Raw genomic sequence first — 68,024 nt, forward strand, 5'->3', positions numbered from 1 at the left:
CATAAAAGTGAAGTCTGTTTTGTTGCCAGTAAAAATCACACGGTTACGGAAAATTTTCTGATTAGATTTTTAGAATTAGAACCCTTTATTTGTCACATATACAACCCCGATTCCAAAAAAGTTGGGACAAAGTACAAATTGTAAATAAAAACAGAATGCAATGATGTGGAAGTTTCAAAATTCCATATTTTATTCATAATAGAACATAGATGACATATCAGATGTTTAAACTGAGAAAATGTATCATTTAAAGAGAAAAATTAGGTGATTTTAAATTTCATGACAACACCACATCTCAAAAAAGTTGGGACAAGGCCATGTTTACCACTGTGAGACATCCCCTTTTCTCTTTACAACAGTCTGTAAACGTCTGGGGACTGAGGAGACAAGTTGCTCAAGTTTAGGGATAGGAATGTTAACCCATTCTTGTCTAATGTAGGATTCTAGTTGCTCAACTGTCTTAGGTCTTTTTTGTCGTATCTTCCGTTTTATGATGCGCCAAATGTTTTCTATGGGTGAAAGATCTGGACTGTAGGCTGGCCAGTTCAGTACCCGGACCCTTCTTCTACGCAGCCATGATGCTGTAATTGATGCAGTATGTGGTTTGGCATTGTCATGTTGGAAAATGCAAGGTCTTCCCTGAAAGAGACGTCATCTGGATGGGAGCATATGTTGCTCTAGAACCTGGATATACCTTTTAGCATTGATGGTGTCTTTCCAGATGTGTAAGCTGCCCATGCCACACGCACTAATGCAACCCCATACCATCAGAGATGCAGGCTTCTGAACTGAGCGCTGATAACAACTTGGGTCGTCCTTCTTCTCTTTAGTCCAAATGACACGGCGTCCCTGATTTCCATAAAGAACTTCAAATTTTGATTCGTCTGACCACAGAACAGTTTTCCACTTTGCCACAGTCCATTTTAAATGAGCCTTGGCCCAGAGAAGACGTCTGCGCTTCTGGATCATGTTTAGATACGGCTTCTTCTTTGAACTATAGAGTTTAGCTGGCAACGGCGGATGGCACGGTGAATTGTGTTCACAGATAATGTTCTCTAGAAATATTCCTGAGCCCATTTTGTGATTTCTAATACAGAAGCATGCCTGTATGTGATGCAGTGCCGTCTAAGGGCCCGAAGATCACGGGCACCCAGTATGGTTTTCCGGCCTTGACCCTTACGCACAGAGATTCTTCCAGATTCTCTGAATCTTTTGATGATATTATGCACTGTAGATGATATGTTCAAACTCTTTGCAATTTTACACTGTCGAACTCCTTTCTGATATTGCTCCACTATTTGTCGGCGCAGAATTAGGGGGATTGGTGATCCTCTTCCCATCTTTACTTCTGAGAGCCGCTGCCACTCCAAGATGCTCTTTTTATACCCAGTCATGTTAATGACCTATTGCCAATTGACCTAATGAGTTGCAATTTGGTCCTCCAGCTGTTCCTTTTTTGTACCTTTAACTTTTCCAGCCTCTTATTGCCCCGTCTCAACTTTTTTTGAGATGTGTTGCTGTCATGAAATTTCAAAATGTCTCACTTTCGACATTTGATATGTTGTCTATGTTCTATTGTGAATACAATATCAGTTTTTGAGATTTGTAAATTATCGCATTCTGTTTTTATTTACAATTTGTACTTTGTCCCAACTTTTTTGGAATCGGGGTTGTACATTACAGCACAGTGAATTTTTTTCTTTTCCATCTGAGGCAGTGAACACGTGCGCGCATGCACACAGAGAGAGAGTGAGCGAGCAGTGGCTCCAGGGGATTTTTTTTTTTGTATTAGAAGCCTTTATTTGATGGCTCTGTGTAATGGAGGTAAACAGCATTCTAGTGATCCAGTTAGAGGCAGATATCTGGTTTCAGTGCAAATGGTTGTGGCCAGGTATGTCTATTTTTAAAATAAACGGTTTGCGGCCGAGTGCGAAGCAGCTGGGATGAGGATCAGCACCCCCGTGGCCATGGCGCTCAGCTGGAAACAGGTGGAGTGTCTACTTAGAGTCAGGGGGGAGTTGCTACCTAAAGTAGAGGAGTTTAAGTATCTCGGGGTTTTGTTCACGAGTGAGGGTAAGGGGGAGCGGGAGTTGGACAGAAGGATCGGGGCAGTGTCAGCAGTGATGCGGACGCTAAACCGGTCTGTTGTGGTAAAGAGAGAGCTGAGCCGAAAGGCAAAGCTCTCAATTTACTGGTCCATCTACGTTCCCACTCTCACCTATGGTCACGAGCTGTGGGTAGTGACCAAAAGAATGAGATTGCGGATACAAGCGGTAGAAATGAGTTTTCTCTGCAGGGTGGCTGGGCTCTCCCTTAGAGACAAGGTGAGAAGTTTGGTCATTCGGGAGAGACTCAGAGTCGAACCACTGCTCCTCCATGTCGAAAGGAGTCAGTTGAGGTGCACCTTGTTAGGATGCCCCCTGGATGCCTCCCAAGGGAGGTTCTCTGGACATGCCCCACCGGGAGGAGACCCGGGGCAGACCCAAGACACGCTGGAGAGATTACTTCTCTTGGCTGGCCTGGGAACGCCTCGGTATTCCCCCAGAAGAGCTGGTGGAGGTGGCCGGGGAGAGGGAAGTCTGGGCTGCTCTGCTTAGGCTGCTACCCCCGTGACCTGGATCCAGATAAGCGGTACACTGCAAAAAATAAAAATCTTAGGAAGTTTATTTGTCTATTTTCAAGTCAGAACATCTAGCCACCCTTATTATAAGACATAATTGCCCAACAAGCAAAACCTCATTTAGCTAGAAAGGCTAGTTTTTAGACAGTCCATCTTGAAAATCTTGTATAGACAAAATGTCTTGAAAAAGTCTTTGTGGCAGCGGGGGCATGGTCAAGTGCCAGTCTGTGACAGGAGGGCGGAGTCAGGGAAGGTAAGTAGCAGAATCACTACACCTGACATCAATTAACCTGTGTTTGTGTGTGTCTTCCCATTGACCGTGCCCTACTTAAGGAGGGAGAGCGAGAGCAGAGGAGCTCACCCCTGGACTAGACGCTGGTTGTGTGTGTCTGGTCAATGAAAGATTGTTCACTGAAAAGTGTGACAATAAAGCCCTATTTCGAACCTGATCTCTGTCCTGCCGTCCTCTGTGCTCCACCCATGCATAGCGAACTGTTACAGTGGTGTTGAAACCCGGGAATAGTGGAACACAGTAGCCGATCAGCCCCATGGAGTCCTCCCCGTTCGCTGATCTGGTCCATGCCCTCGCCACGGCCCAGCAAAGCCAGCACCAGGCGCTAGTCACCCTCCGCAAGGAACAAGAACGGCGTTTCGAGGCCCTGGTGCTGGCCCAGCAGGAAGATCGGGAGACGTTCCGGCAACTCCTCGCATCGGCGGGGTCCAACAGTGCTCCCACCGCGGGCCCGTCCCCCTCACCTTAACCAAGATGGGTCCGCAGGACGACCCCGAGGCTTTTATCACGCTCGTTGAGCAAGTCGCAGAGGCCTCGGGGTGGCCGATGGAGCAGCGCGCGGCGCGCCTCCTCCCCCTGCTAACGCCTCCTCCCCCTGCTGGCCGCGCTACAGCTCCCCGCCGACCGCCGGCTGGCCTACGGGGACCTCCGCCGGGCTGTTCTCCAGTGCGTGGGGTGCACCCCGGAGCAGCAGCGCCAGCGCTTCCACGCCTTGCGCTTGGAGGAAGTAGGCCGGCCGTTCGCGTTTGGCCAGCAGCTCCGGGACGCCTGCTGGCGGTGGTTGAGGGCTGACAACCACGACGCCGAGGGGATCATTGACCAGGTGGTGCTGGAGCAATTCATCGCTTGCTTGCCAGTAGGAACCGCGGAGTGGGTTCAGTGCCACCGCCCAGCATCGCTGGATCAGGCAGTCGAGCTGGCGGAGGACCATTTGGCGGCTGTTCCGGCGGCAGGACAGCAGACGGCGTCTTCTCTTCTCTCCTCTTCTCTCTCTCTCTCTCTCTCCTCCTGTGTCCCGTCCTCGCCCCGTTCCCCCACCACGGAGGCGGGGGCCGGCGCCACCCCAGCCAGCCCGCCGCACGCATGGTGCCCTCCCGTTTCTCCCTTCTGTGTCTATCTCTCCCCCCCCCCTCAGGTGAGTGAGCCCCAGAACACCGGTGCAGAGGAGAAGCCCGGGCCGGTTTGCTGGCGCTGCAGGGAGCCGGGCCACCTTCAACAGCAGTGCACGGCGATGGAGGTGGGCGCGGTGGTTCGGATCCCCGACGCGCCAGAGGCCGCCCTCGATCGGGCTGGAGCGTATCGCATACCGGTGAGTATCCAAGGGGATACATACAGTTGGTGGATTCTGGTTGTAATCAGACCTCAATTCACCAAAGCCTGGTGCAAAATGAGGCATTGGGGGGAGCACAGGGGGTGAAGGTGTTGTGTGTGCATGGGGACGTTCACAGCTACCCTTTGGTGTCGGTCCACATTTTTTTCCGAGGGGAAAAAGTTATAGTGAAGGCGGCGGTTAATCCTCGCCTTACCCATTCTTTGATTTTGGGGACTGATTGGCCGGGATTTAATGACACACTTAGTAAAGAGTGGGTCCTGCCATTTATCAGGGGGAGGTCCCGGTGTCGCTTTGGCGGGAGCAGCTGTCACAGAGCTGTCTACGTCATCTCCGCGTCAGAGTGAGGAGCCGCCGGCCCCTCCTCTCTCTGTTGGGGAATCCCTCGCCGATTTCCCATTAGAGCAGGCGCGAGACGAAACTCTGCGGCATGCGTTTGACCAAGTGAGAGTAATCGATGGTCAAACGCTCCAGCCAAACGCCACCCCGTCCTTCCCCTTCTTCGCGATTATGAAGGATAGGTTATACCGAGTGACGCAGGACACTCAAACTAAAGAGTGAGTCACGCAACTTTTAATTCCGAAGAGCCGCCGGGAATTGGTATTCCAGGCGGCTCACTTTAATCCCATGGCTGGACACTTAGGGCAGGATAAGACACTAGCTCGAATAATGGCCCGATTCTATTGGCCGGGGATGTTCGTAGGTGGTGTACGGCGTACCGCGAATGCCAGTTAGTAAATCCAGCGGCTGTTCCAAAAGCGCCTTTGCGCCCTCTACCATTAATCGAGACCCCGTTTGAAAGAATTGGGATGGATCTCGTCGGGCCATTAGATCGGTCAGCACGAGGGTACCGCTTTATATTAGTTCTGGTGGACTATGCAACGTGATATCCGGAAGCAGTGCCCCTGCGTAATATCTCAGCACGCAGTATTGCGGAGGCGCTCTTCCGCATCATCTCCCGAGTTGGAATCCCGAAGGAGATTCTGACTGATCAAGGCACCATGTTTATGTCACGGACACTACGCGAACTGTATGGGTTATTGGGAATTAAGCCAATCCGCACCAGCGTGTATCACCCACAAACGGACGGTTTAGTGGAACGGTTCAATCGCACCCTCAAAAATATCATTAAAAAATTCGTAAGCGAGGACGTACGTAATTGGGATAAGTGGCTCGAGCCCTTGTTGTTTTCAGTGCGAGAGGTCCCCCAAGCCTCCACGGGGTTCTCCCCGTTCGAATTATTATATGGGCGTAAGCCACGCGGCATTCTAGACGTGCTGCGGGAAAATTGGGAGGAGGGACCTTCACAAAGTAAAAGCGAAATTCAATACGTTATGGATCTGCGCGCAAAACTCCACACGCTCACCCACCTAACCCAGGAGAATTTGCGGCAGGCCCAAGAACGGCAATCCTGCCTGTACAACAAGGGTACGCGCTTTAGGGAGTTCACACCGGGAGATAAGGTACTCGTACTGTTGCCCACATCAAGCTCCAAATTGATCGCCAAGTGGCAAGGACCCTTTGAGGTCACACGGCGAGTCGGGGACATCGACTACGAGGTAAGGCGAACGGACAGGGATGGGGCGCTACAGATTTACCACCTCAATCTGCTTAAACTCTAGAATGAGGAGGTCCCCGTGGCGTTGGTGTCGGTGGTTCCGGAGAAGGCGGAGCTGGGGCCGGAGGATCAAAAAGGGGCATTGGCATCACGTACCTCTCCGGTCTCCTGTGGAGACCACCTCTCCCCGACCCAACTCACGGAGGTCGCCCAGTTGCAGACCGAGTTTTCGGACGTGTTCTCGCCCCTGCCTGGTCGCACTGACCTCATAGAGCACCACATTGAGACCCCCCCCCGGGGGTGGTAGTGCATAGCCGCCCTTACAGACTACCTGAACACAAAAAAAAGTGGTTCGGGAAGAACTCGAGCCCATGCTCGAAATGGGCATCGTCGAGGAGTCCCACAGTGACTGGAGCAGCCCGGTGGTCTTGGTACCCAAGGCCGACGGGTTGGTCCGGTTCTGTGTGGACTATAGGAAAGTCAACGCGGTGTCTAAATTCGACGCATACCCAATGCCTCGTATTGATGAGTTGCTCGATCGACTCGGCACTGCTCGCTTTTATTCGACACTGGATTTGACGAAGGGATATTGGCAGATCCCCATGACTCCACTATCCCGAGAGAAAACGGCCTTTTCCACACCGTTTGGTTTACACCAATTCGTCACACTTCCGTTTGGGCTGTTTGGGGCGCCCGCTACGTTTCAGCGGCTGATGGACAGGGTCCTCCACCCCCACGCCATCTATGCGGCCACCTACCTCGACGACATCATCGTCTATAGTAATGACTGGCCGAGGCACCTCGAACACCTAAGGGCCGTCCTTAGGTCGCTGAGGTGAGCGGGTCTCACAGCCAACCTGAAGAAGTGTGCGATTGGGCGGGTGGAAGTACGGTATCTGGGCTTCCACTTGGGCAACGGGCAAGTGCATCCCCAAATTAACAAGACTGCAGCAATTGCGGCCTGCCCGAGGCCCAAGACCAAAAAGGAGGTGAGACAGTTCCTGGGTCTGGCTGGCTATTATCGTAGGTTTATACCTAATTATTCGGACGTCACCAGCCCGCTGACTGATCTCACTAAAAAGGGGGCACCAGATCCGGTCCAGTGGACGGAGCAACGCCAGCGGGCTTTTTCTGAGGTAAAGGCTGCACTGTGTGGGGGGGCCACTTTTACACTCCCCTGACTTTTCTCTCCCCTTTATGTTACAGACCAATGCGTCGGACAGAGGGCTGGGGGCGGTTTTGTCCCAGGAGGTGGAGGGGGAGGACCGCCCCATCCTGTACATCAGCAGGAAGCTGTCGGTGCGTGAGGGGCGCTACAGCACCATAGAGAAAGAATGTCTGGCCATCAAGTGGGCGGTCCTCGCCCTCCGGTACTACCTGCTGGGGTGCCCTTTCACCCTCTGTTCGGACCACGCGCCCCTCCAGTGGCTCCACCGCATGAAGGATGCCAATGTGCGGATCACCCGTTGGTATCTGGCACTCCAACCCTTTAATTTCAAGGTGGTCCACAGGCCGGGGGCGCAGATGGTCGTGGCGGACTTCCCCTCCCGTCAAGGGGGGGGGGGGGGGGGGGGGGAGTCGGCTGCAGGCCGGACGGCTGCCCGGCCTGAGTCGGGCGGTGGGGGTATGTGGCAGCGGGGGCGTGGTCAAGCGCCGGTCTGTGACAGGAGGGCGGAGTCAGGGAAGGTAAGTGGCAGAATCACTACACCTGACATCAATTAACCTGTGTTTGTGTGTCTCTTCCCAGTGACCACACCCTACTTAAGGAGGGAGAGCAAGAGCAGAGGAGCTCACCCCTGGACTAGACGCTAGTTGTGTGTGTGTGTGTGTGTGTGTCTGGTCAATGAAAGATTGTTCACTGAAAAGTGTGACAATAAAGCCCTATTTCGAACCTGATCTCTGTCCTGACGTCCTCTGTGCTCCACCCATGCATAGCGAACTGTTAGTCTTATTTGGAGCACCTTTGAAAATAAAACAAGTTTTTTTTTTTTAAAACAAGTACGTACATTTTAGACATTTGTCAAATGTGGTTCATCTTGTTTCAAGAAAAAGTATGCATGCTTATTTTGGGAATAAATGAACTTTACTGAAATCTTTGAATCTTTCATTACAATTCAACTCCACCTTACATATCCTAAGTTTACTGCAACTGTTTTCTCAGTCATTCAGAGTGAGCTCCTTCTAGATGCTGTACAGACTCTAGACCAGACAAGTGCCTTCAAAAAGGCTATGAGTGAGTGGAGGGCATTTTAGTGAGGTCTTTTTGGAATGCTGAGAGTTAAATTCAGGTGTTTTTTTTTTGTGCCTGATCTTGTAAACCCCTCGTACACATGAATAGTCAGTGCCCCCAAAATGCACTGTTGCTTTGGCGTTGTGTAAGCACTGTAAGTCAAAATGCATAGACTTTTTTATTATTATTATTTTTTTGGTGCCTGAGGTCCTGGGGAAGTGGAATCTTAAGAGATGTTTTAACATTTGAATGTTGAAATGGGAAAAAAATAAACTTGTTGCAATGCTACATGTGTCGTCAACTTGATTCAAGATAGTCTCTGGTCTCATATCTAGAGTATTTTACTAATTACAGGTCACAAAAGGAGAATCTTTTAAGCTAGCAATGCTTAGTTGTAGAATTTAACAATCCTAATATTAGTATATTTATCTTAAATTCAGTTTTTACTGCTAAGACTTTGTCATGAATTTAAATGAAATACCCTTAAAATGAAATAAATAAAAATGACTTGAATGGCTAAATGTAAGAAGTACGATCTTGTTATAAGAACTATTTTGATTATTTTGAGTTAATCAGATCTCGCATAAGTAGTTCCCCAATCTTATTTTGGAATTATTTCATCTAAAAACAGGTTAGATTTTTCATCTTACTTTAAGAAATCTTACCAAGTCAAATTTGACTAGTTCCATTGGCAGATTTTTTTCACCTGATTCAAGCAAATATGCTTTGTTTTAATCTTTTATTTCTTATTTTTGAAAGGCCATTTTTTGCAGTGTAGAAAATGGATGGATGGATTAAAATACATAAATTGTTGTTATAAAGTTTTATTTTTAATTTAAACGTGCGGGGGGCACATCAAGGCACTTGCTGTGATCGGCAAGGCAAGGGGAGTCCCACTGAAACCATTTAAAAGAGAAAGAAAAATCTAATTACATTTAATAGGTCCAGATTCAGAAATTGTACAGAAGCCACAGTGATGTGTACTCTTCTTCATGAATGTCATGTCTGTACTGATACAGTTAACCTGTAAAAATGAAATAAATAAAGGTGATGTTGCATGATTTTACTTCTAGATACTCAGGTAAAAAGATGAAAATATCTTGAATACAGGCAAATTTATCAAATATTTCTGATTATAAGATTATTATAAATAAAACGTACTGGTATTCAACTTATTTTAAATGCTTTTTACTGATTTCCACAAGTTTTCGGTTACCAGCATAATAAAACATTGTTCTTTTAAAATGCACCACATACTAATATCATTTACTGATGGAAAAATGTACTGAATGTGCTACTTGTAAATATAAAAGTAAACACATAACTGTGAAATGACAATAATTGACCTTGAAAACAGAAAGGAAAAAGAAAAGCTATTTTTGTACTTAATATAAAACATTTTTAAATCCTCAACCCTGTTACTGAGACATACGGGAAATATAAAATTTGTATCACTGACCATGATAAGAGAAATAGAGGAATCAAACACATACTGTTACAAATTATTATAAAAGAAAATAACTTCAATTAGAGAAACTCATATTGGGGTTTTTGATGTAATTGTTTTTAGCTGTAACAACTTTATATAAATATGGACCTACTAAATTTAATGAGAGCAGCATGGTGGTGTAGTGGTTAGCGCTGTCACCTCACAGCAAAAAGGTTCTGGGTTCAAGCCCAGCGGCCAACAAGGGCCTTTCTGTGTGGAGTTTGCAGGTTCTCCCCGTGGGTTTCCCCCACAGTCCAAAGACATGCAGGTTAGGTTAACTGGTGGCTCTAAATTGACCGTAGGTGTGAATGTGAGTGTGAATGGTTGTGTGTCTCTATGTGTCAGCCCTGCGATGACCTGGCGACTTGTCCAGGGTGTACCCCGCCTCTCACCCATAGTCAGCTGGGATAGGCTCCAGCTTGCCTGCGACCCTGTAGAACAGGATAAGCGGCTACAGATAATGGATGGATATATATGTATACATGTCAAAGTCCCTCTCACACCAGAATCTGGTCTTCCCAGGCAGTCTCCTGTCCCAGTACTAACCAACTCTTTAAGGTGTATGGGTGCGGCGCCGATCTCCATTTTGATAGCCCTCGGCCTCTCGCCTATACAGCAAGAGTTACAGTGGTGGGCTTGTCCTCCGGTAACCGCGAGAGTTTGACTTCCCTACTGGCATCTGTATTGCAGCATGCCTTGCCAGACGGTAGTAGGTACCATTTTTATTATGGGCTTTGGTATGACCCGACTGCAAGTAGAACTCGCGATCTCCCTGTCAAGAAGCGGACACACTAACCACTAGGACAGCTCACGGGCTTGTGTACATATTCCTCATCAAAAAATTTCCATCCAGGGATTGTCCAAGGATGGCTCACCTGACATAAAATAGTTCCACCATTGATTAAGCAACATATCTTGTGATGTCAAAAAAAAAAAAACGGATATGGTGCGAGTCAGTCATGGTACATCCAGGATATACCATGAACTTAAGTCAATTTCAAGCTCTATGGCCGACTCGAGTCAGAGCTGAGGCTCCGTAAGCATGTGTGTGTGTAGATCTACGCATGGGGCGGCATGGTGGTGTAGTGGTTAGTGCTGTCGCCTCACAGAAGGTCCGGGTTCGAGCCCCGTGGCCGGCGAGGGCCTTTCTGTGCGGAGTTTGCATGTTCTCCCCGTGTCTGCGTGGGTTTCTTCCGGGTGCTCCGGTTTCCCCCACAGTCCAAAGACATGCAGGTTAGGTTAACTGGTGACTCTAAATTGACCGTAGGTGTGAATGTGAATGGTTGTCTGTGTCTATGTGTCAGGCCTGTGATGACCTGGCGACTTGTCCAGGGTGTACCCTGCCTTTCGCCCGTAGTCAGCTGGGATAGGCTCCAGCTTGCCTGCGACCCTGTAGAACAGGATAAAGCGGCTACAGATAATGAGATGAGATCTACGCGTCATAATCATGCCTAGCAAGGCAGGCAATACCTGTTCCTGAGGGTTTCTATGAATTCATCACAGACCACAGACCCACAGCATGTGCCATTTTAAACATTTTATTTGAAATGTGAACACAGGGGAAAAAAAACTGAGCATCATGTTTGTGGAGATATAAAAATGTTTAACAAAACTGTCCACAAAATGGCGTGGCACAATTGTCCTCATGCCCAGACCAGGCTCAGACTGCCCACCAACCCTGCCTCTCAGTGTGTACAGGTTTTGCTCTGTTTTTAATAAATAAGCCTCTTATTATTACATCAGAGCATTTAGTCATAAATATCAAAGCGTTAACATACATATAAATGTTATCAAAGCAATTACAAAATAAAAAAAAAAAAGCCAAAAACTCCTGAAAGAAATGCAGAGACCCCTGAAACGAATAATAACAATAGCAAAATCAACTCTTTTGGCACAAAACCCCCGAAATGTATAAAATAAAATGCAAACAAAGACATGAAACTAATCACAATTTCATAAATTATAGGCACTCATGTTTAAAACGTTCGCAGTCTGAAGCTGCATTGCCACTCAGGTGCGCTTTTGTTATTCTTGATCTCTTTCCTGTTCTCTCACTGCAACAATGCTGTGACTCGTGTTCATGTATCACCCACTTCCTGGTGCTGGACCCTGAACATTCACCAAAATTACTTTTTTTTTTGCAGGTTTAAGTCAATTCCATCATCAACATGATTGCGGAGGTGATCTCAATGATAAACACTTCACTTATTTTCTTTTCCACCACACTACACATCACAATGTTATCTAATGACCCCCCCCTCCACCCCACCCCTGAGCAGAAGACCGATGGATAGACTTGCCATCCATCAGTGTTTGTAATATGCACAAGTGCTTCTTTTTGCAACACTTAACATTCCAGATCAAATGCGTTACAATAATTTGACTGCCGAATTGGGGCGACACACTCACAATTTGGGACATTACAGTAATACCTAGGATCCTCCAGTCCATGATTCTACAAGGTTCCGTTTGAAAAAGTTAAAACATCAACCTCTCATATTTGTGAAACTAAAACCCAGTGAAGCCAAACTTTTAAAAACGTACATAACCAGTCATGGATCCATCAAAAAATGCTTTGGAAACGTAGCTTTATAGTTGAGGTTTAACATAATATTAACATTCAGAAGAAAGAACAAACAAAAGCAAAAAAAAAAAAAAAATACTGAGTTGGAATATATTCTGTAAATAATTTCTTTTACATAATGATTTCTAAATAAATAAATAATACAAGATATTCCAGCTGAAGGACACTAAGGGGTTTGATCGCCATACAGCCTTTTTTTTTTCTTACGTTTATTAGCAATGGCCATCAAGCTACACATTGCGAAACACCATTCAAACAGTTTCACGCAATATTCCACCCTGCCAAGATTGCAACAGGCCCGTTACAGGGAAAATAAAAATAAGCATGTAGCGATAGTCAAGGGTCTCCTTTGCAGGGTGCAGAAGCAGAGCGTGATGAGAAAGTGTTTAACAGAGAGAGAGACTGGTTTGATGTGTTCTCTCTGTATGAGCTGTTTGATTGCGGTGCGAGTGCAGCTCTGGGGCAGAATGTGTACATCTCAGTCAGGTTCTTTGGCAGTCACTGATTTCCAGCCAGCCATATGATATATATATATGATATGATACGGATATCCTCACTGATGTGAGAATTTCCTTTCAGCGCTGATTGTATGGAGAGAAGAGTGTAAGAGTGCAACTCTTGCTCGTTTGTGTTGATCAGTAAAGTGCCAGGTCGGACAGTCCGTCAGTCTCTGTGCTTCTCAGTAGCAGCCCTCTCTCCAACTCTCGTCCCTCATACCACTGTAAGTGCGTGGAACTGGCAGAGACCTACAAGGTAAACAAAACACCCTCATGGAATTAGGATAAAGTGACCGAAAACACTGCACGTGTACTGCACATACAGTGGTGCTTGAACGTTTGTGAACCCTTTAGAATTTTCTATATTTCTGCATAAATATGACCTAAAACATTAGATTTTCACACAAGTCCTAAAAGTAGATAAAGAGAACCCAGTTAAACAACTGAGACAAAAATATCATACTTGGGCATTTATTTATTGAGGAAAATGATCCAATATTACATATCTGTGAGTGGCAAAAGTAAGTGAATCTTTGCTTTCAGTATCTGGTGTGACCCCCTTGTGCAGCAATAACTGCAACTAAACGTTTCCGGTAACTGTTGATCAGTCCTGCACACCGGCTTGGAGGAATTTTAGCCCATTCCTCCGTACAGAACAGCTTCAACTCTGGGATGTTGGTGGGTTTCCTCACATGAACTGCTCACTTCAGGTCCTTCCACAACATTTCGATTGGATTAAGGTCAGGACTTTGACTTGGCCATTCCAAAACATTAACTTTATTCTTCTTTAACCATTCTTTGGGAGAACATCTTGTGTGCTTAGGGTCGTTGTCCTTCTCTTGAGATTCAGTTCATGGACAGATGTCCTGACATTTTCCTTTAGAATTCACTGGTATAATTCAGAATTCATTGTTCCATCAATGATGGCAAGCCGTCCTGGCCCAGATGCAACAAAACAGGCCCAGACCATGAGACTATCACCACCGTGTTTCACAGATGGGATAAGGTTCTTATGCTGGAATGCAGCGTTTTCCTTTCTCCAAACATAACGCTTCTCATTTAAACCAAAAAGTTCTATTTTGGTCTCATCTGTCCACAAAACATTTTTCCAATAGCCTTCTGGCTTGTCCATGTGCTCTTTAGCAAACTGCAGACGAGCAGCAATGTTCTTTTTGGAGAGCAGTGGCTTTCTCCTTACAGCCCCGCCATGCACAACATTGTTGTTCAGTGTTCTCCTGATGGTGGACTCATGAACATTAGCCAATGTGAGAGAGGCCTTCAGTCGCTTAGAAGTTACCCTGGCGTCCTTTGTGACCTCGCCGACCATTACGTGCCTTGCTCTTGGAGCGATCTTTGTTGGTCGACTGCTCCTGGGGAGGGTAACAATGGTTTTGAATTTCCTCCATTTGTACACGGTCTGTCTGACTGCGAATTGGTGGAGTCCAAACTCTTTAGAGATGGTTTTGTAACCTTTTCCAGCCTGATGAGCATCAACAACGCTTTTTCTGAGGTCCTCAGAAATCTCCTTTGTTCGTGCCATGATACACTTCCACAAACATGTGTTGTGAAGATCAGACTTTGATAGATCCCTGTTCTTTAAATAAAACAGGGTGCCCACTCACACCTGATTGTCATCCCATTGATTGAAAACACCTGACTCTAATTTCACCTTCACATTTACTGCTAATCCTAGAGGTTCACATACTTTTGCCACTCACAGATATGTAATATTGGCTCATTTTCCTCAATAAATAAATGACCAAGTATAATATTTTTGTCTCATTTGTTTAACTGGGTTCTCTTTATCTACTTTTAGGACTTGTGTGAAAATCTGATGTTTAGGTCATATTTATGCAGAAATATAGAAAATTCTAAAGGGTTCACAAACTTTCAAGCACCACTGTATTAGCACCTGGCTTTCAGCTCTCTCATGAGCGCACCACCAGCAGCAAGGAATTTTATTCTAACCAATCAGATTTCACAAAGCTGTACTCGCTTAAAAACAAACAAACAAAAAAAAGGATAAAATTTCATAGCCTTGTCATTAAGTGTACTGTTTAAAAAAAAAAAAAAAAGGATTTGATGTTTTAACTTAGTAACTGGACTGCCTTGAAATTGAGTTCATTGAAACTCAAAGCACATTAGTGCAATGCTAAATGACTACCTCACTGATTGACATGAGTTTTAACCAACTCAGTTATTTGCAGCAGCGTGGATACTAACCAAGTTAAAGCAACAAATCATATTTTACAGTGTGGTGTAAAACAGCTCCGTGCATCTGAAAATGAAATGCATGAAGAGAAATTCATTGTGACATGAGCTGGGAAAACCCACTGGATGTGTGCTGTAGCTGAAATCTGGAAAACAACCAAACATCAAAACTAAATAGTCCCCCCCCCCGCTTACACATACTCGCATACTTTGAGAAACCATAAAGCATATATTCCCCTTTTTTTTTTGGAAAAGATCACAAATGCAATAGTAAACGCAGTCAGTCTGCCTAAATGTGTTTTTGGTTACACAGCTGTACTTTGTGACTATATAGGACACAGTTATGGAAGCGAGTTATTTATAATCCTGCTATCTGTTATCACCCAGATGAGGATGGGTTCCCTTTTGAGTCTAGTTCCTCTCAAGTTTTCTTCCTCATTTGTCATCCGAGGGAGTTTTTCCTCACCACCTCAGGGATAAATACGTTTATTAGGGATAAAATTAGTTCACCAGTCTCTATTTTTCTGTAAAGCTGCTTTGTGACGATGTCCGTTGTTAAAAGCGCTATACAAATAAACTGACGTGACAAAGATGCATGAAGTGTGATTCTCTCACAGTGAACGTCATGCTTTGATCATGCTTTTGGTGTAACACGTGCCATAGTGAAACCTTCAAAGTCTAATCGATTCAGTTTGTAATCAGGTATCAACTCTGAAAATGCCTGAGAATCTCCTGAAACGGGCGGCACAGTGGTGTAGTGATTAGCGCTGTCGCCTCACAGCATGAAGGTCCAGGTTCGAGCCCCGTGGCCGGCGAGGGCCTTTCTGTGCGGAGTTTGCATGTTCTCCCCGTGTCCGCGTGGGTTTCCTCCGGGTGCTCCGGTTTCCCCCACAGTCCAAAGACATGCAGGTTAGGTTAACTGGTGACTCTAAATTGAGCGTAGGTGTGAATGTGAGTGTGAATGGTTGTCTGTGTCTATGTGTCAGCCCTGTGATGACCTGGCGACTTGTCCAGGGTGTACCCCGCCTTTCGCCCGTAGTCAGCTGGGATAGGCTCCAGCTTGCCTGTGACCCTGTAGAACAGGATAAAGCGGCTACAGATGAGAATCTCCTGAAACACATTTCGGTCAGAACTGTGACATTTTGGGGAAAACAGATTTGAACATGATCACTTTAGTTCTGATGGAGATACATGCATATACAAGCCCACGATGTGATTTTAACCCCGATAATCCAGTTCCTGACCTGATGTTCTCAGTCTACGAGTAATCACTGAGGCTCTGATAATCTCAAGAAGGCTTGATTTTTTTTTCCCTGTGATCAATTCCGTAGTCTGACTCCATCTGCAACTAGGTGCAAGTACAGCGCTGAGAAACAGCCAATGAAACACTGAGAGGAAATCAAATTCATCTGTCCTCATGAAGCACAGATCCCTGAATCAAGTCCATCATGTTTCTGTGAGGGCAAACTATACACAGTAATACTGCTTCTCTAAGAAAATCCCAAAACATTACACGATTCCTCCACAGTACAAGAGCCACCATGTTTAATTTACACTATGCTCTACAGGCATTACTCCAACCTGCATTTCCACCACATTTTCTTTCATTTCTCCTTTTTCTTGTTTTTGGTCAAAGTCGTGACAGTCACATGATAGCCAGCTGTCACTTATTTTCATAAGGAAACAGGATTTGGGGATCAGATACACCTCGGCAAAGCTCTCCCTAGGTGAAACGTGTAGGGTGAAGAGCTCGTCTGCGAGTGATTGCGTAATGTTACATCCCTATAACAAGTTGTGTTGTGTGAACTCAGCATTAAGGCTCACGTCCGTTTCAAATGATGTAAACGTCACTTTGCAGATACTTCTATGCCTCCTTTACGTTGGCATGGATGTTAAGCAATACATCCACTAGAGGGCAGCACAGAGTCAATGTTTGACAGCAAACAAACACAACCCAGTTTTATGGCCCTTTTCCACTACCCTTTTTCAGCTCACTTCAGCCCGACACGGCTCGCATTTCGACTACCTTAAAACAGCACGACTCAGCTCGCTTCAGCCCTGCTTAGCCCCCAAAACTCGCACGGTTTTGGAGTGGGGCTGAAGCGAGCCAAACCGAGCTGAGTGAGGCTGGGGGCGTGAGCAGACACTCCCCTGTGCACTGATTGGTGAGGAGGAGTGTCCTCACACGCCCCGCGAGCACGCTGAGATCTGTAAACCCGGAAGAAGGAGAATTACGAATTACGAGAATTTCTGAAGCCTTATGCGCCTCGTCTCATCTATACGCTCTTGCCAGTATCTGTTGGGTTGTCGGTGACAACAAGCCACAGCACCAAGACCAGCAACACTAACGACTCCATGTCCTCCATGTTTATTGCTTACTATCCGGGCTGTGAGACTACCGCTTAAAAGCTCACTGATGTCACTGTTTGCGCCGCTTAACGACATCACGTGACGTCCACCCACTTTCACTAACTCCACCCAATGTGTCCACCCACTTCCAGCCAGCACGGTTCAGCGCGGTTGTAGTCGAAATGCAACTCCAACAGCCCCGCTCAGCTCGACTCAGCACGGCACGGCTCAGCCGCGTTTGTAGTGGAAAAGCGGCAATAGTTTCATGGCAGAGGCAGCCAGATTTGGGTTTTAAATGTCCTGGTATTTCATGGAGTCCATGATGCCATGTACCCTAACAAGGTTTCCAGGACCTCTGGAGGAAAAACAGACCCACATCACAGAACTTCCACCATTATATATATATATATATATATATATATATATATATATATATATATATATATATTTTTTTTTTACAGTTGGGATCAGGTTCTTTTCATTATAGCCAACGCACCTTGAGTGTGTTTACTGCCAAAAAGCTCCACTTTTTGTTTTTTTAAACACAGACCACAGATCCAGTCACAGTTGTAGTAGCGTTTCACAAACTCCAGGCACTTATGTTTGTGGTTAACTGACAGAAAAGGCTTTTTTTCTGTCAAACCTTTCCAAACAATCTGTTGGCATGGAGGTTGTGTCTGATGGTGGTTTTGGAAACCCCAAGATTTTACTTTTTCTTGTAATTCATCAACACTGACCCTTGGGGAATTTTTTTTTTTGTCTCTCTTACCATCCTCCTCACTGTACGTGGGGGCAAAATAAACTTGGGTCCTCTTCCAGGAGAGTTTTAACAGTGCAAGTTGGTGTCCACTTTTTTTTTTTTTTAATTATTGCCTTAAGAGTAGAAATGGATGTTTTCAGGCGAGTAGATTTTTAAAAAAAATTTTAAACTCCCATTCCCTGCCTTATGAAGGTCAACACACTTCTCCCTCATTTGGTTTGTGTGTTATCTTTCCCATGTTGAGGGAATTTGGCCTCTGTGTCACCTCATATTTGTTCCCCAGTTAATCAGGAAGTCATGGATTACAGGTTGAAAGTTCCTACACACTCCAATCAACTCAAACATGTACAATTTAAAGGGGAAACATGCTTCAGTTACACTGTGTTCACTATCATTTCCAGGGGTGCTAATAATAGTTGCACATGTTTTTGTTGAAAATAATTATTTCTTGATGATAATTATTTTCTTGATAATTACCTCACCCAGAACAGAGTCTACTAGGGGGCAAGGTATTGTTTTCGGTTGGGTTTCTTTGTAAATGATGTTACGGGAAAACAGCTGGACCAATCTTCATGAAACTTTCAGGACAGATGGGCATTGGTCTCAAATAGAACTTCCAAAATTTTGGGGGTCATCCAGCCAAAGTCAAGGTGGCCAAAAAGGTTTTATTAAAAAAAAAAAAAAAAGGCAGCTCTGAGCTCAGACTGCAGGAGCACAAACACACTGATTGGATCACTACCTGCCTGATTTTCATACACCGTCATTGGATGGTTTCTTGATTCGTTCACATACACAAAGGAAAGGGTTTTGGCCACGCCCACTTTTAAACTCCATTGATAAAAACCTTCCCTGCTCTGTTGATTTATTAATATAAAATTATAAATAAATGGACTAAGGAAATCAGACATGTTTATGCTTATTACAGAGGGAGAGTGTGTTCCACTGAGCTCTAGCAGCGGGCCATTTCCGGGGAGAGAAGAAGAAGAAAAAAAAAAAGGAGTTTCAATCATGGCGACAGCATGTGTATTTCAGCCTCGGGTCGGAGGTTTCAGTTTCAAAAACTGTAAGAGGTAAGAGCAGAATAATATAAAAAGTACAGACACTTGGTATATTTTACTTCTGTGATTTTTAAATTGTTCATTTTTGGATTACGCTTCATTTTTGGGGCTACTGCCTCAGAGTAAATATATATATATGCTATATTTACTGTATAGTCAGGGAGCATATGTAACCTACTTTGCAAAATTTGCCAAGTCTGGTTTCTCAGTATTAACCTTTTATTTACATCCTAAACAAATTATTTTTACTTGTTGTAAATGTCAGCAATCACCATTTTCACCAAAAAAAAGGAAATGCTAAATATCGCATGTAAAAACATAAAAAAAAACAACCCCCCCATATATCCGTATCACTTAAGTCCATTATAACATCTCTATTTTATTACCCGTTTACTAACTTTGTGAATAGAAGTATATAGAGAACATAAAAAAGCCAGAAATATTTTACACTGTTGCTACAGAACTTGAGAATATTTATAGCTTATCTACATTCCAGAACTCCGCTCACAATCTCTCATTTCAGAAATTTCTGTGATACATTTATTACTAAGCTGCTAGCAGTTTCTGTTTTTTTTATGTCCAAACTACATCAAGAAGTAACACTTTGCCTAAGGATTCAAACACAAAGATAAAAGCAGTTATTGGTAACACATTGGCTACGTTCACACTGCAGGCTGAAGTGACTCAAATCCGATCTTTTCGCCCATATGTGACCTGTATCCGATCTTTTATTGACAATATGAACGAGACAGATCCGATTTTTTCAAATCCGACCCAGGCCGTTTGGATATGTGGTCCTAATTCTGATTCCTATCCGCTCTTTTCATATGCGACTTCAGTCTGAACCGCCAGGTCGCATTCATCCGACTTACACGTCATCAACAAGCCACAAACGTCACTATTCTGCGCTGAAGTAGGCGGCGGGTCTCTCAAAAAAAGTTACAACAACATGGCGCATAATCACGGGCGCAGATAGAGGGTGAGACTCGTCCCACCCAGATTTAAATTCACCTCGTTCGGTCCCCCCCACTTATAGGGAGGAAAAAATGTCTATGCTGTCTTTCTTTGCATAAGGCAAACCTCACGGAAAAATCAAAAGACTAATTACCATTCGGTTTATTGAGGTGCACGGCAGTGTATACATAGTTGCAACAACTCACATAAAACAAAACAAAGACTGATATTCGGTTGGTTGAGCTGCGCAGACTGCACAGGTTGCGAGCTCGAGCTTGGTTGCTATGGTAACCCACAAGTTTGACAGGCATATCGCGGTTGGGGTTGGTTTGCTGGCAGCTTTGTCCCCCCAGTTTTTTGTCCCCCCCAGTTCAAAAAACGTATCTGCGCCCCTGCGCATGACATCAATGCGAGGGACGCTTTGGGCTGTGAAGGTTCTGAATCTTCTCAATGGAAGGACGCAGAGGTTAGGGAGCTGATTTCCATTTGGGGGGATGCAGCTATTCAAGCTAGATTGGATGGGTCATACCGCAACCGGGCGGTTTTACTTCCGTAAACACTGGCCATGCTCACTGCGTGTGACGTCGTCGTATCCTGCAATGCGCATGCGGAACACTTTTAGGTCGCTTTTCGCTCATACTGAGGATCACATACAAGTCGCATATATTTGTTAATGTGAACGACCTCACAAAAAAATCAGATTTCACAAAAAAAATCGGAATTGAGCATTAAGCCTTGCAGTGTGAACGTAGCGATTAGGACCAGAACAGCCACTGGACTATTTTCAAAAGTAAACTATGTCACTTTCACATCTAGACGAGGTCAGTTTCCTCTGTATCTGCTGGACTGTGTTGTTCTGTATGGAGAGTGCATGGACAGATCAGCATCAGACATTTCAGTAACTCTATAACTAACAGGTTCACTAGTTATCTACAATTTGTAAGAAAGTGTTATATTCTTAATTATGGCAGACATCGGAGACGAGCATGCAAACATACAGATAGGCAAAGGTAGACACACAAAGAAGCGACTAACTTTCTGAAATATTTTTGCAACAAATCTCAGAGTTATGGGACCCCAACAGAAATCAGTCACCTTATTAAACACTTTTTTCCATCAATCTTGAAACAAACATACTTTTAGATAAAGAATCTATAGAGTAACAAACTCCTAAAAGCAAAAAGTTACATGTCAGTTGAACAGACTGAGCAGCACACCACCTCTGAGGTTCGAACTGATCCCACTCAGTAGTTTAGGTCCTTTTAGGGTTAAATGGTATCCAATGTATGAACCATACTTTTGACCTGAGTAAAAAAGGTTGTGTGCCACAAATAACACCCATTATGGATATAATAATTGCATATTAATAATGTAATACTTTTATACCAATTTTCTATATGTGGTTTCAGGGCTCTTTTTATGCGCAAAGTTCCCGTGCATAATTAACTATGAAACAGCAGCCTACAAACATTACAAGTCGTCCAGATTTATGAATTTATATCTGAACTTGCATATTATTACCAAAAACAAGACCTGGCAACTTTTGCAAAGTAGCCTCCAAATATAAGCAAATACCGCCTGACTAGTATGGACATGGTATCAGAAAACAATTTTATTTATAAGCAGTAGCCACATGTACCCATAGGGTACCTTTTTTTTTTCCACAATATCTTCCTTCATATTCATCATAAGTGCTACTGGGCGAGGTTTGTTTTGCCTGGCAACACTTTTTGTTTCTTGTTTTTCTCTGAATAAATTTCAGTTAAAAGACTGGATTTTTCTCATTTTTTCAGCGTGAGATGACCCGACTTCACCAAAAGGTGGATTTTTTTTCCCCTCCTAACCTTTACTGGGGTTGCCAATAATTGTGAAGGGCACTTATTCATGTGTGTGTGTGTCAATCTCTCTATGTGAAGGGTTTTCTGATATCACATATATAAGGCAGCAGTTATTAGTAGTCAGTGGTGTACAGGTTACAATCAATCACAACTCTTTAGTGGGAAATGACCAGTTAAAGTTAAATAACCTGATTATTATCAAAAATACAAGAATGTTTGAGGGCTCTTTAGGACAGTGTTAACAGTGCAGGGGGTAAGAAAGGTGTCTGGAGAAGTTTATTGGAGTAACCATTTACTAAATGTTCAAGTTGTCAAGTTTATTTATACTCGAATAAAGTAGAAATTGTCATAAAATGTGTACAGTAACAAAAACATCCGTGTGTGTGTATATATGTGTGTGTGTGTGTGTGTGTGTGTGTACACGTACCTGCGCACAGGCTGGGCCAGTTTGCTGCGAGGCACAGGTAAACCCCCCGCAGCAGGGCCACTGGGGCGAGGCAGAGCACTACGGGGCGGGGCCAGAGAGCGAGTGGGCGTGGTAGTGACTGAACCAGGATTAGACACCACCTTCATGGGCTGCCGTAGAGCGAGAGGTGATGGTGCTGCCGGCGTTCGCAACTTACTGCTCGGGGGAACTGAAGAGCAGAGAATTGCAAGAAAAGAGGCATTAAGTGATGAGGAAATAAAGCGTGCAAATCAAGTGTATGTACGATTTTTAACAGAATGCAGGCAAAGTTTAAAACCCATTCATGATCTCACTATGGATGAACTACAGTAAACAAAAATGGATGGATGGATCGGTAGTAAACTTCAAAGTTACACTGGATGGACATGAACACAAACTAATTTTCAGTCAACACGATCAAACAAACAAACACTGTCTAAAAATCACTAACAGACTTGCACACCACCCCACTCGTGTACACACAAGCCAACTCACAAGGAATCAACTGGTGTTCAATTAAAATGAATAAATGAGCTGCAATGATGTGTGAATGTCACAAACATTCCTTAGTTGACTATCTTCACCAAGAGAAAATCATTCACATCTCTCTCTCTCTCTCACTCATTCATATTTTCTCTCTCTCTCTCTCACACACACACACACACACACACACACCACAATATGGAAAACAGCTGGCGCCTCAGTGAATACTCACTGAAATCTGCTTCCTCTCCGAAGCAACACGAGAGAGGAACTAAAGATAGAAACAGGAGATTCTTGGGTTCAAATACATTCACAACCAGTCACTTCACAGGCCGTCACCTTCTGCGGCCCACTAACTGCATGTGGATGTAGTTTATTTATTTAGCACACAAGTCTTTCATTGGCTTTCACAACATCTCTAAACTGCGTCCCTCATCGATCTTGAGCTGCACGTGAACAGGAAGTGACCCATGTTACAGGTAGAGAGAGCTAATATTAAATCAGTGTCACACAAATCTTTTAATCTTGTATTCAACAGCAACATCTAGGACGGGTCACTGAAGATGAATAAATTGAAACAAAGCTATAGTGTGTAGGATTATCTCTAGGTCTCGCCCCCCCCCAAAAAAAAAATCAAAATATTATTCAGGAATCTTATTTTGTCCACAAAATGTGCTTTGGGACGCAGAGCTCATGGAATTCTTGTTGAATGTGTACACTATTTGCCGCTCACAGCATGTTAGGAAATCTTCCACAAATAGTTTGTCTTCCAGAGACAGCTTCAGTATTTACACACCTTCTCGTATGCGGTGTGTGCAATTATATATACACACACACACAATATTTATGTATACATATCTACAAAATGTATGTACATATGGTAATGAGTGTTTTACTGGGAAATACACCACTTGTATTTTGCATACGAGCTACATCCGGGACATGGAGAACCAAAACTGTGACATAAATCTAGTCACTCGTGAGGAAATCAATAAATTGCTTTGATAAATTTGGGTACTTTTTGTTGATGAATGTGTCTATATAATAATCACATGCTGGCTTGAAGATATGAAGTTTATCTTCTCATGTTGAAAAACTCGCATTTTTCATATGAAATACATCGCAGATCTGAGTGACATATTTAAATAAATATTGGCTGCCATTGAGTGGTATATCAGATATATTCCATTCAGTTAGCACGATACTGAACAAGTTGAAGACGAGTTCAGTATCATGCTAGCCGAATGGAATATATCTGATAAACAACGAAAAAAAGCCAGACAATAATAATAATAATAATAATAATTATTCATACACATTGGCATTTTCAATTCACTGCGACAGTTTACTGCAGGCACCACCGGCAAACACAAATTTTCTGCGCATGCGCGACATGTTGTCTGGACAACCATACAATATCGTAATCCATATTCAACGCTCATTCTCCACTGGGTAGAGTGACGTAATACACACAGGATAAGCGATATGCTAACAATATTGCAGGCTATCAAACCAAATGAATGAAACCCACTAGAAGGGAATAGAATACATGCATGCTATTTACCAGCTGGGAGGTCCGTATCGTCAAATACCGTGACCGAGGTCTTGAAAGTACTATTCAAGGCTGAGGTAACAGTATTTCCCCATACGGACCGACCTTAAGCTGGTAAATAATATATTTATTTTTTTCTTTACCAAATTCTAACAGAAAGCGAGAGCGCCCGAAAGGGAAAACAGAGCTGAGCCGCCATTTTGAATCCTCATTCACGGCTGTAATGCAAATTGCTTCCTCCTCGGTATACAAGTGCACTTCCATGGCAGGAAAACAACTACATTTTGCCGCCTATGTAGTTCCCTATTTATACAAAATTGAGTAATTTCAGGATTCAGCCATTACAGGTTTTTAGCTTTCTCCTGAAATGTTTTCTTTTATTTCTTCTTCCTCAGGGTAGTAAAACTCGCTTTCGCTATCCATGCTGTAAAATTAATGCTATCATCCTGAGAAATGCTGGCAAAAATGTATAAGATTTTTGATAATCTTATAAATCTTATTAAAAAAAAAAAAATGTTGACAAAAAAAAAAATGCTACATTATTTGTTGTTGTTGTGAACGAGCAGGTCGCCAGAGGTCCATACCGTAGGATACAGACCCGCTCGCCAGCCAATCAGAGCGCAGGATTTGACGGAAACTGGACTGCGAAAAAAATAAATGTTTTTACTGCATTGAAAAAGAAAAAAAAAAAAAAGTGTCCCGATGTATATTTTTTGATATTTCACTCTGATGACGTCACTCCCAGTGTTTTTCCGCTGACTAGAGGTGCACCGGTTCAAAATTAAAATTCTTGCGCACATATATATTAGGGCTGTAACGATATGCGTATCGAAATCGCGATACGCAGAGCCACGATCCGTATCGGGATACAAGAAGGCAGAATCGCGGTACACCCTTTCAAAACAGAGGCGCTTCCAAACTTCAATTTATGAATACTTTACTTTTTATTTAAATTACATTTTAAACTTACTTAAATTACTTTTATTTTTTTATATCTATTAGTAAGTCATTTTTTCACCGACCTGCGACAATCTTCTGCGAGTCACGCAACGGCCACACTCGCCACTGGCAGAGCATTCATTTCTTTTAAGCGGTCGCCATTCTGGTTGCGACGCGGGGAGCGAATCTGTAAACAAGCAGCTCATTGGTTGGCTAGGTGTGCCAATCACAATCACTTGACCGGAAAGGCATGCAGTGTTGCCAGATTGGGCAGGTTTAGGTGCTTTTTGGCTGGTTTTGAACATATTTTGGGGTGGAAAACGTTAGCAATATCTGGCAACACTGAAGGCATGTCTGCTTGGGCGGAAGCCTTCTGCGGCAGTTACATTTTGACACGCGAGCAATGTTTCACCATAAAAATTCCGTAATTTCCATCTCTTTTCCGCGATCACAGAAAATCATTGGCCCTATGAGAGTGAGACAGTGAGAGAGCCCCCCCCCCAAAAAAAATCTTAACGGATTTACACGATTTGGAAAAATGACACTTTCAGAACCGAAAAAAAAACAGAGCTTCCGGCTCAACAGTATTATTTTGAGAAATAAAACAATCTTTGGATATACATTTGTTCATTTTTGCATACATATTACTCATTCTCTGCAGTGGTCTGAATTATTTGTTATTAAATAGTTAATGCAAGTAAGTAAATGTTAAGTCAAATTTACTACTTTAAAAAAAACATTTAAAAAAAAATCGTGGGCGTATCGAGTCGTGGGTCAAAAAAATCGCGATACGAATCGAATCGTGAGTTGGGTGTATCGTTACAGCCCTTATATATATATATATATATATATATATATATATATATATATATATATATATATAAATTTTACACACATATTGCTAGAATGTGAAGTGATGTATGGAAGAGAAGATAAAATCTCTACAAAAAGGCTGGGGAAAATAAAGGCTGAAAAGCAGATGGTTTTCAATTTAAGCTCAAAGCTCTTGAGACTCATGACATCCTGTCAGATGGCACAAACATTTCAGTGGCTGAACACATTCTTCCACAAAAATGCCAGCATGAAATTAGAAAGCATCTCTGCAGCTATAAACTATACAAGTTAACAGGGTGTCCTTTACAACGAGCACTAAAGATCACGTTCCTCAAAACCAAGGGACAGACGTTCAAATCCGTGACTGTATATACGAGTGGACAACATGGCACTGTTTACTCCTAATGGCTTTTTTGGTTGAAATGAAAATCACCATTGTGATTGAGTGGGCGCACGAACAGTACATACAGCTGCTCAGACGGTGAGTCCGCGTCTCGCCTACCTATAGTGATTGTGGACACGCCCCTGCTTCATTCCAGTAGCCCTCGTGTTCAGAGCTATTAAGATTGAGACAGCGTTCAATGCACTAAGTGGTAAGAACAACATTATTAAATCAATATGCAAAATGCTAAACTGTCGTCAAATACTGAGTTTACCGTAACAGGAAATAATTTTAAAGCTTCGAGGTCATGACTAGCTGACCTATTTGCTAGTTAACGAACATTGGCTATCATATTAATCAAAGTAATGCAAGTACAGGTCTTTACACATGCAGCGCAATTTGTCATTATGATAAATTTTTTCAAAATGACTGTCCCATAAATGAATACTTTCATATCAAAAAGGTGAATGTGTGCACAAAGAAGGAAAAAAAAAAAAAAAAGGTGGTCTGTATTTTTTTTTTTTAACAGGTTCGTTTTTTTTTCTTCTAATATTTCATCTACGAAAGGAACGCATTCAACCAATCACGGTGCAGGTTGTGGAAACGTCATCACACTGCTACAGGCTTAGCGGAGTCTCTCATTCACAGTTTTTGGCTCAAAACAAAAACTATAAAAAGATACAACTTTAAAGACAATTGCTATCAGTTTCAGCAACTCCTGAACCAAGCAGTGAAATTCCCCGCATTCTCGCCCACTTCTCAGGATAGGGTGAAGCCAAAATTCTCTCCCCCATGCACACACCCATGGCCATATCTAGAAACTGTCTGAGCTTTTAGAGCTAGTGATAATGTTGCAATAGCTGTGCAGTCTGATTAGTCAAATGACTTTCTATGGATTTGCCTGCCAAGTAGGCATCGCCTTGTCCACGGCTAACGTTAACGCATAGCTAGTTAACTTGGACACTGTTAGTTAGCATGTAAAACGGAGTTACGCTAACATAAATAACATTAACTTATTTGAAGTCCTTTCAGAAATATATGTTTTAGCATAATCTTGCCAAATAAACAGAATGTAGAAATCTCTCTTTTCTAGTAATGTTAGCTACCCAATATGATCTTGAGTTTGAAAAAAAGAGTTTGCTAGCAGGTCAGGTGGAGCTTCACTGACTAGCTAGCTTAACGTTAAACCACCATGATGGCACAGCATGTGTTCATTTTGCGAATCCACATTTCTGTCTTTGGTAACGGCGTTAGGTTTTGTAAGCGTTGTGGCAATAATACAACGATGCATTGACAGAAAATGTACTTTTAATACTTAAGTATTTTTAAAAGCAAGTACTTCAGTACTTTAACTTAAGTAAAAATTTGACTGGACAACTTTCACTTGTATCGGAGTCACATTTGACCAGTGGGATCTGTACTTTGACTTAAGGTTACTTTGTCCACCTCTGTCCAGGCCTGACACCTGCAGCAAGTTACCAAATTGAAAATCTAAATTGAAAAATGATCCAAATTGAAAAGTGTGCTATTTCATGCTTCTCTGTCAGTGGAATTTGTTTATATTAAAAGGAAAGGAAAAAAACAGGCAGGGGGAGAGAGAGAAACAGGTTAAACTTTCTCAGCTCGCCGTGTTCACACGTCGTACAGTCGAGAGCAAATTGTTAAGAAATTTAATTGCAATCATTTCGTTCACTCACGTTGGTTTGCTGGTTATAAACTCAAAACCATGTGTTAGCTTGGACATCAAAACAAATAACAGGAAAGAACTCCCCGCGAAGGGTCCATTTACAGCAAACGGAGACATGGCTTTGCTACAGAACTGTCCTTAATCAATCATCAAAAACTCCTATAAAAATATTTATCAGAAAGGGAAAACACTAAATGAAATATCAAAAATAATTTGTCCAGATGGGCGGCACGGTGGTGTAGTGGTTAGTGCTGTCGCCTCACAGCAAGAAGGTCCTGGGTTTGAGCCCCGTGGCCGGCGAGGGCCTTTCTGTGTGGAGTTTGCATGTTCTCCCCGAGTCCGTGTGGGTTTCCTCCGGGTGCTCCGGTTTCCCCCACAGTCCAAAGACATGCAGGTTAGGTTAACTGGTGACTCTAAATTGAGCGTAGGTGTGAATGTGAGTGTGAATGGTTGTCTGTGTCTATGTGTCAGCCCTGTGATGACCTGGCGACTTGTCCAGGGTGTACCCCGCCTTTCGCCCGTAGTCAGCTGGGATAGGCTCCAGCTTGCCTGCGACCCTGTAGAACAGGATAAAGCAGCTACAGATAATGAGATGAGAATTTGTCCAGATGTAGCTTAAAATGTAAGTTTGGCTTGTTTTCCATTCACTAACATGGAAACGGGTGGGGCGTTAAAATAACAGTACTGCACCCAGCCACTAGAGGGCCTCAGAGAAAATCTGACTTCATGTTGCATCGTCCACTGGTATAAACAGCCGCTGTTCCAAATAAGCACAAATATGACAAATAAAGCAAAATAAATAATGTAGTTAAAATTTTCTAGATTAATCATCATAGCTTCAGATCAGGAATTAAAAAAAAAAAATCCCTGAACTCACTGAATGTTTCTATTTGCGAAAATTAATCTGAGCGATAATGCTAAACACCTTCCTGATAACCCAGTGGCCAGGAGTGGGCAGTGTGTAAATCCAGGCTTTGGCTAGCGGATGGTTTTACCTCGTAGAGACGTGGGGCTCTGCAGCCGCTCTTTGGGTTTCGGGGAGGCGCGCGCCGGCCCGGAGAGCCTTTGGTGCTGCGCTGCTGGGAGACAATCAGGAATCACTGTCTGATTCAGGCTGGCCTAAGGTCAGCGTTTTTAAAATAGCAACCACCAAGATACTGATCCAGGATCAGTAAATAACATGTTAAAGAGGACAGCCTAAGGAGGGACAGCCAGGCCAGCCAGTGGGGAGTTTTATCTGATGAAGCAAAGTGAGCGAGCCATGCTTCCACTAGTGACGGGAAAAAAAACGTTATCTAGCCAAGGAGTCACCGGCCACTAGAGGGTGCCACAGAAAAGGGAATCATTTCACCGAGAGAAGAAGCGCCGATCGATAACAGCCAAGCTACCATTAGAGAAAATAAGGGAGGCAAGGGTTGGAGAAAGGGACGGCATGCTAAAGAACATCAAGTGGAAGAAAGGGAGAGATGGAAATAAAGTGTGACGTTTCACCAATAACATGATAAACTTTTGGCATTTGACAAAAGTACCTACAGAATCCTGCAGGCATGCATATAAACCATTTTATTTCTGTTTACTGCGTTAAATAATCTCACATCACCTCAAACTTGTGGAGTCAATCTGCACCCTAACAGCTTTGCTTCATTTATTACCAAATGAAGCATTTTGAGGTTAAATTAATGCTAATTACATTTCTGAAATCTTTTACAGAAAATTAACACGATAAATACTGCCATGAATTAAGCGAGATGAAACAGAGGAGAAATGCAGCAAAACAGAAGGTAAGAAATGATAGAAACATTCAAGTATGCAGAGAAGTGGTCTAAAAGCCGAAGTCGAAAAATAACACTGTAATTCACTGGGTGAGGATATTTTAAGTCAGTTTTTCCCCACTCTGGAAACTGCTGATTATGATTTAGCTTTCAGTTAGAATCTGTGGAAAAGATGATCTGGTTCCTGTTTCATTTTAATCACCGAGTCTCTCTTTAGTATAAAGATCAAAATCATCATCAGGAATCTACGGGATAAATATCACTCGTGTGTATGTACTGAAAAGCAAACAAATGAATTTATTTAGCAAATATCTGACTGACGTGGACACACACGTACTCACTTTTTATGCCTGTATTCACTAGCAGGCTGAAGTGCGCGCGTGTGTGTGCAGTAAATAGGAAAGTGTGTATAAATAGCCATGAATTTGGTGTGTACACTATCTGATGGGCCCTAGTGTGCATGCACGCGTACTCACTGGCTGACTGGCTCTGGTGTCGGGGGGATCCGTTTGGCACTTGCAGGTTGGACTCACAGCTGCGGCTGTTTTTGACAGGTTCAGCAGCCGGGCCGGAGCTAGAACGTGTTAGGTTTGGAAGACTGCGCCGTAATTTCTCTACACACATACAAGATCAAGAAGTATTATTCACATTCCCAGGATTCATTGCTTTTACTGCTACTAAACATTTTCCCTTCCTATCAGTGTTGCTTGTACATCATGCTCAAAAAACATCTTGAACCCCACCTACCTTCATTCTTGATGGCGTTTGTGTGGGATTCATGGGCGTGGCCTTGCAGTGAGAGTCGGGGCTGCTGCAGGCGGCTCATGATTGGCTGTGGTGATGCACGGGCAGGTGAACGTGAGCGGGGAGAGTGGCGAGGTGAGACACGGGGTGAGACGCGAGGGGAGGGGCTAAAGCGTGTGATGGGTGGGTGATGGTAGGCCATGGGCACCGCTGCCTCCTCGTCATCCTCCAGGCTCTGTGCGTCCAGCTCCTGATCGCTGAGTGTGCCACGCCTCAGGGACTGGCACGAGGAGCCCGAGCTGCGACGTGACGCTGTGGCAGCGTAGTCCTGACGTAGACCTGTTGACACACACAGCATGAGGAGGAGTTTTCTACAACAAGAATGCTTTACCCAGAAGTGGTATTAAATAAGTCGCATGGTCAAGGCTTAGGGTTGCAGAAAAATCAATGTCCAGTTGGGGTCATTTAGCCAAAAATGTTCAGAAACCCCTGCTCTGGAAGCAGATAACAGACAGAGCGACTCACTCTCCTCCTGCATGCGAGCGAGAATCTGCACATCGGTGACATCATTGAGCTTGTAGGTGGTGGAAGATCCCACGGAGTCCTCGTCCATCTCAGAAGTGCTCAGCTCACTGTCCACTGAGGACTGAGGACTCACTGCTGGGGGGTTTCTGTCCACCGAGCCACGCTGATAACCTGCAAACACAGACGACAAATAAAAACAAAGTCAGCCTCTATGTCATTGCTCATGGACAATACTTGTGTATTGTGTACCAAACAGTGAATGCAGTAGGAAGTGTTGAAGGAGGGCTTGTAGTGGTGAGATGTACGGAGATTAATGGCACCTGTGCTACTAGGCAGTACTAGTTGCTTGACGATAGGCACTCTGGCGGGAGTGGAGGAAGGGGAGTTGAAGCCACTGCTGTACGGGCTGTTGGCTGCGTTTGGACTGCACGAGCTTCCGTAGGCCACCTGAGGACTGTAGGTACTGCCGTACAGACTCCGCCTCTTATTTGCTGTGGAGAAAGAAATACAGAAGATTATATCCTGCGAGGGGAACAATTTATAGTGCTAGATAAAAGATAGTGACCACCTCTCCCTGCTGAATGTGTGAGCATGACGATGCACTCCAAGTCTATTTAAGCATATGACAGAGGCAAGACCGATACAGAAAGCCTTTATTGGAGTGCCCAGTGCTGTAACAACAGACTATTCATACTATATGGGCACAATGTACCTCGCCCACACACACACACACACACAATGTAGCCATTTACTATGCAACATCACAAAGCTTTAGTCATTTACGCTGCAGTAATGAAGCTGAACTCTTACTGAAAGTCCACTGCTGCCCTGGAGACTCTAAACTCCCAAACACTTAGAGACACACACTCATATCCCAGGAGCACTGATGGAACAATCCCAGTGGATACTCTCACATGACCATCCACACACACACAGCTGGATAATCAAGTGGCCATTAGAGTCCATTTCCTTCTCTCTACATCCTCCACACTCCTCCCACTTCCTGTTTTGCTGCTTGACATCTCTAGTAGTCTCCTTCTCCAGCTGCATTATTTAGGCTCTATAGGTCAGCTTAGAGGGGGAAGAAGAACAACAAAAAAACCCCACCAACACACAATCCTGTGCATGCACAGCCCATATACAAGTTATTCACAGGAGGTCAGCACTTTTTTTTTTTTTGTAAATGCTTTCGGGCAGAAACATATCAGGACAGACACCATGACGGTATGATGGGCCTGAATCGGAGGTTAAATTTGTGTCACGATTATATTCTAATAAATGCACTTGTTGAGTCTGGATCTGCAGTGAGACAATGCAGCACCTACTGCATGCAATAAAATTCAGAGTATTTCAATGGGATCGTTGATTGAAGCTGAGTGTATACTACACCTTTTTGTACAGTAGATTAGATTAAACTTTATTGATCCCTTTGGGCAGGTTCCCTCAGGGAAATTAAGATTCCAGCAGCATCATTACAGATAAACAGAAAAAAGAAATAGAGAAAAACTTCTAGATAAATTAAAAGTATTTACATATACAAATATAAAAAGAATAAGATATGGGGAAGAAAGGAAGGGGGGGAGAGAGGAGGAGGGGAAAAAAAAGAAAAAAAAAAAAGGAGATATTGCACATTGTCCGGTATTGCTTATTGTTAGGCTAGGCTACTGCTCCTTCCCGTCCTCTGTCCTCCTGTCACCCCTCCTCCCCCCCAGAGAGGAGTTGTACAGTCTGACGGCGTGAGGGACAAAGGAGTTTTTGAGTCTGTTCGTCCTGCACTTGGGAAGGAGCATTCTGTCACTGAACAGGCTCCTCTGGTTGCTGATGATGGTGTGCAGAGGGTGACTGGCATCATCCATGATGTTCAGTAGTTTGTCCATAGACCTCTTCTCTGCCACCGTCACCAGAGAGTCCAGCTTCATGCCGACCACAGAGCCGGCCCGCCTGATCAGTTTGTCCAGCCTGGATGTGCTGCCCCCCCAGCACACCACGGTGTAAAACAGGACACTGGTGACCACAGACTGATAGAACATCCACAGGAGTTTCCTGCAGACGTTAAAGGACCGCAGCCTCCTAAGGAAGTATAGCCTGCTCTGTACCTTCCTGTATAAGTGATTGGTGTTGCAAGTCCAGTCCAGCTTGCAATACAGGCATTTAGCACATGCTCTTTCCAGAGCGACGTACAACGAGCACACAGACATACCCAGTGCCTGGGGAAGCGTTGGGGATTAGGTGCCTTGCTCAAGGGCACTTCAGTCATGGATTTTCCTGCCTTTCCAGGGAACTGAACCAGCAACCCTTTGGGCCAAAGGCTGCTGCTCTAACCTTTACACCATGCCTGTCCCTCTTGTAGCCATGGACCCCCTTTAACTATAAAATAAAATTCCACAGACCCCTCTCACAGTATGCATTTGTTTCATGAACATTTAGAGCTTTGTATTCCTGAAATTTAAAGTGATCGATTTTTGGATGCGATTTGGATACAGTGCTTGGACCCCTAAGTATAACAACTCTGATTAACAGTTGTGATTTCATCCCCTGTTAATAAACAAACAAAAAGACAGACCAACCGACCCCCAGGCACTTCAGAGACTGCATTACACAGTTTGTGCTCCGATCTCACCATCACAGACAGAGGGAATCTAATTTTTGACAATTTATCACAATATTGATACTATCACTGCATTTTCCTTGGAAGTGCCAAGTCAGAACTCATGATTTTAAACCATGGGTTCGAGCTACGGGGGTAGAGGAGAAGGGGGGGGGGGGGGGGGGGGGGGGGGGGGGGGGAAGAGCCAGCCATAGATGCCTTGGTGTTCATCTTTTCTTAGCAAAAGCTAGCCAGTGATGAGCGACATACATTTTCCTCCCAAAAGAAACAAACAAACAAACAAGATGTGTATAATTAGCGTTACACGTTTAACAACTAAACGTCTCTACACTGACTGATCTAAAGTAAATACTAGTATATGCAGTATGAGGGTAAGCAGTGCTGCTTTGTTTAATGCTCTGAGCAGCCATGTTAATTTTGCATCACTTGGTGAACTTGGGGTTGAGGAGATCATCCCGAGTTTCGGGGGCATTTTCTTTGATTTCTCCAAATCAGAGGTCAGAAATTACAACCTCGAGTCAAATGCTGGAATATATAATTTTTTTCCCCCCTCCATATTGCGTAGCCCTAGTGCAGCATTTCTCAACCACTGGGCCGCGGCCCACTCCTCCCCAAGTTGAAGTACTTTTTTTTTTTACTCGTAGTACAGTTGAGAACAATTGCTGGGTTGCATCCGCCATCACATCCACCTCATTAAGCTATGGTCACACTACAGCTTGCAATGCTTTGTGATGGGTTATCGATGAAAATGAGGCGTTTTCATGGCGATATACACAAGATAAAAGTTGTGGTCACACAGTAGGTGAACACTTGACTGTCATGCCTTTGCGCACTTGTGTGGTGCATCTTGAGTGGCCGCGCATGCTCACGGACCGCGTTGTGCGTGCACTTGGAACCCAGTCAGTAGGAAACACCGGACATTGATTTGAGCGCATTTCAGCACGCACAGATACGGACGCTGTTTTCACAGAGGCTTTGCGAAGCATCATCACGGTCACATTTGTTTCTAGCCATGTTTATAACGCTGTTTAAATATTCTGCTTTGCTTTTTGTAAATATCATGCCTACTAATAAACACTCTTCCTGCACTTGGATCCGTCAACCACCGCCTATCCTGTAGTGTCCTGATCCCCAGATCTTTAACCCAGCCACACACAAAAAGTTGTACTTCTCCATGCTCTTCCATATCTGTTTGTCCAGAACGATGTTTGCAGCACCAGGTAGTCTGAGATGTCGGGGAACTCAACAGATGGATCATTTTCCAACTCGTAGGAAAAATCCTTCTTTGTTAACATGTAAGGATCTAATCTCACTGAGTGGTTTCTATATTGACTTCTTCTGAGTGAACTTCTTGGTTTTAATAACTTGCTTATTTGCTGAACACAAACAGGGCAATAAAGTTCTTGTGTTAATGGACCAGACTCCACTTTTGGATCATTAATCCCTATTGACTGAGAACGCCCTGCATGCATGGCTTGGCTTCTGACGCATCCATACAGTTTTAAATACAATACCTACAATTAAAAACAGTTTGTTTTTATTGTGTTTATTTAATCCCTGAACTCCCATCTGTAAAAGGGAGTGATGTTGCATCCCATTAATACACTTTACAATACATTATTAGATTCTAATAGAATAGATGAGCCAAAATAATTGGGAATCTTTGTTAATGGGCCACGACTCATTACAAGTATGAATAGGTGGGCTTTAGAGTAGAAAAGTTGCCCTAGTGTTCAACACCACACTGAAAAAAGGTCACAAAATTTACACTACCATTCAAAAGTTTGGGGTCACTTTGAAATTTCCTTATTTTTGAAAGAAAAGCACTGTTCTTTTCAATGAAGATCACTTTAAACTAATCAGAAATACACTCTATACATTGCTAATGTGGTAAATGACTATTCTAGCTGCAAATGTGTGGTTTTTGGTGCAATATCTCCATAGGTGTATAGAGGCCCATTTCCAGCAACTCTCACTCCAGTGTTCTAATGGTACAATGTGTTTGCTCATTGCCTCAGAAGGCTAATGGATGATTAGAAAACCCTTGTACAATCATGTTAGCACAGCTGAAAACAGTTGAGCTCTTTAGAGAAGCTATAAAACTGACCTTCCTTTGAGCAGATTGAGTTTCTGGAGCATCACATTTGTGGGGTCGATTAAATGCTCAAAATGGCCAGAAAAATGGCTTGACTATATTTTCTATTCATTTTACAACTTATGGTGGGAAATAAAAGTGTGACTTTTCATGGAAAACACAAAATTGTCTGGGTGACCCCAAACTTTTGAACGGTAGTGTACTTAATTCAGATGTATATGTCAGCTCCATTTAAATGAACCGTGTTACATTAACACAATTTGTTTTCCTAAAGCCATCAAGCAATCACAGGAGATCAGGATTTATTCCGGGATACTTGTATTCTGAGGCAACGACTTTCCAATATTTTATAATGCAATTGGATTAATTTGTTATTACATAAACTGATCACTCACACACTACATAATTCAGTCTAGTAATTAGGGAAAGTTGTTTGAATTAAATTTAACAGCAAATGATTTCATGTTTTGAACTTAACATTTGTACTTCCACCATTTGCTTCTCTTTTCTTTAGCTTTCAGCAGTCTGTAAAAAGAGAGCTCCGATTTCTTGTTAAATCCATTCGTCATGGCATTAGAGCTGCTTTACGTCTGCTTAGGGTGAAGTCACATGCATTCCGGCTACTGTATGTCATTGTGCCCTCTGCTGTCTAAACAATGCAATTACAGCAAGGAAAAATTAAGATTACAGAGCTTGATAATAATCGTGATTCATTTTTATTTAATTGATTCACGTCACCATAAATTTGTATCGTGATTCATCATCGCGCAATATATTGTTATATGCCTACTGGCCACATTCACTTTATTCAGTGTCAGTTTCAAGGATCATCACAACTCAAAAGTACACACCGTACCCCTAAAGGAACAGCACATTTCAGCCCAAACTTTAAAGCTGTAAACCTTACCTCTGGCCTAAAGTTGACTGATCGGACTGTGTAAGGTCAGGTGTTTGAATTTTATTGATTACAGTTCTTAATTTTCAATTTCGATTACAAAATGGTTAAAAGAAGAAAGGGGGGGGGGTCAAACAAATGCATATCTGACAGTCATGCAAACTGGTTATGGCAGATTTAATCAAAAACAAAGAAAACGAACTGACAAAAGGAGTCTTAATCTATAATCTGGGTGAGTCATATCGCTATAGCTCAAGTTTACAGCCTTTCTTGGAAAAGAAAAAGATGGTTACTTGTATAAAAGGGGAAAAAAAACCCCATACAGTATCATGTCTCCCTTTTTTTTTTTTAACCAACACTTTTCCACGTATAAACGTACAGATTCAAATACTTTCCTACAAACCTAAGACTGTTGTTTCCATCTGTAAGGGGTTACAATGATGGCCTTTCCAGACCAGTAGAGTTAATGGAGAAGCCTCTTTTCACAGACTTTACACACAATCTGTCAGTATCTATCTGTATGCGAGAGACCAAATCACACCATAAATTTTAAAGAAGTGATGGGTAATATTTTGACTTGAATTACCAGCACAAATGAACTGGAACTGGTTTCCTGGCATGCACAAAACCCAGGCTAATACGTCTGCAGAGTCTATTAGTGGATAAGCAGCTTGGCCTTTCTGTTGGTCCATCTCAATATTAAAACAACCAAAGTAACTTGGATGTGCAAAGCATCGATCTATTACCAACCTATTATTCTCCTTTCAAGGCAAACCTGAAAATTAGCTGAAGAAGCAAAAAGAATGATTAGAATAAACATTTGCAGCTTGTGCTGAGAAAGCAGAGTAAAGTTATTAAGAGAAAAGCTAACGGCCACTGTGAAGAACAGGAACACCCCAAAGCAGAGGCACAGAAACAAACGCACAAATAAGGCTAAGGGCAGGTCACAAGGGAAGAGAGAGAGAGAGAGAGAGAGAGAGAGAGGCTGGAAACAAACAATACACCAAAAGTGAAGAGGTGTGTGTGTGCGTGCGAGAGAGAAAGTGTGCGTGTAGGAGAGTGAAAGTGTGTTTTGGGGCACATCACGGTCTAGAGCAGGGATCTGCAAAATAAATTCAACCCCGTCTGTATGATTTATTGTAATCCTTTTATAAACTATTCACTTATTAGGCTCATTATTAAAACATGTGCAGCGTTGTGTAGCTTTGTTCTTGAACATTCCATGGACAAAAAGACATTAGGTCCATGTTGACCCTTTTTTGTAGGTCTTCTTGTTTTTCCAGTTATTGGAGGTTTAGATTAACCTACAAATAGAACCAATACCAGCTGATACAAGCAAAATAAGATAATTTTTACATCAGAGAGAGAGAGAATAATACCCAGAATATCAGATCCTGTAACAAATGGCAAAGATTGGAATTAAACTTGGAAAATACACTTCTTTTTGAAACACGAAATGGCAGGAAGAGTGGCATTGTGCTATCTCCACACCAAAACCCGTTCAATTCGAATTGAACCACTGGCCTAGAGCGTCTCACGTTACGTAGCCCTCAAATCTCAGCAAATACAATACAAATGGACCAGCCACAGCCTGAAGGTTAAAGAAGCAGCCTTGGGCCCAAAGGGTCACCGGACCAATTCCTGGGACCAGCATGAAAAATGTGAGGAGAGTTGAGTGAATGAGCAGCACTTTCCCTGCTGTATCGTGACTGAAGTGCCCTTGAGCAAGCCACCGAACCCTCAACTGCTCCCCGGGCGCTGTAGCATTACTGCTCACTGCTCTGGGTACATGTGCGCGCACGCATGCATGCGTTCACTGCTTCAGATAGGTTAAATGCAGAGGAGGAATTTCACTGTGCTTGAATGTATGTGAGATAAATAAAGGCTTCTTCTTCTTCAAGTGCACTTCAGAGGGAGTGAGTTTCTGCCACTCATTCTTATGCGAAAGAAACAAGCACTTGATCAGAAACACCTTTCATTTATTTGTAGACACTTGGGTGCTCCACCCAGCTTTCCTTGGAAATTACTGTGGTACACAACAGCATTACACAAGATCGTCATATCTTATTCAGGTTTTTTTTTTTTTAAATCCGTTCGACTATAGCATTTAAGAGAATTCCAGCCACCATCAGTCTGATCATGGACGGCGTGGCTTAATGCCTTTCTGCTCTACAGAAATGAAGCCAAAATTCCTTTCTTCATCATCATGTTTGGAGCCAGAGTCTGTGCAGTAGAAACAAGACTCAAAGTCAGATGCACCTCCTCGCTGGCATTATCATAGCAACAGTAAACGGGGTAAAAAGGATTAAAAAAAAAAGTCTCAGACTAGTTGGTGGTGAAGCTATTCATCAGCACAACAGCTGTGTGTAAACATACAGATGTTTAGTAACAACATTCTTAAATACAGACTAATTAAATAATGCTCGTGAATATGTAGTGATTGGGGGGTGGGAAACAAAATTAATCATGAATTATACATATGATATAAAATAAAGTTCAGAATCAACATTCATGCAGCCACGTTCTAGTCCATGCTTTTTCTCTCCATCTCAGATGTGTTTTTCAACTACAGAGCCATGCCCTCTTTTACATTACATACAGGAGTGTAAAGACAAGAGACCGGTTACCATGGACCAAGTGTAACAAACAAAACAAAACAAAACAAAAAACACACACACACTCTCTCTCCAGACATCTCACCAGGAAAGAGAAAAGTCATCTGTGACTCTGCAGCATTCAAAGAGATTTACAGCACAATCATCTAGTTGAGTAAATTTGCGTCTCAGCATTTGCTGTCAAAAACAATACCCTTGTGTTACCGTATGAACTACTCAAGACCTGCAACGTCAGAGCTTAGAGAAAGAAAGGAGAAAAACAAACACAGCCCGGCCCATCATCACATTATAACATGATGTTGGTCCGGTTTCCCCCCTTGAAGCTTTGACATTGCAGGCCTTGTGTGAAATGTTTCAACGAGATGGTGTAGCTTGTATCCATGAAGCCTTCTGCGCCCCTCTAATGAGAAACACTGCTACCATCCTTTGTTCTGTACAGCCCCATACGTTTTAAAATCATTCTTAGTGTACGCATACTTCTTAAAATATCCTTCACCGTGCTCAGTAACAGCAGAATCTCACCATGTCTCAATCCAGTGTTTCCCACAGACCAGGTAGCAATTTGTGGTGCCCCACTGTGCCGATGAGGGAATCGTGCGCGGTGGTGTCGGTCATTGGGGTGTATGCAAAGTGTTTACAGCGGGCGGTGTTCAAACACACAGTATTTTTCTTCAGAGTCACCTCCTGGGACTATTTTAAAGCTACAAGAAGCATTTGAGATTATTCAGTTCAATCTAAATTCTTTTAAGTTCTTTAAGAGAAGACAGCTAAAACAATTTTTACCAGAACCCTGCCTGGTTTCATTCCTCGACCCAACTTTACATTACAGGGCAGGCCGTTAGTTTGCTGGGCTTGATGTTGGTGGAAAACCTGTCTTTTAAATTTATGAAAATTACTCACCAAAATTGAAGTTTAGTTTTTACCTTAGTTTTTTGCCTTTTTGGTGGCAATCTTTCAATCATTCTTTAGTTGACATTCAAGGAATAAATTGCAAAAAACAAGCTGGAGGTTTTTATTTTAAATATTGAACTTAACACTTACCTCAGCCAATACTAAAATGAAATAAATAGTATAATGTAACAACAAAATAATAATAAAATATCATAATTAGATGTAAGAAACCACTTAAGGTAACACCAAGGCAACTAACAATAATGAAAAAGCATTACCCTAATTGGTGCAAAGCCTGCATGCCCTATCAGAACATTTAATTCAGCTGCCAGTGTGTGTGTGTGTGTGTGTGTGTGTGTGTGTGTGTGTATCAGTGATGGTTTATCTACTTCGCCAATAAAGCTAATAAAGATGTTTCTTAAAATATTCCGATTAGAGCTGCACCGATTGCAATTTTTTGGGCCGATTTCCGATTTTCCATGGAATGTGACCTGCCGATACCGATTTCGGCCGATTCCGATTTCATTTTTTCAAACCACTTCACAGCACACACAAAGACTATTTTCTTTTTATCTTTTCTTTAACAGAACATTCTGCCAGATTTTCAGTAATAAATTTTCAACACCTCAAAGGTTGAAAACAAACAAAAAGACATTATTTGTAAAATCTTTCTTCATGTTTGGTATTAACATATTAATTCCTGAAATAGGAAATTCACACAAACATTTTTTTCTTTTCCCATCCAATATCTGGCACAAAAACAACTTCCCCCTCATATATACTATTCAAAAAAAGTAGGGGATATTTTATTTTGAGATCCAAATTTTCACATATACAAAGGGATACGAAAGCATGTTGTATAGTTCCTTACTGAGGAAGCATTTCCAAAGAAATTCATCACCCAAACACATCAATGACACTCTCATGATCAGCACGGGATGCTACTGATGATCAAGGGGGTCGTGCCACAAATTTGCATGACTCTGAATTGGAAGGTTAGAGCCACTCCAAAGGAAGATTTTGAAGAGAAAGCATCAGATTATCAGTGGTTGAAGTCGTTAATTAAACAGAGACCATGCGCCGTCTAACACAGGATGAGAGGTTACGTGCCCTTGGCATGCTACAGGTTGGCACAAGACAGGTCGCTGTGGCAAGAGCATTGAATGTTTCCCAGTCTGTCATCAACAGATTATGGTCCAGACATCGTGCTACAGGGTCTGTTCAGGATAGACCACGATCCGGTCGACCAAGGGCAACAACTCGGGCTCAGGACAGATTCATCCGCACTATTGCCTTGAGAAATCGTATGGTAACAGCAAATCAGATAAGGTCTCAACTTCAAAGGGATACTGGCTTGGTAGTGAGTGACCAGACCATCAGGAATCGACTGCACAGATTTCACTTACACGCCCGACGTCCTCGTGTCATTCCCTGTTTGAGGGATCGTCACATTAGGGCCAGACTCCAATGGTGTCGTCATCATCAACGCTGGGATAATCGCCGATGGAACCACGTAATGTTCTCAGATGAGTCGAGGTTCACTGTGGACTTCCTGGACAGACGCAGGAGGGTTTGGCGCCGACGTAACGAACGTTTCCATGACGTTAACGTCATTAGACGTGATCCGTATGGGGGTGGCTCTGTAATGGTGTGGGGAGGCATCACTGCTGCCGGCAGAACAGACTTGCATGTTGTTGCTGGACGTGTCACAGGGCAGTACTACCGGGACAACATCTTGGCACCCCATGTTGTGCCGTTTGCACGTCGTTATGGCCACCGTTTCATTTTCCAAGATGACAATGCCAGATGTCATAGGGCCAGGATCGTTACAGATTACCTCCAGCAGCAGAATATCACCAGATTACCATGGCCAGCACTCAGTCCGGACCTTTCCCCCATCGAGCATGTCTGGGACATGCTTGGACAGCGGCTATGCCAACGTCAACAACCTCCTGCCAATGTCCAAGAACTTGCTGCAGCATTGCAACAGGAATGGAATAACATTCCCCAAAATGACCTGGGACGTCTCGTTAGGAGTATGCCACGCCGAGGGGGTTTTACCTGCTACTGACTCGGTTTCAAAATGGTGGTAAATTTGCTGTGTGACCCTGTGTTTGTGTTGACCCTTATTCTGGAGAATCTGTCCTTTACTGACTGTACACAGGGTTTCGAATAAATTGACAAATGTTTCCTTAATGTTTTTCTGTCATTTGTTTCCTTCCTGACCTCATGATCTGCATTTCATTCTACTTGTAAATCCAATATCCCCTACTTTTTTTGAATAGTATATTATTTGCCTACTGCTATGGAACACACTTTCATAAGCCTATTTAGATCTGAAAACTTATGCCTTATGGAACATCCCATTTCTTCATTCAGTATCAAAATACAAAAATAATTTCCAGTCATACTTATACCATAGCCATTCTATCATCTTTGTCAAATGTGTATTTGTAGAGTAATTTCCAATGGAATCAAGTGTAACCAAGGTCGTAAAACAAAGACAATTTTTTCTCTCTCTCTTTGTACAAATCTAATAGGCTAACGTATTAATTCCATAATGGGAAATTCACACAGCCACAAACATTTTCTTCTTTCATATCCAATATGTGGCACAAAAAAAAAAAAAATCACTATATTTGGATATCCAAATATAGTGAATTTTTTGTTGTTGTTAACGGCGCACGCGCCGGAGCTCGTTAGGCGTGCAGGACTGACACTGTTCTGCGCAAGCACAACACAATCGCACTAGAAAGCATGTTCAAGCTGCCAGTGTAGCTGCGGTCTTTTTAGTTGCGAATTGCGAGTATTTCCACTTTCACCTCTCTGTGATACACAAGTTTTGATCAGCAGAAAATCGGCATATTTTAATTTTCACCGGCCGGTCGCCGGTCATGGCCGATCACGTGAAAATCGGCCGATTCCGATCGGCAGCCGGTCAATCGGTGCATCTCTGATTCAGATTTTATGCTTCAGATAGCATCAACTAGGCATCCCCGCGAGTATAACGACATTTTATTTAGGCTAGTGGGATATCCTTATTTATTGTGAATGTCAAACCATTATTAATAACTTAAGCGGGATAAACGGGATAATGCAATAAGGCCGGTTCCTCGCGTCAAGCTGCTACTGTATGCATCAAAATTGGTTTATAGCCTGACTCAGGGATGTCCGTTTCCTGTAAGCCAAGAAGGCTATGATAAAGCTCATCACGAGCACGATGTAGGCTACCTTTTAAAATAAGGGGTCGGAAGGCGAATCGGGAAGGTTGTGTTATTTTTAATTAGCCTAACAGGCAACGGCAGGCCTGTGTACACGCCACTCCGTCTGTCTCTCTGTCTGTGCACGCGCGTGAACGAGAAGAAAGAGCACTATGAATGAATGGAACGATAGGCAACGGAATTCCCCCCCCAAAATCGCGAGTTGGTTAGCGCTGTCGCCTCACAGCAAGAAGGTCCTGGGTTCGAGCCCCGGGGCCGGCGAGGGCCTTTCTGTGTGGAGTTTGCATGTTCTCCCCGTGTCCGCGTGGGTTTCCTCCGGGTGCTCCGGTTTCCCCCACAGTTCAAAGACATGCAGGTTAGGTTAACTGGTGACTCTAAATTGAGCGTAGGTGTGAATGTGAGTGTGAATGGTTGTCTGTGTCTATGTGTCAGCCCTGTGATGACCTGGCGACTTGTCCGGGGTGTACCCCGCCTTTCGCCCGTAGTCAGCTGGGATAGGCTCCAGCTTGCCTGCGACCCTGTAGAAGGATAAAGCAGCTAGAGATAATGAGATGAATGAGATGAAAATCGCGAGTCTGATTGTGTGGCGATAGGAATCCATTGTGTGGCGCTGCGCCACACAATGGTCTATGTATGGGAAACCCTGCAATCCAAACATGAAGGAGAACCTGAAGTGAGCAAATGAGCCCTATTCCTTAGTTTATCTGTCCGACACACACCGATTCCTTGTTTAAACAGGAGTTTCACCTTACAGTCGAACAACCTTATGTGAAATCTTACGTGAAAAGGAAATAAGTCTTGCTGTCAAAGACAGTTTTGTTATAACAATAAGCTTTTCATGTTACGTGAGCCCGATCCATTTTTCTTTATCTGCAGTGGCAAAAATACACTTCCTTACATTACCGCTGAGTGATTTGATTAAAATATTGACACTCACTTTATCACTGCTGTTTTATGCAGTTATCTAAAAATCAGCCAATCCCTTGACAGCTGCACGATGCATAAAATCATGCAGATACAAATCAAGAGCTTCAGTTAACGTTCACTTCAAACATCAGAATGGGAAAAATTGTGATCTCAAAGTGTGACTTTCACTGTGGCATTGGGTGTTGGTGCCAGTTGGACTGGTTTGGAGTATTTCAGAAACTGCTGATCTCCTGGGATTTTCACACACAACAGTCTCTAGAGTTTACACAGAATGGTGTGCGCGTGCGTGGGGGGGGGGGGGGGGACAACACACGACCCACTGAGTGAGCGACAGTTCTGTGGGTGGAAACAAACGCCTTGTTGATAAGATAGGTCAGAGGAAAATGGCCAGATTGGTTTGAGCTGCCAGGAAGGATACAGTAACTCATATAAATCACTCTTCACAACCATGGTGAGCAGAAAAGCATCTCAGCATGCAACAGCAGAAGACCACATTGGGTTCCACTCCTGCAGCCAAGAACAGGAATCTTAGAATCAAGAACAAGTTCCTATTAAATATACACATTATGGTGAAGCTCTGAACCACCTGCCCCTAATAGCACAGAATCAACATAACTGGACAGCTGAAGCTTGGAAAAAGACCAGGTGCAGGTGACCGTTTCTAATCTTTTGTCCAATCAAGGAAAAACACTGAAGAGGTCAGTGAGCATATAATCAAATCACTCTTCATCAGCTGAACATACAGTTGTTGTTGGTTTTTTTTTTTAACTACAACTGAGCTACTGACCAACCAATGACTTCGTCCAAACATCCCCATCTGGTTGCCGATAGATGGACATGGGGACCAGTTCCCAAACTACAGTTCTTCAGATTGAACCTGTTCCCTACGGCTCTAACCTAAAGGTACCTCTGGTCCAGCGGGCCGTGTGGAACACTTCCGAAGACGTAACGTGCCAATCGTTTTATGAGCAAAAACCGAGCACCAGAAAGCTGTGAGTTCCAATCCCAGGAAGGACCACCAGGAGACACTATAGGACAAATGAACAAGGGTTTTAACTCTCAGCTACAGTGCTCAGCGTAAATGAGTGCACCCCCTTTGAAAAGTAACATTTTAAACAAATCTCAATGAACACAATTTCCAAAATGTTGACAAGACGAAGTTTAATATAACATCTGTTTAACTTATAACGTGAAAGTAAGGTTAATAATATAACTTAGATTACACATTTTTCAGTTTTACCCAAATTAGGGCGGTGCAAAAATGAGTACACCCCACAACAAAAACTACTTGTTGGGAGGAGAGACAAGTTGAGCATCACTCTCCATCCAGCATTTAGCGTGACTAAAAGCAGTCATTGTTGAAGAATGGAAAAAGATTGATGTTGCAAAATGTCGCCAACTTGTTCATTCCATGCCTAGCAGTGGCGCAGATACGTTTTTTGAACTGGGGGGGACAAAGCTTCCAGCAAACCAACCCCAACATGTGGCTGGGCTACGTTTGTGTGTGTGTAAAGTGTAAACCAGTGCATCCTGACTTTCTAACTATGCCTGTGTGTTGCGTGAGCGGCAGTCAGTCAACAACTCTTCGCAAAGTTTCCTTATGAAACAATATGCTCGCTGAAATTATGGCAGGGAACGCCAGATTAAACATTAAAACTGCCTTCTGAGCACTGTATCTACAGGCTACCACCGAAAGGAGGAGGCTACCAGAAAGGCATCTCTACTCCGTACGATTTTACTTTCACTACGACATTACTTTGAACAGACTATCAAAAAATTGCAAGGTGATATGATAAAGTAAGGCACAGTTTACTTACAGTCGTTGTTTTTTGAAAAAACGATGCAATCATTTTCTGCCTTTTGGCACCCTTCATCATGCCGTGTTGGGGTCCTGAACTAGGAGGAGCTGTCCCCAATATGCCTGTCAAACTTGTTGTGGGTAACCATAGCAACCAAGCTCGAGCTCGCAACCCGTGCAGTCTGCGCAGTTGCAGCTATGTATGTACTGCTGTGCACCTCAATAAACCGAATGGTAATTAGTCTTTTGATTTTTCCGTGAGGTTTGCCTTATGCAAAGAAAGACAGCATAGACGTTTTTTCCTCCCTATAAGTGGGGGGGACCGAACGAGGTGAATTTAAATCTGGGTGGGACGAATCCCCCCCGTCCCCCCCTCTATCTGCGCCCGTGATGCCTAGAAGACTTGGTGCTGTCATTAAAAATCATGGAGGCCATACAAAGTACTAGATGTAGTAGTCTTTGTTGTGGGGTGTACTCATTTTCGCACCACCCTAATTTGAGTAAAACTGAAAAATGTGTAATCCAAGTTATATTATTAACCTTACTTTCACGTTATAAGTTAAACAGATGTTTTATTAAACTTTGTCTTGTCAACATTTTGGAAATTGTTTGTGTTCATTGAGATATTGTTTAAAATGTTACTTTTCAAAGGGGGTGCACTCATTTACGCTGAGCACTGTATATACTCAGGTCTGTGTTGGGACTCAGCTTGTAGGCCTCTCTGGATAAAAGCATCGGCCAAATGTGGCAAATAAAACGTGCGTTTTACAAATCTGTGAGCTCGCAGTGGAAGGCGCTGGTGGGGGACTGAATCACACTGTAGACAGGCGGTAGTGTTCCACAGGGGTCGCTCAAATCGGGAGTCATATGAGCATACCTGGGTAAAAATGGCACAGACGCCTCTCCCAGAACTCCCTGAGCTTTCCCTATAATTAGTGCGAGGACAAAAGCACACACACGGATGTGCAGGCTCTTACAGCAGAGGACAGGGTATAGTAAGCTGCCAGCCCACATGCTGAACACACGCTCAGTGAGAGGGAGATGGGAGGAGAACAGACAAAAATGAAGTGGAGTAGGAGAGGAAAGGAGGAAGAAGAACCTCTTTCACAGTGAAGTTAAAAAAAAAGGAACGAGGGAAAAAATTCAAGTTCAACTAAAGCAGAGAAAAGGAGAAAAGCACAAGAGACGACGTGTGTGCGCGTGTGGTACCTGTCATGGTGAGGTCGAGCCTGTGGAGAAGGGAGCGTTTGGCTGACTCCATGTCAGGGCTGGGGTTATCCAGGGCCTGTCTACACCACACGATAGGACTGAGTGCTTTCTGGAGAGGGCTGTTCAGCTTCGCCTCATACAACCTACCAAAACACGTGAAAAACAAACACACACACACATACATTACAACGTACAGACTAGGACTGGGTGGATGATGACCTCCTCCAATAAAGTTGGTGGAGGTAATGTTTCACTTCTGTTTGTCTGTTCCCAACATAACTCAAAAAGTAATGACCGGATTTGGATGAAATTTGGTGGACAGCTTTAGCATTATCCAAGGTTCAAGTGATTTGATTTTGAGGTTGATGTGTGACTTGGCAGAGGTATGCGCACTAACAAGTGTCCTAGTTGGATTTTATCTTCAAGTACGACTTTGACTTCCAATGATTATGAAAACAAGATAAATTGAGATAAAACGACGTTTGTGCTGCATTCTGCTTCGTAATGATACTCTGGTTTTGTCGTGTTAGAAATCCTTTACCGTGGTGCACTTTTACCCTCCCGGAAAACCCAAACTTGGATGTTTTAGTTCAGCTGGAGCCAAGTGCAGGATAACGAGAAGAGCTCCTCACCGGAGCGGTACTTTTACTACACTAACTCCAAACTAATCCAAAATAACCCTGAGATGCACCCACTGCTGACTTTTACTCCATATAGAACAGACAGAGCAGTAAATCCTCAGGTGAGTCATTTACACCTGTGTGCATGCTAGTAAGCTATGCTAAACTGGGCTAGCATGCTAAGGTTGCAGAGAATATAGAAAATTGATCAATCAATGACCTAGCGATGGCAATTTTGAAGTTGCTAATTTCAAGCTCTCCGACACTTGTCAATAAAGACTATGAGATGATCTTGACAAGTGATTCTTCTTTAAAAATTAGAAAGTGCTAATTTGTTTTACGTCCATGTACAAATGAGTTTAGGAGGCAGTCAGTGGAACATCTCATTAGCAGACGTGCAGCAAAACAAAAGTCTGCTCCAAGCAGAACTGCTTAGCTTCATGAATTAAGGACAAGAAGCTTCTTAAGCATTTCTGGCATCAGTAAAGCAGCTGATTAAAGCAGCCGTCTGTCTGTTAATCCCTTGTGATGGTAATTCAGGATTACCACATGACTCAGTAACAGACTGGCACTCGCACTGCATTCGATTTACCTCGGAAGTGGGAAGTCAGAATGCAAAATGACATCATTTTCTCAAAGAGCTGCAACGTGTGTGTGTGTATGTGGGGTGGGGGAGATGACAGGGACACCTACATTACATTCATCTTATTTTGGCACCAAGCTAATGGTGATGAGTGACGTATCTTTCCCTTCTCAAAACCATGCAGTCAGTGTTCTAGATTTAACAAGTGAACATGTCTGAGTTTTGATGGCTCTAAAGCCAAGTTTATTTTATACAGTATAACTCATTTAAAGGTAAAATGCGCGAGTTTATTTATTGCTGATGTGAGCAGCCATGTTGATCTGACGTCACTCGCTGAACTCCGGGTTGAGGAGACTGTTCCAAGTTTACGAGATGGAATTCTAATTCGAAGGAGTGTTTTCTGTGGTTTTTCCTAGTTGGAGGTTTAGTTGAATGCAGAATCGATTTAATCCTCTTCCTCTCAGATACCCCTTTTCCACCAAATCAGTTCCAGGGCTGGTTCGGGGCTGGTGCTGGTTCACAACTCGTTCAACTTGCGAGCCAGCTGAGAACCAGTTTGCTTTTCCATAGCTCGCGGTGCTAAGGGAAGACACGTCATCACGTCGCTGCATACGTCAGTTACGTCGTTGTATATGTCAGTTACGTCGCTACGTTTGCATAAACCTTGGCGCGAATATCGAAGCAAAAACAACGCAGAAGCAGCAGCAACAATAATAATAATGGATGACTTCACGTTTGTACAGCTGCTGCTTCTCGTTGCTTAAAAATGGCGATCTTTCGCGGTCTTGTTATTGTTGTTGGTCTTAACAACTCCGCCCCCCCGCTGACATAAGTGGTTCTTTCCTCTGGCCCAGCAGAGAGTTGGTGCTAGCCTGGAACCGGTTTTTCTGGCCCCAGAGCCAGTTCTTTGTCAGTGGAAACAGAAAACCCGGTTCCAAACTAAGCACTGGCCCCGAACCAGCCCTGGAACTGCTTTGGTGGAAAAGGGGCAAGACAGAGAGGAGAGAGAGAAGACAGGATTAAATGCTAACAAAATCATAAAGGTCATTGGTGTCGACGTGTAAATGTCAAGATAACAGGCATTGGCTTCGAAAAAGAAATTTATGGATTTTTTTTTATTAAAACTGAAAATGCTTTTATATAAAAAGAGACTTGACTGTTTTATCCTTTGTTAATATTGATATTACATTTATAGGTTATTGTATTTTTTTCCATAGTTTTAAGAAAATTTTTTTTATATATAAAACACTTATATTAATACACACACACAAAAAAAAATATAAATAATAATTAATAAATATATATATATATATATATATATATATATATATATATATATATATATATAAATAAAAAGAGACCGGTCATGATGGTTGGGCGATATATTGTTCCAGAAATAACTGCAATAAGAAAGTCATTTTAAGACCATTTTATACCACTGATATAATAATATATTAACATCATAATGCAAGTACACCCTTTTCAAAGAACAGTGAACTTATTATTATTCACTTATCGAGGTCATGTTCGTATATCGATAATGTAATTATTGTTACAGGCCTAGTTATGTATCAATACTGACTGGTGCTCAAGGTTTCAGTATTGAGTATCGGAAAGGAAAAAGTGGTATCGTTCCATCTCCATTGCAAGATGTCTTCACTGATGTTAGTTCCAGCATCGTTGTATTTAATTGCTATCGAATGGTTCACTTATTTGCCCTCGTCTGAAAAGATCACAAACTGCCTTCTGTGCCGTCTCGAACTCATCACATTCCGCACTAACAGACATTTTCACATGCAGAGTGATGAGAGTTTTTAAATTTCATCACTGATCTCATCGTCAGGCGTGACCACAGCTGCTGCAGGGATTTCCCACATCCCCTGATGTTCCGTAGAGCTTCTGCCCAAATCCACACGCACAAGCTCAAGTTCCAGACCTGTTCCTTTCTGGGTGGAAAATCTGTACAAATTCTGTGTAAAGCCTTAAAACACAGACAATGAAAATCATGGAGCGGAGATATTTTTGGCTGTTCTGCAGTAAAAGGGCTGTGCACTATGCTCTTATAAATCAGCATGGGTTATCTACAAGAGTGGTCATAAAGCCATAATATATTAAAGTCACAGTGAAAGGCCTTCTCAAATGGCACCAACTGTGTTCCTGAGCCATCCGTGTCTTTTTCTGTTGAACACCTGTTTTTGTCAGCAGCGTTGTTTGGGACTAGATGATCGTCATGAAGCTGTCTGACTGAAGGCCTATCTAATAATAGCTAATATATAAGAAATTATATAATATTATTCTATCTACAGTGGCTGAAAATCTTCCCTTGGGCAACAGTATATACCCTGTCTTCGAGCTGTATACAAGATGAAACAAATGACCTACATTAGAAAGTCGAATCTAATCTAAAGCAGCATACAGTGGCATGCAAAAGTTTGGGCACCCTTGCTGAAAATGTCTGTTACTGCGAATAGTTAAGTGAGCAGAAGATGAACTGATCACCAAAAGGCATAAGGGTAAAGATGACATTTCTTTAATATTTTTCGCAAGATTACATTTTTATTTCCATCATTTACCAAAAAATGAAATGGACCTGAAGCAAAAGTTTGGGCACCTGACATGGTCATTACTTAGTAACACCCCTTTGGCAAGTATCACAGCTTGTAAACACTTTCTATAGCCAGCTAATAATCTTTCAGTTCTTACCTGGGGGATTTTCATGCATTCATCCTTGCAAAAGGCTTCCAGTTCTACAAGTTTCTTGGGTTGTCTTGCATGCACTGCTCTTTTGAGATCTATCCACAGATTTTCAATGATGTTTAGGTCAGGGGACTGTGAGGGCCAGGGCAAAACCTTCAGCTTGTGCCTCTTGAGGTATTCCATTGTAGATTTTGAGGTGTGTTTTGGATCATCGTCTTATTGTAGGACCCATCCTCTTTTTAACTTCAACTTTTTTACAGATGGTGTGATGTTTGCTTCCAGAGTTTACTGGTATTTATTCGAATCCATGTTTCCCTCGACCAATGAAATGTGCCCTGTGCCACTGGCTGCAACACAACCCCAAAGCATGATCGATCCACACCCATGCTTCAGAGTTGGAGAGGTGTTCTTTTCCTGGAATTTGGCACCCTTTTTTCTCCAAACATACCTTTGCACATTGTAGCCAAAAAGTTCTATTTTGATTTCATCAGTCCACAGGACTTGTTTCCAAAATGCATCAGGCTTATTTAGATGTTCATTTGCAAACTTCAGATGCTGAATTTTGTGGCTAGGACGCAGGAAAGGTTTTCTTCCGATGACTCTCTCATGAAGGTCATATTTGTTCAGGTGTCACTGCATAGTAGAACAGTGCACCACCACTCCAGGGTCTGCTAAATCCTTCTGAAGGTCTTTTGCAGTCAAACAGGGTTTTTTTTATTTGCCTTTCTAGCAATCCAACGAGCAGTTCTTTCAGAAAGTTTTCTTCATCTTCCAGACCTCACCTTGATCTCCACTGTTTCTGTTAACTGCCATTTCTTAACATTACAATCTGAGGAAACAGCTACCTGAAAACACTGCTACGTTCTTGTAGCCTTCTCCTGCTTTATGAGCATCAATTATTTTATTATTCAGAATGCGAGGGAGTTGCTTAGAGGAGCCCAGGGCTGTTGATTTTAGGGACAAGTTTGAGGAGTCAGAGAATTTATACAGCTTTGAAATCTGCATCATCTGACCTTTCCTAACGAAGAATTTGAACAAGCCACAGCTCAATAAGCTAATTAAGGTCTGGAACCTTGGTAAAAGTTACCTGAGAACTCCAATGTATTGGGGTGCCCAAACTTTCGCATGGTGTTCCTTTTCTTTTTTCACTCTCCAATTGTACAAAACAAAAATAACACACAAATCCTGCAGAAAACACTGAAAAGAAATGTCTCGTCTTTACCTTTATGCCTTTTGGTGATCAGTTCATCTTCTGCTCACTTAACTATTCACAGTAACAGACATTTTCAGCAAGGGTGCCCAAACTTTTGCATGCCACTGTAGCTGGGCATCCCAGGTCTTCATGGTGCTGTATGAAAACACAACTCAGGAAATAAAACACAGACTAGCCTGTCTACATCAGGTGTCTGAAAAGAAAAGGAAAATAAAAAAAATCCTATTCGCTAAGTAGAGCAGCACAGATAGGAGGTTGGTCCTCAAACTCTTCACAGAGAGTGACAAGGCAATTCGAAGAAAAGGACTGAATCCAGAGCCACCCACAAGATAATAATAATAATAATAATAATAATAATAATAATAATAAATACGGGGAAAATACCAGAAAAGCACTGAGGATTTTTCACTGTGTAATTGGTAATTTAATATACGCAGAGGAAGTAGATAGACTGAGGTGCCACTTTATGCAAGTTGACATTGTTCCTTGGTCTTGCTGTTTGTGTCTGGATTTAATTCTAGTGATCAGTCAAACTGGATAGATGATCACGACAACAGCTCAATAATATTTTATGATGAGCTGCGATTTCCTGATCACTAAAATTTCAGACCCCAGTTTGACAACCATGGTGCAAGAAACCAAAACTAAAAGCCAGATAAAAATTATCCCAGACAAGACCTCTTCAGGACAATATGCTCAGAGATGGCACCGAGTGCATTTGGTTCCAGTTTAAGAAAGTGACATTTAGTTTTGGCACCCATATCCAGAGGACAATAAAGAAGGGAGACAAACTAGTCTAGTATACCACTAACTCATCACTACCTACAACCGCTGGCAGGTGCAACCATCAAGCAAGTCGAAGACTTCAGACACCTTGGGTCTTATATTGTGGACTCGGAAAGGGACATGAAGACCTGTAAGGCACTAGCATGGGCAGCTTGTAATAACCTTAACCACGTATGGAATTCCAGCCTGGTCAACGACCAGAAACTCAGCTTGTTTCACACGCTGATCAAGCCAGTCCTCTTCTATGGATCTGAGACATGGACCATGCGTCAACAACAACGGCTAGACGGAGCATATACCAACTTGCTTCAACTTGTCCAAAACATTCACTGGTCAGACCCAGGGCTTTGAACCGGTTCAAGGAACGAAAACGAAAACCGGGAACTTTTTCTATTTCACATGGAACAGAAACGAAACCAGAAACTTTATTATTTTTTATGTTCCGGAACAGGGCGGCACGGTGGTGTAGTGGTTAGCGCTGTCGCCTCACAGCAAGAAGGTCCGGGTTCGAGCCCCATGGCCAGCGAGGGTCTTTCTGTGCGGAGTTTGCATGTTCTCCCCGTGGGTTTCCTCCCGGTGCTCCGGTTTCCCCCACAGTCCAAAGACATGCAGGTTAGGTTAACTGGTGACTCTAAATTGACCGTAGGTGTGAATGTGAGTGTGAATGGTTGTCTGTGTCTATGTATCAGCCCTGTGATGACCTGGCGACTTGTCCAGGGTGTACCCCGCCTTTCGCCCGTAGTCAGCTGGGATAGGCTCCAGCTTGCCTGCAACCCTGTAGAAGGATAAAGCGGCTAGAGATAATGAGATGTTCCGGAACAGAAACGCTTATTAAAAATAATGGTAACCGGTTAATACCGGTTTTTATTTCGTTCCTCAAAGTTTCCGTAGCTTACAAATAAAAAAGTCATTCTTCTCCTGCGCAAGTTTCTATGACCCGCTGGGGTTCACTTCCTGTGTGATGTTCGCTGACTGAATGGAGAGAGCAGGAAGGTGGACTACTATCACGTCTCCACATCTTAAATAAGAGGTAAATATTGCAGTCTATCGTTATTCAAAAACGTCAATTTCAAACACGATATCAATATATTTGTCCACGTTAATGAGAGGCTTGCGAACATTAAATGACGTTAACCTCTGTTAGCCTATCAATGCATAGGGCCTGACTAGCCTTTGGTAACACACTAAACGAATTATCTTTCATTTTTGGCACTTTTTCTGTTTGTGTAGATGGGAAGACATACTGAGAATCCAAATCGCCAACATTTGAAATAATAATTGTTTTGAATTATTTCTTGTCTTATTTAATGAAGGTTGTAATAGAATTAGCCTACATTTGGCTTGAGCTGGATGAGACAGAGACATAATTTTATAGCCATTTGTTAAACAGCTGACAGGGAACGTAATTAACCGTTCCGGGAATGAAATTTTTTTGTTCTAACCGGTTCGGGAACGTCTATTTAATGGTGGAACCCAAAACCGGAAACGTTAAAATTCTGTTTCTGTTCGGAACGAACCAATAGGGAAAAAATTCTGGTTCAAAGCCCTGGTCAGACCATGCCACATGTGAGCGCATCTACGGAAACATTCCACCTATCTCCCAGACACTCACAAAGCGACGCCTCAAATTTGCCGGTCACTGTCATTGCACAACAGTTGAAAGCACGACTTTATTCATCACATGCTTGTGAAATTCCTCTCTGCATTTTACCCATCTGAAGCACACACACATACCCAGGGCAGTGGGCAGCCATACTAACAGCGCCCGGGGAGCAGTTGGGAGTTAGGTGCCTCACTCAAGGGCATCTCAGCCCACCTAACCGCATGTCTTTGGACTGTGGGCGAAACCCACGCAGACAACACGCAAACTCCACACAGAAAAGCCGTCGCCAGCCGCTGGGCTCGAACCTTCTTGCTGTGAGGCGACCGTGCCACGTCCAGTCCCTCATCAAGTCCCAGCCGCGTCCAGTCCCTCATTGTGAGGGATTCGGGGAGCGCAATGAACAACCGAGAAGTGTAGTACAAAGTGGTCGTACAGACCTCTTGAGGCCAAATGAAGAAAAAGAAGAAATCATCACTGATGACATCAGCTGTTTGAAACACACACCGTCCAAGCCAAGGAGTGGGATGTTTCTGGGGTTTTGTCTTCCTTGTGCTTGATGACTGGAAACAGCTGCTGTACCAAACTCCAGAAGAATTTACACACAATAATAATAATAAACAATAATAATAAATAATAATAGATCCTGCTGTCTGACTCACCAGCTGTCTTCATCCTCGTTCAGACAGTCCATGTCTTCGAGATCCAGGATCTCCACCTCGTCCAACACTGAAGACTCTCGGTCATCGCTGTAATCCAGAGACTCCCGGTGGTAATACGGGCTGCTGCTGGTGTTGGAGGCAGCAGGAGAGCCGTCGCAGTCGTACGCCGACCCGTAGCTCCCGTGGTACGAGCGCCTGGGGCTCAGACAGCGTGAGTTCTCCAGCGGCGCCGCTCCGAGTCCGACGAAGCCCCGCATGCCGCCGAACCCCGCCCCGGTGAAGCCCGCCAGCCCCGCCGCCACCGCTCCAGCTGACAGCGGCGAGTCGTATCCGGCACTCAGGGGTCTGGCATTGTTAGCTGCCAAGCCCCCAGACGACGACGACGACGACGACGAGGAGAGCAGCGCGGAGCGACTCCGCAGTTGCTCGTTTTGCTGCTCGAGTTTCTTAACCAAGTCCTGAAGCTTCCGCACCTCTAAGTCCGCGTTGATGTTCGAGTTGATGTCCTCCATCGGGGCGAAGGAACACAACAGCCGCGGATAGACAACAAAAAATGCCTTCCTATACAATCAACAAGCTGCTCAAGTGTTAGTCCTAAAGTCTCCTAACTGTACACCGTCAATGACGCAGCTATAAAGTACGTTCCTGTGTTTATGACCGTCATCTTTCCTTAGTAGTTGAACACACAAGCGGCTTGGGCGCCATCTTTACTGTCCGTCAGTTACCAATTAAGGAAAGCGGAAAAAGCTGACGTTCTACGTCATCACGCATGCACGAACGAGCACGTTTTGGGAGTGACAGATCACATGAACGCGCTTTTTCACTTTCCTGCTGTTCCTTTGAATAGTCAGAGGTGGACAAAAAAGAAAGAAGGCACACAACTTTTATTCATCCAGGGGTGCAGATCCGATGTCAGGATTGGGGGGGATACAAAATTGATTTTTTTTTTTTTTGCCCGTATGCAACTCATACCATGCAACCATAAATCACAACTTCGTAGAGGCTCGCCACACCATTCAAAAAGTACTGCACAGGGAATCATCTCATTATCTCTAGCCGCTTTATCCTGATCTACAGGGTCGCAGGCAAGCTGGAGCCTATCCCAGCTGACTACGGGCAAAAGGCGGGGTACACCCTGGACAAGTCGCCAGGTCATCACAGGGCTGACACATAGACACAGACAACCATTCACACCTACAGTCAATTTAGAGTCACCAGTTAACCTAACCTGCATGTCTTTGGGGGAAACCGGAGCACCCGGAGGAAACCCACACGGACATGGGGAGAACATGCAAACTCCACACAGAAAGGCCCTTGCCGGCCCCGAACCCAGGACCTTCTTGCTGTGAGGCGACAGCGCTAACCACTACACCACCGTGCCGCCCCCACAAGGAATCTCATCTCATCTTATCTCATTATCTCTAGCCGCTTTATCCTTCTACAGGGTCGCAGGCAAGCTGGAGCCTATCCCAGCTGACTATGGGCGAAAGGCGGGGTACACCCTGGACAAGTCGCCAGGTCATCACAGGGCTGACACATAGACACAGACAACCATTCACACTCACATTCACACCTACGGTCAATTTAGAGTCACCAGTTAACCTAACCTGCATGTCTTTGGACTGTGGGGGAAACCGGAGCACCCGGAGGAAACCCACGCGGACACGGGGAGAACATGCAAACTCCACACAGAAAGGCCCTCACCGGCCGCTGGGCTCAAACCCAGGACCTTCTTGCTGTGAGGCGACAGCACTAACCACTACACCACCGTGCCGCCCACAGGGAATCATTTGTCTGAAAATACATTTGTTTGTACAATTTTGAATAATTTAGGGGATTTTTATTGGGGGGGGACAATTCATGTTTTTCAGAAATTGGGGGGTCATGTCCCCCCTGTCCCCCCCGGGATCTGCACCCATGTATTCATCCTCTCTGCATTTAACACACTGAACTCAGGGACTGCACATTTCACTTTACCTCGCTCATTTGCACTATTCCGCACTAACAGCTATTAGTTTATTGTTTATACTGCTTATTTCATGTTTACCTGCTATACCTCAAGTGCCCTTGACTGTTTATTTGCACTAATTTGTGTGTGTGTGTGTACTAGTGCATCTCAAAAAATCAGAATACCATGAAAAAGTTTCTTTTTTTTCATAATTTAATTCAAAAAGGTAAACTTTCATATATTCTATATTCATTACATGTAAAGTGAAATATTTAAAGCCTTTTTTGTTTTAATTTTGATGATTATGGCTTATAGCTCATGAAAATCAGAAATCCAGTATCTCAAATTATTAGAATATTCCCTAAGATCAATCAAAAAAAGGATTTACAATGCAGAAATGTCCAGCTTCTGAAAAGTATATTCATTTATACACTCAGTACTTGGTTGGGGCTCCTTTACCATGAATTACTGTATCAATGCGGTGTGGCATGGAGGTGATCAGTCTGTGGCACTGCTGAGGTGTTATTGAAGCCCAGGTTGCTTTGATAGTGGCCTTCAGCGTATCTGTATTTTTGGGTCGGGTGTTTCTCATCTTCCTCTTGACAATACCCCATAGATTCTCTATGGGGTTCAGGTCAGGCAAGTTGACTGGCCAATCAAACACAGTAATATCATGGTCAGCAAACCATTTGGTAGTAGTTTTGGCACTGTGGGTAGGTGCTAAGTCCTGCTGGAAAAGGAAATCAGCATCTCCAAAAAGCTCGTCAGCAGATGGAAGCATGAAGTGCTCTAAAATCTCCTGGTAGATGGCTGTGTTGACTTTGGACTTGATGAAATACAGTGGACCAACACCAGCAGATGACATGGCACCCCAAATCATCACAGACTGTGGAAACTTCACACTGGGCTTCAAACACCTTGGATTCTGTGCCTCTCCACTCTTCCTCCAGACTCTAGAACCGTGATTTCCAAATTAAATGCAAAATATACTTTCATCTGAAAAGAGGACTTTGGACCACTGAGCAACAGTCCATTTCTTTTTCTCCTTAGCCCAGATAAGACATTTCTGACATTGTCTCTGGCTCAGGAGTAGCTTGATATTAGGAATGCGAAAGCTGTATCCCCTTTCTTGAAGATGTCTGTTCGTGATGGGTCTTGATACACTGACACCAGCCTCAGTCCACTCCTTATGAAGCTCTCCCAAGTTCTTAAATCAACTTTTCTTGACAATCCTCTCAAGACTGCGGCTATCCCTGTTGCTTGTGCACCTTTTCCAGCCACCCTTTTCAGCAATGACCTTTTGTGGCTTACCCTCTTTGTGGAGGGCATCAGTGATCATCTTCTGGAAAACAGTCAAGTCAGCAGTCTTCCCCATGATTGTGGTTGTGTGTACTGAACTAGACCGAGAGATACACTGTGTTCATACTGTTTTACTCAAACTCGAAATGAAATATTCTAATATTTTGAGATTTTTTTTGTTTTTGTAGTGTATGCCACACTGATTAAAATAGAAAAATGCTTGAAACATTTTAGTTTATGTGTAATGAGTCTATAATATATAACATTTTCACTTTCTTAAATAACTGATGGAAAATATTGAACTTTTTCACAATATTCAAATTTTTTTGAGATGCACTAGTATACTGTATAAATAATGAGTGTTTAGTCTATGTCTAGTTCTTATCTATACTGTTTATTTCAATTATTCTATTTTTATTTATTGCATTGCCTGTTTGCACCGTGGGTCAGAGAGGACTGAAATTTCATCTGTGCTGTATGTCGAGCATGTATAGCATATTTGACAATAAAGTTGACTTGACTTGATCTGAAGCAGTGAACACACACATACCCAGAGCAGTGGGCAGCCATGCTAACAGCACCCGGGGAGCAATCAGGAGTTAGGTGCCTCGCTCAAGGCCATCCCATATTAACCTAACAGCATGTCTTTGAACTGTGCGGGAAACCGGAGTAAACCCATGCAGACGCATGCAAACTCCACACAGAAAGGCCCTCACCGGCCGCTGGGTTCGAACCCATAACCTTCTTGCTGTGAGGCGACCGTGCTCACCACTTACACCACCGTGCCGCCCACCACAAAGTACCCAAGTTCATTATTTGTATAGCGCTTTTAACAATAAACATTGTCGCAGAGCAGCTTTACAGAATTTGAATGACTTAAAACATGAGCTAATTTTATCCCTAATCTATCCCCGATGAGCAAGTCTGTGGCGACGGTGGCGAGGAAAAACTCCCTCAGACGACATGAGGAAGAAACCTCGAGAGGAACCAGACTCAAAAGGGAACCCATCCTCATTTGGGCGAAAACAGACAACATGACTATAACATTAACAGTTTTAACATAAAGTCAGCTTTGTTGATGCTATAAACCCCCCACCGATGGGGGTTTAAGTCAAAGTACAGATCCCACTGGTCAAATGTTACTCAGATACAAGTGAAAGTTGTCCAGTCAAAATTTTACTTAACTTAAGTATTCATCACACACTTGTGAAATTCCTCTCTGCATTTAACCCATCTGAGCACACACATAGCAGTGGGGAGTTAGGTGTCTCGCTCAAGGGCACCTCAGCCCGAGGCCGTCCCATATTAACCTAACCGCATGTCTTTGGGGGAAACCGGAGCACTCACGAAGACACAGGCAGAACATGCAAACTCCACACAGAACGGCCCCCGCCGGCCACTGGGCTCGAACCCAGAACCTTCTTGCTGTGAGGTGGCTGTGCTAACCACTACACCACCATGCTGCCCACAGTGTAAAGAACTGAAGTACTTGCTTTTAAAAATACTTAAGTATTAAAAGTACCTTTTCTGTCAACATATTGTTGTATTAGAAAGAAAGCACAACTTTTGTTCATCACACACTTGTGAAATTTCCTCTCTGCATTTAACCCATCTGAAGCAGTGAACACACACATGCGAGCAATGAGCACACACACATACCCAGAGCAGTGGGCAGCCATGCTAACAGCGCCCAGGGAGCAGTCGGGAGTTAGGTGCCTCACTCAAGGGCACCCCAGCTCAAGGGCATCCCATATTAACCTAACCGCATGTCTTTGGACTGTGGGGGAAACCGGAGCACCTGGAGGAAACCCACGCAGACACAGGAAGAACATGCAAACTCCACACAGAAAGGCCCCTGCCGGCCGCTGGGTTTGAACCCAGAACCTTCTTGCTGTGAGGGGACCATGCCGCCCACAATGTTTACAAAACCTAACGCCGTTACCAAAGACAGAAATGTGAATTCACAAAATGAACGCATGCTGTGCCATCATGTTGGTTTAACGTTAAGCTAGTCAGTGACACTCCACCTGACATGCTAGCAAATGCTTTTTAAACTTGAAATCATATTGGGTATCTAATGCTACTAGAAAAGAAAAATTTCTACATTGTTTATTTGCCAAGATTATGCTAAAACCAATTTCTGAAAGCACTTCAGATAAGTTAACATTATTCATGTTAGCATAACTCGGTTTTTACATGCTAACTAACAGTGTCCAAGTTAACTAGCTGTGTGTTAATGTTAGCCATGGACAAGGCGATGGCAACTTGGCAGGCAAATTCATAGAAAGTCATTTGACTAACCAGACCGCATAGCTATTGCAACGTTATCGCTAGCTCTAAAAGCACAGACAACTTCATTGCAAGCTTTCTCTTGGAATAAAACCTTTATATAACTCAATATGCTTCCGCAGGTTGGACGGCAACTTTTTGTAGGCCGTGATGTGGTTCGTTTTCGACAAACAAAGCAAACATTTAAAGCAGAATGTATCTTTAACCCTTTCAGAAAACTGAAATATGGGTTCCAGGTAAAGCCATGAGTGTGTGCATTCCACAGAAGAACTGCCTCCTTCCATTCTGCCATCAACTAATTGTGTTCAAATAATGTTGTTGAGAAATAATTGAACTTGATTTTATACAGTCTATGGACGTGACGTGACCCTAGTGATTACTGACAGGCTGTCTCAGTGTCACCTGCGGAAAAACCAATCACGTTTTAGAAAAGAAAAAAAACCATCCACTTTCAAAGCTGCTTCATAGTAACGAGGACCTTGATCAAAATGTAGTGGAGTAAAAAGTTTGATATTTGCCTTTCAAATGTAGTGAAGTCATAAGTTTCCAAAAAAAAAAAATACTCAAGTAAAGTACAGATACTCAAAAAGTGTACTTAAGTACAGTACTCAAGTAAATGTACTTCGTTACTGTCCACCTCTATTACTAGTATTTGCTTATATTTGGAGGCTACTTTGCAAAAGTTGCCAGGTCTTGTTTTTGGTAATAAATATGCAAGTTCAGATATAAATTCATAAATCTGGACTTGTTGTAATGTTTGTAGGCTGCTGTTTCATAGTTAATTATGCACGGGAACTTTGCGCATAAAAAGAGCCCTGAAACCACATATAGAAAATTGGTATAAAAGTATTACATTATTAATATGCAATTATTATATCCATAATGGGTGTTATTTGTGGCACACAACCTTTTTACTCAGGTCAAAAGTATGGTTCATACATTAGATACCATTTAACCCTAAAAGGACCTAAACTACTGAGTGGGATCAGTTCGAACCTCAGAGGTGGTGTGCTGCTCAGTCTGTTCAACTGACATATAACTTTTTGCTTTTAGGAGTTTGTTACTCTATAGATTCTTTATCTAAAAGTATGTTTGTTTCAAGATTGATGGAAAAAAGTGTTTAATAAGGTGACTGATTTCTGTTGGGGTCCCATAACTCTGAGATTTGTTGCAAAAATATTTCAGCAAGTTAGTCGCTTCTTTGTGTGTCTACCTTTGCCTATCTGTATGTTTGCATGCTTGTCTCCGATGTCTGCCATAATTAAGAATATAACACTTTCTTACAAATTGTAGATAACTAGTGAAGCTGTTAGTTGTAGAGTTACTGAAATGTCTGATGCTGATCTGTCCATGCACTCTCCATACAGAACAACACAGTCCAGCAGATACAGAGGAAACTGACCTCGTCTAGATGTGAAAGTGACATAGTTTACTTTTGAAAATAGTCCAGTGGCTGTTCTGGTCATAATGTGTTACCAATAACTGCTTTTATCTTCGTGTTTTGTGTTTAAATCCTTAGGCAAAGTGTTACTACTTGATGTAGTTTGGACATAAAAAACAGAAACTGCTAGCAGCTTAGTAATAAATGTATCACAGAAATTTCTGAAATGAGAGATTGTGAGCGGAGTTCTGGAATGTAGATAAGCTATAAATATTCTCAAGTTCTGTAGCAATAGTGTAAAATCTCATCTCATTATCTCTAGCCGCTTTATCCTGTTCTACAGGGTCGCAGGCAAGCTGGAGCCTATCCCAGCTGACTACGGGCGAAAGGCGGGGTACACCCTGGACAAGTCGCCAGGTCATCACAGGGCTGACACATAGACACAGACAACCATTCACACCTACGGTCAATTTAGAGCCACCAGTTAACCTAACCTGCATGTCTTTGGACTGTGGGGGAAACCGGAGCACCCGGAGGAAATCCACACAGACACGGGGAGAACATGCAAACTCCGCACAGAAAGGCCCTCGCCGGCCACGGGGCTCGAACCCAGACCTTCTTGTTGTGAGGTGACAGCGCTAACCACTACACCACCGTGCCGCCCTGCAATAGTGTAAAATATTTCTTGCTTTTTTTATGTTCTCTATGTACTTAAATGTCTCCTTTTAAACTTGGTATCATTTAAATACGTTTTCTAGTCACATAAAGTTAGTAAATGGGTAATTTAAAAAAAATACAGAAGTTATAATGGACTTAAGTGATAGGGATATATGGGTTTTTTTTTTACATTTTTACATGCGGTATTTAGCATTTCCTTTTTTTGGTGAAAATGGTGATTGCTACGATTGCTGACATTACAACAAGTAAAAATAATTTGTCTGGGATGTAAATAAAGGGTTAATACTGAGAAACCAGACTTGGCAAATTTTGCAAAGTACATATGCTCCCTGACTATAACAATTAGGAATGTAAAATTTTGCCCTCAGACTTTTGTAGAGACTTTAAATAAATAAAATCAGTGTTATAATGCTATATCATTCTGCAAGGGTTCACATACAGTATTTTTAGACTATGTACATTTTATTTTTATAATAGCAAAGGGGAATAAATCTGGAATGGGATGTTTGGCAAGCTGATGAGTGTGATTGATAGGTGTCCACAAACATTTGGCATCTCTCTCTCTCACACACATCTCAAAATCAAGTTTATTGCCAAGTACATTTTCACACGGTCGTCTTACAGCAAGAAGGTCTGGGTTCAAACCCAGCAGCCGACAAGGGCCTTTCTGTGTGGAGTTTGCATGTTCTCCCCGTGTCTGTGTGGGTTTCCTCCCACAGTCCAAAGATATGCAGGTTAGGTTAATTGGTGGCTCTAAATTGACCATGAGTGTGAATGGTTGGTTGTGTCTCTGTGTCAGCCCTGCGATGAGCTGGCGACTTGTCCAGGGTGTACCCTGCCTCTCGCCCATGATCAGCTGGAATAGGCTCCAGCTTGCCCCCCGAGACCCCACACGGGATAAGCGGTTACAGATAAAACAAACAAACGTTCTCACATACAAGGAATTTGCTTTGGTGATTGGTGCTTGAACAGTTAAAATTGAAGAATTTAGCAAAGACAAAAGTAACTATATGCATAGAATAAAAAATAATCTTAAATATGCAAATTTGAAAAGTTTATGGACACCTAACTATATGTGATATGTGGTGAAAGTAGAAAGGAGGTTGAGTTGGGTTTGGAGAGATGGAGGTATGCATTGGAACAAAGAGGAATGAAGGTGAACAGTAGCAAAACAGAATACATGTGCATCAATGAGAATGGGGGATGAGAGTGTAGTGAAGATGCAAGGAGTAGACGTAAAGAAAAGTTGGTGAATTCAAGTACCTGGGGTCAACTGTGCAGGAAAATGGGGGCTGCGATAGTGAGGTGAGAAAGAGAGTACAGGCAGGGTGGAGCAGTTGGAGAAGGATTTCGGGAGTCATTTGTGATAGGAAAGTCCCAGCAAAAGTGAAAGGTAAGATGTATAAGACAGTAGTGAGACCAGCTGTGATGTATGGATTGGAGACCGTACCCTTAACGGAGAGACAGGAGGCAAAGTTGGAGGTGGTGGAGTTGAGGATGTTAAGGTTTGCGATGGGAGGTTGGACAGGATAAGGAACGAGCACATCAGAGGGACAGCACATGTGGAGAGCTTGGGAATGAAGCTAAGAGAGATGAGACTGAGATGGAATGGGCACATCCTGAGAAGAGATGCAGAGCATGTTGGAAGGAGAATGTTGAGGATGGAGCTGCCAGGCACACGAAAAAGAGGAAGGCCAAAGAGGAGATACATGGATGTGGTGAGAGAGGACATGAAAGTGGCAGGTGTGGTAGAGAAGGATGCGGAAGACAGGGAGCAATGGAGACAAAAGATCCGCTGTGGCGACCCCTAATCGGGAGCAGCCAAAAGAAGAAGAAGTGCATGAGTTGTTGAAGTCCAAGCTGTACAGCATGTCCCAGAATGTGCAAAAATAGGTCACATAATGAATAGAATGCCTTTATTGTCACTGCACAACGAAATTTAGATCATCATAGGAGAGCAAAGCCACTGCATACTTGTGCACCACCACTCTTGGGCACTTCAGCCCAAGGCCATCACATGTTAACCTAACTGCATGTCTTTGGACTGTGGGGGAAACCAGAGCACCTGGAGGAAACCCACACAGACATGGGGAGAACATGCAAACTCCACACAGAAAGGCCCCTGTCAGCCGCTGGGCTTGAACCCAGAACCTTCTTGCTGTGAGACGACAGTGCTAACCACTACACCACCATGCCACTAGAGTGAAGATGAGGAAGAGACATGATATGAATGTGTGAGAAGAGGAGAACATGTGTAACATGCTAAATGAAAAACCAAGCTGTACCAGAATGTGCAATAAATGTTCACAGAATGAAGATGTATGACATGACCTTGAAAGGTGCAAAATCGCAGTTCAGAAACAAAGTGCTACAGAGCCCAGTGGCTGGCGAGGGCCTTTCTGTGTGGAGTTTGTATGTTCTCCCTGTGTCTGTGTGGGTTTCCTTTGGGTGCTCCGGTTAGACACAGACATAGACACAGACAACCATTCACACTCACACCTACGGTCAATTTAGAGCCACCAATTAACCTAACCTGCATGTCTTTGGTCTGTGGAGGAAACCCACACGGACACGGGGAGAACACAGAAAGGCCCCCGCCGGCCATTGGGCTTGAACCCAGAACTTCCTTGCTGTGAGACGACAGTGCTAACCACTACACACCACTGTGCTGCCCTGTACAGGGATCATTCATGTATTATATATATCACACACACAGGATATTACACGGTTGTGCAAAGATATGAAGTTTATCTTCAAGCGGTAATGGATATATCATGAGTAAGCAAAGCGAACATTTTCAACACAAGATAAACTTCATATCTTCACGCTGCTGTGTAATGTTCTTTATATTATATGGATACATCCACAAAAAATATGCAAGTTTATCCAAAAGAATTTTAATTTTGAACCAGTTCACCATTTGAACAACGCACATCTAATCAACAAACACTGGGAGTGACGTCATCGCTATCCTCACAAGTGAGGATATTGGAAGATGTTACTCAATGTCCTGGATGTAATTCATATGAAAAATACAATTACTGTATTTCCCAGTAAAACACTAGTGTCTATATAATAAAATGTATGTACAGTGGGGTAAAAAAGTATTTAGTCAGTCACCAGTTGTGCAAGTTCTCCCACTTAAAAAGATGAGAGAGGCCTGTAATTTTCATCATAGGTACACTTCAACTATGAGAGACAAAATGAGAAAAAAAAAATCCAGAAAATCACATTGTCTGATTTTTAAAGAATTTATTTGCAAATTATGGTGGAAAATAAGTATTTGGTCAATAACAAAAGTTCATCTCAATACTTTGTTATATACCCTTTGTTGGCAATGACAGAGGTCAAACGTTTTCTGTAAGTCTTCACAAGGTTTTCACACACTGTTGCTGGTATTTTGGCCCATTCCTCCATGCAGATCTCCTCTAGAGCAGTGATGTTTTGGGGCTGTCGCTGGGCAACACAGACTTTCAACTCCCTCCAAAGATTTTCTATGGGGTTGAGATTTGGAGACTGGCTAGGCCACTCCAGGACCTTGAAATGCTTCTTACGAAGCCACTCCTTTGTTGCCCGGGCGGTGTGTTTGGGATCATTGTCATGCTGAAAGACCCAGCCACTGTTTCATCTTCAATGCCCTTGCTGATGGAAGGAGGTTTTCACTCAAAATCTCACGATACATGGCCCCATTCATTCTTTCCTTTACACGGATCAGTCGTCCTGGTCCCTTTGCAGAAAAACAGCCCCAAAGCATGATGTTTCCACCCCCATGCTTCACAGTAGGTATCGTGTTCTTTGGATGCAACTCAGCATTCTTTCTCCTCCAAACACAAGTTGAGTTTTTACCAAAAAGTTCTATTTTGGTTTCATCTGACCATATGACATTCTCCCAATCCTCTTCTGGATCATCCAAATGCTCTCTAGCAAACTTCAGACGGGCCTGGACATGTACTGGCTTAAGTAGGGGGACACGTCTGGCACTGCAGGATTTGAGTCCCTGGCGGTGTAGTGTGTTACTGATGGTAGCCTTTGTTACTTTGGTCCCAGCTCTCTGCAGGTCATTCACTAGGTCCCCCCGTGTGGTTCTGGGATTTTTGCTCACCGTTCTTGTGATCATTTTGACCCCACGGGGTGAGATCTTGCGTGGAGCCCCAGCTCGAGGGAGATTATCAGTGGTCTTGTATGTCTTCCACTTTTTAATAATTGCTCCCACAGTTGATTTCTTCACACCAAGCTGCTTACCTATTGCAGATTCAGTCTTCCCAGCCTGGTGCAGGTCTACAATTTTGTTTCTGGTGTCCTTTGACAGCTCTTTGGTCTTGGCCATAGTGGAGTTTGGAGTGTGACTGTTTGAGGTTGTGGACAGGTGTCTTTTACACTGATAACGAGTTCAAACAGGTGCCATTAATACAGGTAACGAGTGGAGGACAGAGGAGCCTCTTAAAGAAGTAGTTACAGGTCCGTGAGAGCCAGAAATCTTGCTTGTTTGTAGGTGACCAAATACTTATTTTACCGAGGAATTTACCAATTAATTCATTAAAAATCCTACAATGTGATTTCCTGGATTCTTTCCCCCCATTCTGTCTCTCATAGTTGAAGTGTACCTATGATGAAAATTACAGGCGCCTCTCATCTTTTTAAATGGGAGAACTTGCACAATTGGTGGCTGACTAAATACTTTTTTGCCCCACTGTATGTATGTATGTATGTACATACATGCACGTGTACAGTGGTGCTTGAAACTTTGTGAACCATAAGTTTAGTATTCCTCTACTACATAACTGCACCCAGGGCCGGATTAACATGGCCAGGGGCCCCTAGGCTACAAGTTGCTGTAGGCCCCCCGGCCACCACCATCTTATCCCATCTACCTGTA

General features: G+C 43.2%; 1 protein-coding gene across 6 annotated transcripts; it reads right to left on the reverse strand.

The window, feature by feature from the left end:
• Positions 1-11,041: 11,041 nt before the first annotated feature.
• slain2 (SLAIN motif family, member 2) lies at positions 11,042-56,267 on the reverse strand. 6 transcript variants are annotated; one of them, XM_060917417.1, is made up of 10 exons: positions 55,554-56,267; positions 47,393-47,535; positions 31,454-31,624; positions 31,134-31,304; positions 30,612-30,947; positions 30,341-30,478; positions 29,088-29,168; positions 22,931-22,969; positions 22,198-22,405; positions 11,042-12,849 (listed from the first exon to the last, which is right to left on the reverse strand). In XM_060917417.1, the coding sequence occupies exons 1-10, from the start codon at positions 56,063-56,065 to the stop codon at positions 12,783-12,785; spliced, it is 1,866 nt and encodes a 621-aa protein (XP_060773400.1). In that variant the 5' UTR covers positions 56,066-56,267; the 3' UTR covers positions 11,042-12,782. The 6 variants fall into 6 exon arrangements, with proteins under 6 accessions (XP_060773400.1, XP_060773398.1, XP_060773403.1 ...); XM_060917415.1 differs by having other exon boundaries at positions 29,088-29,171; XM_060917420.1 differs by lacking the exon at positions 29,088-29,168.
• Positions 56,268-68,024: the final 11,757 nt, after the last annotated feature.

This window comes from Neoarius graeffei, chromosome 3 (genome assembly GCF_027579695.1).
Source record: "Neoarius graeffei isolate fNeoGra1 chromosome 3, fNeoGra1.pri, whole genome shotgun sequence".
Taxonomy (NCBI): domain Eukaryota; kingdom Metazoa; phylum Chordata; class Actinopteri; order Siluriformes; family Ariidae; genus Neoarius; species Neoarius graeffei.

Bases quoted from the DNA above. Each gene is read 5' to 3' on its own strand.
- slain2 (XM_060917415.1), bottom strand. From the start codon at position 56,065: ATGGAGGACATCAACTCGAACATCAACGCGGACTTAGAGGTGCGGAAG. The intron at 31,625-47,392 runs GTACCACACGCG...CTTTCTCCACAG, and splicing joins GCTCGACCTCACCATGACAG to CAAATAAGAGGCGGAGTCTG. The intron at 22,406-22,930 runs GTGAGTATTCAC...TCTGCTCTTCAG, and splicing joins CGGAGAGGAAGCAGATTTCA to TTCCCCCGAGCAGTAAGTTG.